A 72089-nucleotide genomic window follows, 5' to 3' on the forward strand; every position below is an offset into this window, starting at 1 on the left:
GCTTGAGTTCTTCGCTGGCACCAGGTTGGATTTAAGAGAGCTGTATAGGGGATCAGCTCCCATATATTATGATTGATATTACTGGGTGCGTGAGTGCTCCAAATTACCTTTTTGATGTTATGATGTGAAATTATTGCTGGTGTTGTATTTCATTTTACAGGGTGCATTAGTTTTAGATAGTTATAGAGATTATGGTTAAAATTGATATTTTACTCTCTGAGTCGAACGCTCACTCCTTTTCAATATTTTTCCAGGCCACAGGAGGAGACATTTTTCAGAATAACCTGTCCCTTTTCTCTCAGGTTATGAAAAGATTACTTAATTGTATTATTATTCTCTAAATTTGTAATTTAGGACTCCGCATGTACTAGTAGTAGCATTAATTCTGTCAGAGACTGCATGAATTTAAGTTTTTGTATTAATAAAATGAAAATTTTTCCGAGTTCTAAATGATGTAACAGGGTTGAGCTGGGCTCCCCTAATTTTAGTTTCTGATAATTACTGGGCTAAGTTGGCCTTAAATAAAATTATAGCAGTTTAATTTAAATTATCTTATATGCATATTGGGCCTAAATTGTGGGCCTGGTTATGGATTTGAGGAATAGTTAGGCTTACTACGGGCCTCGGGGGCTTTAAGTCGCCTGTGTCCTAGTCTTGGGTCCTACCATAGGTTGGGTCGTGACAAAGTTGGTATCAGAGCTTAGGCTCTAGATTCATGGGAAAGAATATACTTGGGAGTGTAAAATGAGTCTTGTTAGGATGTTACATGCGGAGTATAGGATTCTGTTTTGTCTTTTCTATAATTCTTTGTTTCTAGATTCTGCGTTATACCTCGGGAAATATAAAAGTGCATCAATTAGTGTCTTGATTTTCGTGGAGTACATAAAAAGGTGAAATAGAGTTAGCAGACATGTTGAGGTCTATCATGAGGATACGTACTCCAAGAAACACTATATTTCTATCAGTATGGGTCTAAGTGTTGTGCCTATCTAGTGCTAGGCACTGGTACATAAAGGTGAGTCTTGAAAAGTACAGTTACCCTAGATAAGGATGAGGATACCACTGTTGGCAGTCATCAGTGGATGACCTAGTTAGAATAAGTTTATGATAATAGAAAATTCAAGAGAGATAAGAGATTAAGAGACCTAGTCTGTCAGGACGTATCGTAGTAACTATACAATGTTCTCGATGTCTGCTCTGTAAGCTGCAGATTACAGTACCGACATGAGATTATTGTGTAGAGCTGCGTGCATCCCCGTGGTGCTCCATAATGAGGGTGTTTGTAGATGGCTTCTGTTTTGGTACAGTTATGCCAGAACAGAGTTCTATGTCTGCGGAGGAGTTGGGAACTCCTGGTTAGAAGTCTATAGTTAGAATATTGAAAGGTCACAGTTGGGTGATAACTAGAGTCAGTGACTCAGTTACCCTAGCATGAGCTAGAGTTACAATAAGAATTGCCATCAGACCAGAGGTTTCGGATTAGTTGCAAAGTAAAGGTGACACCTATAGAGTGAGATTATTTAGTATTCAGTATGGAATTTTGGATGGTTTTTGTAGTACGACAGATGTTTTGCTTAGAGTTTAGTGAGAATAGGATACCTTGTGTGTGTCAGTAAGGTGTAAAGTACAACCCTACTACCTAGAGAATGTCAAAATTATGAATTGATGAATTACAGAGCTATGATATAATAAAAGAGACATTGATTTGACATGGTTTTGGGCAAGGTGTTAAATATGGTACCTTTGTTGCAGCAAGTTAGGGTATAGTCCTATCTTTTCAGAGGGGATCGAAAGTTATTACTAATAATGGTGACCAACAAACTAGTGCCCCAGATGGGACTGTAGAGCGTGGTAGAGAGTAGTTGGCTCGGGTATCCTGTAGAGGATACAAGTTTCATTATAGGAATCATATATAATCAGATCACGATGGATGTAAATCCTTTGAATTGGATGACGGGTTTGGGTGCCCGGAATCTTAAGTTTTGGCTAGTTTAGTAAACATGGAAAATAATAATAATACTAATAATAATAATAACAAATAAATAAAATTAGTGCAGAATCAGTTCTCGAGGTAGTAAGGATATTATGTAAGCTAAAGGATAAGAATAGAGATCATACAATAAAAGTATGACTGTAATTTCCTGAGTTCCTTTCTAACTTCATATTATTCAAAACAATAGTATAATCTAATTATAATAGTGTTAAGAGAAATAAATTAGCGAAGATAAATTATAGAAGGCCAATGGATAGAGGAAGTGCAGAATGAAGGTTTGGACAATTGGTGCCAGATGTAATATAATCTAAATGCCAGTAGAAGTACTAGCTAGAGTGGTCAAAGGACCAAATCTGAATAGCACAGATATGTGATAACGTGGTAGAGACTCTGAAAGATATAGTTAACAGGTACAGCTGTCATGTTAGGAAGAAGAATGGAACCAGGGATAGAATAGTCAAGTTCGATTTGGGGTAAGACAAAGGAAATAAACGGAAGGATAACCTGAAGAGCGCGTAACAAAAGGAACAAAGTTAAGATATAGGGTAGACTAAGTGTTATTCTTGGCAAGGAGAATGACAAGGATGGAAAACCCAAAATGGGACCACATTAGTGAGAACAATGATGGAGGTATGGAATACAATAATAATGAGTAAATGCTAGAAGGTGTGCGATGGTTGTAACACCCCTAAGTTCGGTAGTGCGTTCTGCTATTCCGGTGACCAGTGCTGTCCGGACAGCTAGGATGCCTAGAACCACACTTCAATATGAATGAGGAGACATAAATAATGAAATACAAGAAAAGAAAATACAAGAAAAATAAAGGAAAAATCATAGCAAAGAAATGTAACCAAGTTAAGCGAGCCGAAAACCCTAGCAATGGGTGACCGCACCGGGAAGCCACGGCGTGGATCGTTGACTAGCTCTGGACTGCGGGGAACCCTGGAAAACATTTTTTGGGACTTAAATAGACCCTTGTTGAAGAATAAATATCATTAGAAATATCAAAGAAAAATTAAATAATTAGTACAAAGAAAAGTGAGAAATCGAAAAATAGACAAAACCCAGTATTACCGAAAAATCGGGAATGCAACCCGAACAGGGGCATTATGGTCATTTGACATCCCGAATTGTCTTTTGACCTAAATGTCCATTAAAAATAAATAATATTACACTTAGAAAATAAAATGAAAAATTAGTTTAGTGGTACCTAAAGTAAATAGCAAAAATGAAGGGTTTAATGTGGAATAAGTGGAAATTCAACATATTATATGATTTAAAATAAGTAAGTGGACCACTAAGAATCATAAAATGAATTAAAAATAAGCATAAGTGGGCAGATTGCTCCACTAAAAGATCATCTTCAACATTGAAACCTCCATTTGCCGTGAATGAAAAACTCCCCAAAATCCTCCATGGCCATTTTTCAATCAAGCTCCATGCACTCCTCCATTTCAACTCCAATCACCTAGGGTTCTTCATTAAAGTTTGTCTACACATCACAAGGAAGAGTTTGATACCAAATTTAAGAAGTTTAAGCAAGGTTTAACAAGCTCCAACCATAAGGTAAGTTAGCATTTTTGAAGATTTCTTTGATAAACTTTGTATACATGTTATGGGTGTTGGTTTTGTGAAGAAAATTTTTAAGTTTGAAGAGTATTGAGATATCCATTTTTGGGCAGCCATGTAATCATGTATTGATGAAGTAATTGTACATATATTTGATGAGAATTATGTTAGTTATGATGATTTAATAAACCTAGTGAATTACTTCATATTTATATGGTGATTTTTGGCTCTTGGATGGGAATTGATGAATTGTAGGACAATTTGGTGTTGAAGAAGATTTTCGGCAGCTTGGGGACACTTGAATAAATGTATGTATTCATGGAAGTGTTGGCAGAATATTGACATAGAAGGATTGATGGATATGTATATGAACTTGTTGTGTAAAGTATATGCAAAAATTTGTAATGGTTAGGTGTGTATGTGATTGTACTTATAACTTGTAAATTGAGTGTTAATTGGTGTATTGAGGATAATTATAATCTGCCCAAAATGATGTTAATGTAAAGGGGAATGTGTTTTTGGTAATGTACCAAAACAGATTTGGTAGCGAAGTAAACATATTGCAAGGTAAATGTGTGTAATTGATGTGTGTTAAGCAAAGTAACCAAGGGCAGTGTACATTTTAGCCAATAAGTTTAAATGTGTAACCTCAATTGGTATGAGACCAATTGGAGGTGGAACTAGGCACAAAATGTGCCAACTTTCATTGAGAAAGCATACCAAAATTCTGCTTGCAAGGTGACCTAAGAAAATGACCAATTCGGATTAGGTGCAATTAGGACCTGAAAAATGACCAATTGGGCAGCAGTGAGTATTTAGGCCATAACTCACTCAAAACAGGTCCAATTGACCTGAAATTTTAACTATGAATAGTTAAGACCCATACCTACAAGTCTTATGAAGACACCAAAGCCCAGAAATAACCAGAAGCAAGTCAAAAAGCTTGCACAAGTTCGGGTCCAAAAACTGGCCGAACCAGAGTTGACCAAATTGACCTAAAATTGACCTAATTTGATTCCATTTGACCAGCAATAGTATAATGACCATAACTTGGTCTACTTAACTCGGATTGACCTAAAATTTTGCAATCATGATCCATAAGACATAGATCTACAAGTTTGTAGTTTTGACCGAAACCCGAAAACCGAGGAAACTAGGTTGTCCGGCTAGGTCAAACTAGTATTCCGGAATCCAGCAAGTTGCATTAAAATGCACTAAACAAGGAAACGAGTTTGGTAAAACATACCAACCCTAAAATACTATCGAATATGACATATTGATAACGTTAAGACCTAATTTACCTAGAACACATTGAGGGTCGATATATGGGTTGATTAAGCAAACAAAGGTATTCAGTGAATTGTTTATCGAATATTATTGTTAGAGGCAAATTAAATTAGCACTGAGACACTTCAAATTGTGTTTCTCAGTTACTAAAGACTCAGGGAAAGGGAAGGAAACACTGAGTCCAGACCAGGAAGACAGTCATCAGAGGTTTGTGCACAACAACTATTTCTCTTGAATTTTTCAATTGAAATAAATATTGACTATTTGTATATTATTGTTTTAAATTGTGGAAATGTGTTTGATGAACACTTATTGATTGAAAAGCATTGTGAATGGTTTGAAACTGTGAAAAATTGTTTGAATGATATTGATGGATACTTATTGATTGAAAAGCACTGTAAATGGTTTTTGTGGAAATTGAAGTGAATTACGAATTGTGTTGCCATTTTGTGAATGAAATTATAACTTTGGAAAGTTATTGGATTCTTACGGATCATTTGAATAAAATGTTTGGAATTGTTTTGACTCACAATTGGCATAACACTGATACTATGTTCCTCCTCCATTAATGGGGTGAGTGTGATTATTCCTCCCTCTTTGACTTATCAGTCTGGGGTAAGTATGATTATGTTCCTCCCTCCTTGACTTACTAGTCTGAGGTGAGTGTGGATGAGTTCTCATTATATAGCTAGCTTCCTCCCTCATTGATTTCGATTATTGGGGTGAGTGTGTCTTGTCGTGGTGTACAACACGGCATGTACGAAAAAAATTGTGTCATGGCTCAAATTGTGATATTGATTGGCAACACTGTATTCTTCAGTTATTTGATCGAATTGTGTTATTGATTTACAAAACGATATTATTCAGTTATTTGATCGAATTGTGTTATTGATTTACAAAACGATATTATTCAGTTATTTGATCGAATTGTGTTATTGATTTACAAAATGATATTATTCAGTTATTTGATCGAATTGTGTTATTGATTTACAAAACGATATTATTCAGTTATTTGATCGAATTGTGTTATTGAATTGCAAAACGATATTATTCAGTTATTTGATCAAATTGTGATATTGATCGGCAACACTGTGTTATTCAGTAATTTGATCAAATTGTGTATGAATTGGCAATACGGTATTCTTAAACTATTTGACTAAATTGTGTTATTATGAATTTTGATAAGTTGTGAATTGGAGTTTAAATTCCTTATGACATCCATTGTCTTGAATTTAACTATGGTTTTACGTATCCACTATTTATATGGTTTATGAGTTGTGATTTAAAGTTGTATTTGGTTAATGTTGTGCACCACTGAGACATTGTCTTAGCGATAGCTTTTAATTGCTGTCGCAGGTAGACAGACAGATAGGGCAGCAGACTAGGCTGCTAGTACCGCCAGCGAGAGATTTTTGAGTATAGTGAGTATACCGCATTTTGTATTTTGTAATGTAATGTATATTCACTGTATGTATATTTTGTTTTTGGTTTTGAGCAGTTGCAAATTCAAATCGTACCTTGAAGTTGTAAATTAATTATGAGCTATTTGACTTGTAAAAACTGTATTATATTTCCTTATCTCAGACTTTGAAAAATTTCTATGGAATTGAGTTGATAAATTGTTGTGTTGAGAAATGTATTGGAGTTGAGATTTGGAAAATTATTGAAGTGTCTTTTTACAGGTTTTCTGAAGAACTGTTTTATCCAAAATACAGATGGCACTCTGCCAAAATTTTTACAGAAATTCTAAATAAATCAAATGAGTTAATTGTTTCACTTCAGTTCACAAAAGTTTTTAACCCCTGTAAATAGTGCTCACCACTGTAAAAGAAGTAAGAAAAGTTTTTAAAATCCCTTGTAGTGTACTTAATGGGTTATCAGTAGACGAAGTTAGTAATTCATTAGGTATACTACGGGATTATGTTATGCCTTACAGAGGGGTAGGGTGTGACAATGGTATTGCGGACTACCTAATTAGGTAGAGAAAGATAAGTTAGTAAGCAGTAAGTTGAATAAAAGTCAATCTAAGGGATCAAATAGGTATGATGAGAGGAAAAGAATGATGGATACTGACACAGAGGCTTTAGGTTAGACTTTTGAGATAGTGAAAAGGTAGTTGAGGTTCATTATAAATGTCAGGCAAACATTTTTAGTGTGACAAACAGAATCACTTTGCAGTGAAGCAATAACGATAGAACAACAGTAGCGGTAGATCGAGAAGTGACAAGTCTGGGTGGTTATAAATCACTAGAAAGTTCAAGGATCAAATTAATGACCATAGATAAGGGTGGAATTAGTGTTGGAAGAATCTATTAGTAAAAGAAATCTTTCAGGAATCAACAAAAGTTAAGGGCACAAAATAAACGATGATAGATATGAATCATAGGTCGAGTATAAGTAAAGTTAAGAAATTATAAAATATTATCTCAGGAAGGACAATGGTACGGTAAAGGGTTCATGCAGATGATGCATTATGGGTAGAGCACAATTGTGCTAGGAGATGATAAAATTTGAAGAGAAAGATTAAGAAACATAGGTTAAACGTTATTATATAGACAATCGGGCGTAGTTGAATATAAGAGGATATTTTTCTTTCTTTTCAAGTTTAGCTTGTGCTTTTGGTTCTAGAAGGTTATATAAGGAACAGAGACTGAGTCAAGGAAACCTAGTTATTTGAGAGTTTGGTAGGCACCACTTTATATACAATTTCCTGATATGAGAATGACTGTAAGTGCATACCTAGTGTTAAGTATGAAAAGACGATCAGAGTAATAACAGGAGTCAAATTGAGTTAGCTACTAAGGCTTGTGACTATTTTAAATTATGAGCTGGAGACAATACTAATTGTGAATGAGTTACAGCGAATGAGATTGTTGCTAATAGGAAAAGTTGAGTCTGAAGTTTGGAAAGCTATGGGCAGTATATGTGATTATATTAAGGAGAATGAACATGTGAAGTATTTTGTTTAGAAATAAGGCATGGCACACATTTTCCATAGCCGTGTTATTTCAGATGGAACTTATAGTTTCTGGGGCTCATATCCATCCAGGATAAGCAATTTCCTACTAAGGCTGGTAGGGAATGATAATGTTCTGATAGTTAAGTTGGAAAAAGGGGATACAAAAAGAATTTTCTATGGTTAATTATAAGTGTTACAAAAGGTGAAGAATGTGTTGGTAGGAGTAAACCGTAAGGTTAGAATTCCCAAAGTAATGGAACTAATAATCAAGATAAGACTAAGAAATAAAAATGAAAGTTAAAGTTGATGATGGGATGGACATTCTTGAAGGAAAAAGGTGTAAGGGTGAAATAGAATTAAGATTTAGGAATAAATGCAGTAGGTTGAAAGGATATCAACAATAACAGAAATAGGAAAAGGAAGTGGATAAGATCCAAATGATAGGAAGAAAGCTAGGTATAGCTAGTTATAATGATTAGGATAAGGAGGAATAGGTATGCTAGGAACACACTAAGAGATGTTTAAAACAAGTTATTATGAGATGATAGATTAAAGGAGTAGTAGAGCCTCGATCTGAGTGCCAATGTGTCAGAAGTAGGCCACATACTAAGAAGCTATAGGAAGAAGTCTAGATATTTCCATTCTAGAGAAGGAGTGAGAATTGATAAAGTCGCATTGGATTGAGTTGTCAGGGAATATAAACACTTTTGTTACCTAGAAGGAGAGACCCAGTTTACTTTCCAATGTTGATAAATGATACACTTGACCCTTGGAGGAGACTCTACCTGACTGGTTACATAAGATGGACAGAGGTTGGTTTAAGTACCTTAGTAATGACACAAAAGGAGATTAAAAATTTGAAATATCATGGGAGTGAGAAGATTTATAGGTATTGACCACTGAGATCATAAGAAGAGTGAAGATCTCAAACATAATGCCTAGATTAGGTGCTACAGGAAAGCTACTCATAAGGTACCATGGAACAAGGAACATAAGTTATGTCATTGGGGAAAACAGAGATTACTGAAACAAAGGGATGAGCACTGAAATCATCAAGAAACACGTTAGGGCGTAATAAAAGTGAGGTAAGCGCCAAAGTTAATTAAAGTTATCAGATATCAAGTCGAGAGTTATAGAGTTATAATGAATACCTGAGATGACAGAAGAATGGTCAATGAATAGAACATAGTAGAATCAGAGAGTAATAGAATATCATATATAATATACGAAAAGTTTGAAGAATAAATGTTTTATCAATTTCTGCATAGCTGGAGGAGTAATGATTGTGCTTGTTCTAATAATCTTCTTTTCCTTATCTCTTGTTTATTCGAAAATTTGAGGACGAATTTTTTTTAAGGGGGAAGAATGTAACAACCGAAAAAAAAAAAAATGATGATGAGATTTGACTTTGGTGTGTGACAGTGGAATTCCACTGTCACTGCTAAAGTTTTTATTAAAAAAAATATATATATATCGGGAGGAGGAACCCCCCCCCCCCCCCCATTTTCTCTTCTCTCCCTCTCCTTCCCTCTCTTCTTCTTCTTCTTTCTTTTTCCGGTGACCGGCCGGCGACCTCCCGAGCAGCTCCCCACCTGGCCGGCGACCCTCCGGCGACGGCGGACACGGCAAGAGAGGGAGAGAGAGAGAAAACGCCTGCACAAAGGCGGCTTTCGGCGATTCCGACTTCATCCGACGTCCGATCGAGGCGATTCAGGTGGCGTTGGAAAGTTTGTTCCGAGAGCTTTCTTTTAATACCCATTTTGCAGCAAATGGAGGTCGGATGAGTGAGATATGGAGGAGAGAAGTTTCGGGTTTTTCAAGCTTTTTCGTCAGATCTACGACGATTCGACCGTTGGATCGACAATCCGAGACCACCTATGGACTGAGGAAGAGGACAGGAACATGGTGGTATGATTAGTTCCAGCAAATGTCGCCGGCGATCGGCGGCCGGCCACCGTGCGCGGTGGTTCCAGTGGTGGCTCCGGTGGGCTATGGAGATAATTCAACTTCCAGAGGCTTCCTCATAAATTTTTGGAATTTTTGAGACACAGATAAACTTCGGGTAAGACAATTTCTATTATTTCTCTGTCTGTGGAGCATAAATACAGTGTTTCTTAAACAGGAAAAATTGGAGAAAAATTCTAAGAAAAATATATGATGAAAGTAAAATTATTTGGAGATATTCTATGGTGTTTGTTGAATTTTTGAGTGATTGTAGAATATTTTTTAAAAATATAGATGAATTTTAGTTAGATTTTTAGCATATGGGCATATAAGATTATTTGAAATTTAGATAATTAAATTTTATATAATTGGTTGAAGCTTGAGGATGGAGGTTTAAATATGTGAATATTTAATTGGGTTGAATTAAGAATATGTTAGATGTTGGAAACTTATGGAATCGAGTAAAATTCTTGAATAAAATATTCATGGGTGATTAGAAAATTTCAATTCATTTTGCAATAGCCTTATAATATTATTAAGGACCGCGGGGCAAAATTTTAGAATTTTTAGAGCTTGTTTGAGTGGATTTTTGAAAAATGTCAATTATATGGACTAAAATGTAATTTTTAAGATTTTGAGTATTGTCTGATTTGGAGGGCCCAGGAGGGGCCATGTGATATTGATGAGATGTGATTATGGAAATTGAGAATTTAGAAGTATTATTTGAGCATTTTTGCAGGTTGGGTAGGTCCCAGGTATAGGAGAAACTCTGCCGGATTTTTGGCATGAATTAGGCTGTCTATTGCCTCTTTAGAGTTTTATCTTAACTTAGTACTAATAAATTTATAATTTAATTATTAGGTGATCGAAGTCAGCTATTTTTCTGCATTCAGCAGCCACAATAGTCATCGGTGTACTGTGAGTAAAATATTAATTTTAATTGTAATTTCACTATTATTATATGTTCAAGCATGCCCATGCATCACTTATATGCATATATCTATGTAGATAAACTTTAGGCATGATTTATGTTGCATTCATAACTGTGAAAGTGCCATGTATGTTGTTGTGGTAATTTGGAGCAGTGTGCGTGCGTTGGCGTGCGTGTGATGTGGTGTGGACTATGGATAGGACGGATAGTCACGGCTTGAGATCTTCACTGGGACCCGATCCTTCGGGGGTAGTCACGGCTTGAGTTCTTCGCTGGGACCCCGATTTGGTTTATTAAGCGAAAGTCCGGCTTGAGTTCTTCATGCACCAAAGTTGGATTTAAGAGAGCTGTATAGGGGATCAGCTCCCATATATTATGATTGATATTACTGGGTGCGTGAGTACTCCAAATTACCTTTTTGATGTTATGATGTGAAATTATTGCTGGTGTTGCATTTCATTCTACAGGGTGCATTAGTTTTAGATAATTATAGAGATTATGGTTAAAATTGATATTTTACTCTCTGAGTCGAACGCTCACTCCTGTTCAATATTTTTCCAGGCCACAGGAGGAGACATTTTTCAGAATAACCTGTCCCTTTTCTCTCAGGTTATGAAAATATTACTTAATTATATTATTATTCTCTAAATTTGTAATTTAGGACTCCGCATGTACTAGTAGTAGCATTAATTCTGTCAGGGACTGCATGAATTTAAGTTTTTGTATTAATAAAATGAAAATTTTTCCGAGTTCTAAATGATGTAACAGGGTTGAGCTAGGCTCCCCTAATTTTAGTTTCTGATAATTACTGAGCTAAGTTGGCCTTAAATAAAATTATAGCAATTTAATTAAGTTATCTTATATGCATATTGGGCCAAAATTGTGGGCCTGGTTATGGATTTGAGGAATAGTTAAGCTTACTACGGGCCTCGGGGGCTTTAAGCTGGCCCAGGTCCTAGTGCCGGTCCGGCCCATAGGTTGGGTCGTGACATATAACAAATACATTTATATTATATTTATAAGGGAGTAAGTTTCTTAAAAGTATATCTCCAATAAAGTAGAGCATTTTGAATTAAATAAGTTCTTAATTATCATTTTCACTAAGAAATACTTTAGGATTATTTATTTTAAATGTATTAAATCAATATATGAAAATGGTAAAAAAAAATTTAATTTCCATATACAAAGTTTGATGATACCTTATCATACACATAAAAGTTATTAAAAAATACAAATTATCACATTTAAAAAAAAATGAAATATTAGCCTAGCCCAATTATATTGATGCTAGTTTTTCTCTTCTTTGAAAAATAATACTAATATTTAAAAAATGTGCCTTTGGGTCACATTACTAATACTAAACATAAATAAGGATCCTTCACTTCATCTCAAAGAAGTTTTCCTAAACTTTTTATTTTTTAATAATAATGCTAAATTGTCTTTAACTTTCAAATGTCAATTCTCCACCTAATAAGAAATTACTTTTAAGAAATTGATTTCTTAAGTACTTGTACATTGATTTCTTAGTTATGTTTCCTTTCTCTAAATTAAAATGTTTACCCTATAAGATCTTGGTAACCTTCTAATCAAGACACACAACAAAAATTTGATAAAAAAGCAAGAAATTGCTTTGGCTTTCCACTCAAATTTCCAATCTAACTATAGGTTGGTGGGGTGCTTTCAAATGCGTGTGAATATAAAAAACGAAATATTTCTTACTAAATATATAATTAATCTATTTATCACCTTTTTAAAAAAAAAATCTCTCATTAGGCATGAGTTTAAGGAATCAACATTCATAACAAGCAAATTAGTTTTAAAATAAAGGTAGACACGTTTCTAGCAATTAAAATTCATGCTATAATTGTCACTTTCAATATATCACTATAGCAATTAATATTGCCCATAATTAATAAAAAAAATTGCTAAGAAAATAATATCATAAGAAAAATAAGAGATTTCAGATTTTTGGGTTCAAGAAAAATTTTTTATAGGAGAAAGATATTCTATTTATTTTGCAGAAAATAATTTATATATTAAAATATTTTAAATAAAAATTATTTTTTAAAAAAATATTTTAAATAAAAATTATTTTTTTAAAAAATATTTTTCATAAAAATAATTTTTATTACTTAGTTCCAGTGTTAAATTAATGATATATATTTATATAATTAATATATAAGTGTTTTCATATTTTAATAAATTATCAAAATGTAGAAAATAACTATATATATATATATATATATATATATATATATATATATATATATATATATATATATATATATATATATATATCTTTTTTTGGTTTTTTCATTTGGCCAGTAAAATGAAAATCAAGTTTTCATTCATGTTTTTCAAGTGTTTAGTGGCTTTTGAAATTAAAAGACAACTCAATTTTGAACCATAAGCTAAGACAAATTCAAACTCACTATAAGCTTTGTTTTGGACAATTTTTGAGTGTTTGCTCATTTGGGATTTTTTTTTTAATTTGAATTTAATAAAATTTTAATTTAAAATTTTATAATTTCAAGATGATTTCAATGTCATTAAATTAAAATTGATTACTAGATACTAATGCTTACATAAAATATTAAATTGAGGAAGAACAATGAGAACCCATTTTATTTTCATTCCTTAATTATTTTTACAGCCAAACAACATCTCAATTTTTTTGAGATTTGAGAATTTTAACAATGTTATTTACTGTAATGCAATATAAATATATATATTTCTCTAAGTGTATTATGTGAAAAAAAAAAGAATTTTTTTTTTATTTAATGAAGGTCAATATATTGAATAATAATTAATGAACTATACAATAAAAGATAATTATATTCATTTCTTATCATAAAGGTAAATTATCTTAAAATAAATAAATAAAAAGACTCGAATTCTGGAAACCTCTCGTTACTTACACTTTAAAGGCGAAGGAAAAGAGAGTTTTGATAATAATAGAATTTTGATTAATTTAGACAAAATTAAAAGTTTTTGTTTTTCTTTATTCAGAAATTTATGTTGCTTTCAAATATATCAATTTCCTACAAAGAGACAAGAAAATGAGTTTAGAGTTTATTATTATAATGATTGGTTAGGTATATGTGTTCCCTTCATGAAACTAGGATAATCTCCCTATCTACATTCATTTTTTAAACTAATGATGACATTATAAGAATTTACTTACCATCTCACACCAAACTCTCAATCCAAAGTGTAATGTAAGTCAATAATGTCATTTTCATCTCACTTATTAGTAAATTTCCTATAAAAGAAGATAAATTCATTATAAAATTTTATCATTTATATGCTAACATAGTCAAATTGTTTTCATTTGCTTGGTTATTTCTAAGGGTGTGTAAACGGTCGGTTCGGTTTCAAATCAAATTAAACCTATAAAATCGAAAACTAAAAATTAGAAATTTTAAAAATCGAACTAAACCAATTAATAAGAGAAAATCGAACCGATAATTATCGGTTCGGTTCGGTTTTAAACCGATCAAACCGAAATTGATAAAATTTCATATTTTTAACATTAAATCTAAATAATAAAACATAAAAACAAAAAAAATTAGAAATCAAAACTAAAAAATCTTAAGGTTCGGTTCAATTTTCTTTGATTTCAATTCGGTTCGATTCGATTTGGTTTGATTTTCTTTGATTTCCTATATATATTAATAATTTCGTTTCGGTTTGATTTTTTTTTATGAAAATAACCGAACTGAACTGATTAATCGACATTATCAAAATTATAAACCAAACAGAACCGATTGAATTTTAAAATCAAACCGATTAAATCGAATTGAATCGGTTCGATTTGATTTTTCGGTTTAAACCACAAACTGCTCTCCCCTAGTTATTTCCACAAGTCAAGCCTTGCTATTATATCAACAATAGGAGAGAGAAGAGTGGGTAAGAGTGGAGGGAGAGAAAAGGGGAAAAATTAATAAATTTATTTTTTATATAACTAACTAATAATAAAATATTTTTTTTCTATTTGAATAAATTGAATATAATTAAAACTAATTTTTTTAAATTGAGCTTAGTATTGTGATAGTTTATTTTTATTTGATTTAAATCCATTCTCAAAATTAGTTAAATTGGAGATTTTATGTGTAATTCTCAACTATGTTATGTTTAATCAAGCCAACATAAAATTGCTTGTATATTGTATATATAAATAAATATATTCATATATTCTCTGGGTTTCGTTCTTGGCTTTGTTTGGTTGTTTCAGCCTTGCATAGCTCTAAGAAAGCTTCTCCTCTTCATGGTCTTTGACGGCTTCTCTGGCCGATCGTTCTCCTAATAAACGACGCCGAGAACGAGGCTAGGGTTCTGTTATGTGAGGTACTGAACTTCCTTAGCGGACAAGCTCTTTGGTTTGGGGTCCCTTTGTAATCAGGCTTGTGATCTTTTCTGTGCAAGCTTGCCCAATTTGGGCTGTAATGCAATTTCACCAGTAATTTAAAAAAAAATATATATATTCATTTGGTCCATGGATAAGGATCAACTCAATTTGATGTCTATTTTTTTTTTTTTTTAAGAATATGTCTAAAAGTTTTAAAAGCTTTTTCATGTCATTTTTTAGAAAATAAGAGTTTTTATGAAGTGTACAAAATACAAATTTAAAGTAAAAAATTTCATATAATTACAGTTTCATTTAAGAAAAATTAAAATAAATTACTTAAATAAAAAATATTATTAATTATATTGATTTAAATGATCTGATTGTATTAATAAAACATTTTAGTTAGTTATTAAGTGGATAATATATTTCATTTGATGACGATCTATCATTATTCAATTATAATATATTTTTATGAGTCTGATCTAATAACCATCAAATTTTGATTTCCTATTAAAGAGAAAATATATACATTACATTAATCATCTCTTATTTAAATAATAAAGTACTATGTCCAACAACTCTACTATATGAAAAAATAATAGATACTCACAAAGGAGAAAACAATAGATTCTCACAAGAAGGAAACAAGAGATCCACACAAAGAACTATTGATAAGAGATTCACCCAAAGAAGGATTAACTTTTAAAATGTTTACTATCATTGAATTTTCTTTTTTTTTTTTAAGTTGAAATGAGATTAAAAAGTAAAAAAAAAAATCTTTTAGATACTATTAACAAAAATTAATTTGGTATAAATTATAGAACTTAATAAATATAAATTAAAAAAAAAAGAACTCAATGTTAAAAATAAAAAAATAATTCTGGATTTTTTTAACCGTTTTGTTTTCTAATAAACTAAGACTAATTTTTATCACTTATCCCTGAACTTTACTCCGTATTTCACTTATTTCTCTTTACTTTAATTTTTTCTAAAAAATCCTTAAATTTTAATTTTGTTTTAAAAAAAAATCCCTCTAATCTATAATAATAGATTTATATATTAAAAAATATCTATAAGTTATAGGTAACATCTGTAAATGCAATTTCAATACTTTTTGGTGAATGGTAAATTCTCATCCTTTTTAAAAAGTAAATCATTGTGATGACATTAATATTTTTATGATAAGTTAAAATGATGGCTAAAATGACCATATTTTTTTAGTGTAAGAGGAAACGAGGTAAAAAGATAATTTCATTAATTTTTTAACCTAAAAACTTGCTACGGCAGGTTAGAGGGATTTTTATAAAATAAAATTAAAATTTAAGAATTTTATAATAATAAATTGAATTTAAGATATAGAAGTGAAACACAAAATAAAATTCAAGAACCTGCTATAAAAATTACTTGCAAATTATAACTCTTTGCGATTCATAGGGGTGTAAACAAACTAAATTGAGTTGAGTTTCGAAGAGTTAAGGTTTGATTTGTTAAAATTTTTTCAAACTCGAGTCGATCATTCATAAGCTCAAGTTTAGCTCGTTTAAAAAATAAACTCTAAATGAATTGAGCCAAATCGAGTTTTTTTATCAAACTAACTCTCAAGCAGTATGTGAATAGCTATACTCATTTATAGAGAGAATTTTAAATTTAAAGATATGAAGTTTATGCTTTGAAATTTTGATTAGCTCTCGTAAAAAAACTTAATTTTTATAAAAAATTAAATTTAAATTACAAATAACTATATTTAATAAATGTATTTTATATATTATATATTGATTTTATCATAATTTTAAATAATATATTATTTTTAGAATATTTATAAATAAATTAATAAATTTTTGTAATAGAATGAAATAACTAATATATATATTTTTACGAATGAATTTGAGTTTATTTAGTGAGCGTACTCTCGAGCTGACTCACAAGTCTGTAAATGAGACAACTCATAAATTAATTCATGAATTTAAATTGAGCTTAAATTTAATTCAATGAAACTTTTATTGAGCCAAACTTCAAATAGCTCACAAGCGGATTGGCTTATTTAGGCTACTAGCGATTTGCAACTTTGAGGCCAAATTTCAATATTAGTGTAATAGTGCATGAATATAAAAAAAGAGAGGGCCTAAGAGCAGCGAAGGAAAATGAAAACGACCTGTCGTTTTGGTCTTTTTTAACATCATCACCAGGATCTTTCTCCGATCAAGGAACGAACGATGCCATTTTGTCTCTCTCTCAACTGTAGCCGCTTCACTGCAAGGAACCAGACTCATCTTTGTCCTATTGCTCACGTGCGTTCCCGCTCATTCACCGTTAAGTCACGTGCCACCATCGCCGGCAAGTCAGACATGGCGGCCTCCACTGTTCGCGTCGCTGCAGCTCAGATGACCTCAGTCAATGACCTCGCCGCCAATTTCGCCACCTGCTCTCGTCTTGCCAAAGTAACTCACTCGCCATCGTCTCCCTTTTTTTTCAATTTTTTTGTTGAGATTCTTGCTTAATCTTGTTATTTAAAATTCACCTCTTTTAAATTGGGTTATTTAATTTTGAATTTAATTTCTTGAATATTAGTTTATGGCACAATCTTGGTGATAGTGGGGAGGCTGTTAGACACTGTGTTAAGCTAATTTATAGAGTTTGTGATCTGTATGTGCAAAGGAAGCAGCAGCAGCTGGGGCAAAATTGCTTTGTTTACCAGAAAGTTTCTCTTTTATTGGGGCTAAGGATGGGGATAGTGTTAAGGTTGCGGAACCTTTGGATGGTCCAATCATGCAACAATATTGCTCCTTAGCAAGGTAGGATCTTGGCTTTATTGTCTAGAGGATGTGGTTTCTCTTTTTGGTTTGTCACTATCACTGCGTAATTTCCCCATTTCTGCTTGATGTTTTCCTTTTGTTTGTTGATATAACATTATAGTTTTTGTTGATGAATAGCATATAGCTATGTATGATTCTTTACTTGTAATTGGCTGCCATTCATGGATTGCAGAGAGTCTGGCATTTGGTTGTCACTTGGAGGCTTCCAAGAAAAAGGATGTGATGATGAGCACCTGCGCAACACGCATGTTATTGTTGATGACAGTGGGAGCATTAGGGACACTTATCGGAAAATATTCTTGTAAGATGATTTTTTTTCTTTATTTTAGTGCGGTGCTTTTTCTTTCCTCACCATTTGTTGTTCTTTGAGCATTTATAATTGTACTTTAGGTAGTGTTTGATATAAATGAATTTCACAAAATTTTATAAAATTCATTTGTAAATTTAAAATTTTTGTGTTTGGTTTAAATGAAAATTCATTTGGAATTCTTAATAATCAATTATATGAAATTTATTATAATTAAATCAAATTTCATCAAAATTGATAAAATTTACAAATGAATTCCAAGCTTAAAATCATATATATTTTAAGTGACAAAATTATCCTTTTATTATATATTATATTATATTATTTTATTTTATTTTATTTATTCCAAACACAAAATTTATTTCGTTTAAAATGAATTTCATATTTAATATAAAATATATTAAATAAAGAAATTCATTTGTAAATATTCATTTGTAAATGAAATGAATTTGACAATAGAATTAAACCAAACAAGGTCTTACTGCAGTGAGTTTTACGTGAAAATTTGCTCTTTTTATTTTCAAATTTATGCTATGTAGTACTTCACATTTTTTATTTTCTTGAAGTGACATGTTTAGTGAAAAAAATATGTCTTGTTCAGTGACTTCATTTTCTTGTTGGATTGGTAGTTGTTGGAAGATAGCAATCATACCATAAAACAGTTGTCAATAATACTTACAGGTGGTCATGTACATGTGCACATACACATTCTTGCACCTTTACAAATGCAACAGTTGCTGCTACTAAGAATGCATAAACAACAGCCTCCCTGCGTAAACAAGATGGCTTTCTTTCATTTTTTGCATTGAGAAGAGAAAAACTTAATCTTATGAGAAGAAATATGAAGAAGCATTACATTGTCATTTTCATTATATTCTTCTCCTATACCTTTTGTTGACAATCATTTTAAATCTCCAAACATCTTTGAGTATCTCATCCAATGTGGTTGGTTTGGGGAAAACTCCTTTTCTCAAAACAGCAACAAGTTCATATTGAGTTTGATTTAGTACATTCGTGAATACAATAGCACACACATCATTATAACATGAAAATTCAGTACCCCAAATCATGCATGTCTGCAAAAGAAAAGTGTGAAAAAGGATCAAATATCATACATATAATTGCTGCAACCTGAATCTCTTTCCTCTTCAAGGGATCTTGAACTATTTTCCCATACCTGAAAAGATGAAAAATGATACTATATGATGACTCTCAATGATAAAGAAGAAAGTTCTGGAGGTAATTTTGGTTGGGATAACTGAAATAGAAGGATGAAAATAATTTGTGTTGGTCTAAATAATGGATGCGGATGTGAAATTGATGTATGGGAAAATGGGTTGTAATAAGATGCTTAAAACATACTATTTTATTTCAGCTCTACATAGCATAACAGATAGTAGACAAATAAAATAGATTAATAGAGAATTGAATAACAGATTAAATAGAAATGGACTAAAATGAGGGTTTTATCTCTTTGAAAACCCCAAGAGAAATTTTTAAAATGTAATAGAGTTGATAATGGTCAAACCCAGACCTGAGACTGTTGCCCGGTTCACGTACCCAACATGGCTTGGAACTGCAATGGGGAGGGCCAGTCTTGGTCCCTTCCATCCTGAACCATGAATCAGACCAGACCGGATCAGAATGGTGGTTCAGCCTGGTGGTCTGGTCTGACTCAACCTGCCTTTTTTTTTTTTTAACTTACTTGCATGTGCCACCTAAGACAAAGAGAGGAGGCATGTTGGTGCCTTGTGAGGAGCAACAGTCACATAACCATTTTTGTTTCTTTTTTTTTTTTGAAATATTTTCACCTTTGCCATTTTACCATTTGTAAAAAAAAAATTGCAAATTGTTTATAAATACCAACTAAAATTCCATTTCCTAATCACACCAAAAAAAATTATCTCAATTGCTTCAAAAAATACATGTAATTTTTTTTAATTGCTATCTTTGTAATAATAATAAAAAAATATATGTATTAGAATCCTAATACTAAATAATCTGTATCTGTCAATTTTTTTTATTTGCTTTCTTTGTATAAACAAGTACGTAATAAATTTTATTTAAATAATATAACTCAATTTTCTTAATTTTGAATAATTCTCCTTAATCTATATAAAATGTAATTTCAGCCGGTTTGGAACCGGCCCAACACCTGAACAACCTCCAGCCTGGACCAGTACTGAGCCAGAATCATAGATAACTGGAACTGTTGGGAACTAGGACCCAACAGTCTGGTTCAGGTCTGTCCCAGCCACAGCTCAAAATTGGACTGTGGCCAGGTCTAAGCTTATCCAAAGTAGATGTTGCTGTATCACATCATTGTTTCTGAATTCAATTGATTTGAACATATACATAACACCTCCATGATATATCATAATTAACACCATAGGTTAAATGATATATCATAATTAACACCATAGGTTAAATGAAAGCTTTCTTTCTAAATGAAGGTTTGATGTAGATGTTCCTGGCGGAAGGGTGTACAAGGAAAGTAGCTTTACAGAAGCTGGTGAGCTCTTTTTCTGTGTCTGATTTTCTTGTAATATGAGTATTGTCCTCTGTTTTGTTGTCATCGAGCCTGATGTCGTTGCATATGGTTCATTATACAACGTAATAGTGTGTGTGTGTGTGTGTGTGTGTATAAAGGTTTAAAATCCTTTTTGACATTTATTCCTCCTTAATTAAATCTTTCCTGCAAATATATAACCCGACTACTGGTCTATATGTTTATTATTGAATGTGGCATGCATGCTAGATGATCTTGAGTCTGGAAAGAGATTTTATGATTCTATATTTTCATGGGTCAAGGTATTTGCATTCATATTGTTGGTTGCCTTGCCGGTGATTCAATGCATTCACAAAATATCCGTGGCTTTAGGAACATTTTGGTCTCTTGTTTTATTAATTAGTGTGTGTTTTTGTACAATTTTATATACATAATCAATCTATATCAAATATGTTTCCAGGAAAAGATATAGTTACAGTTGATAGCCCTGTTGGATGCTTGGGTCTATCAGTTTGCTATGATTTAAGATTCCCAGAGCTTTACCAACAGCTCAGGTTCCAACATGAAGCACAGGTTTATTTTAATTTCTTAACATAGCAGTAAAACTTGGTTTTTAGCATCTAACTCTTGAATGTTGAATCTTTTACCATTTTCTGCAGGTTCTATTGGTACCTGCAGCTTTTACAAAAATTACTGGTCAGGCACACTGGGAGATTCTGCTTCGAGCTCGTGCAATTGAGACTCAGTGCTATGTATGAAATTCATTTGCACTTTAACTGAACTAACTAATGGGATTGGTGATAATCCATTATCACATCGATTGCATAAATACTCTTTACTTGATGGTGATGGGATAAATTTAGTTTGTGGACAATCTATCCTTTACGTAATCATGGTGCTATGCATTAAGAAGTGGGGGCAAGTACCCCAATTGAAATTTTGAAAAGTTTAGTCTTTTTGTGAGATTTTCAATAATTTGTATAAATAATTTAGGGAAAAGTACAAAAAAGTACTATGTAATTTGTGTTTTGACAAACTAGAGTCATGTGGTTAATCCATTAGCAAAGAAGGTCCAAACACCCTAATACGGCTAATTGCTGCTGATGTCGCTATAGACCAGGTGGACAGAAAAATAGTGCCGTGTCAGCAGCCATTAGTGGTGTTAGAATGTTTGGACCTTCTTTACTAATGGACTGAACCATGTGGTACTAGTTTGTCAAAGCCATACCACAGAACCCTACTTGAAATCACCCTAACTACATGGTACTTTTTGTACTTTGCTCAACAATTTATTGATTTTTATTTGATGCCTCTGCTAAAACATTACTTTGTCATCACATATATTCAAAATTTTTTCTATCAAAGTCAAACCCACTAGATCCATTGAACCTTGCTAAAAGTTTCATTTAAAAGACACAATAATTCTTCTCCCCCAAACCACCCCCCAACCAACAACCCCCCCCCCTCTGTTTACTTAAAAATAAAGTAGCATATGTAAAAATCAAGTAAAAGGTACCAAAAAGTGATGGCTGATCAGTAATGTGAAAGATGAAAAAAAAGGGGAAGGGAAAGGCATTTACTCTGTAAATTTTCACTATCTAAAAATATTAATCTATTTCAAAATTTGTCTTTTAGAAATGACTATTTCATTACTTTTATTTCAACTTTTTAGTTAATGAAGTGTTTCTTCTTTTTTTTTGTGCATTCTTTTTTTAGGTGAATTTACTTTTCTGTGTACATATAGGTGTACTATATTGAAAATTGTACGTATTGTCTTCATATGAATGATACCCCACATTGACAAAAAATTCTGGCTTCTACACTGCATGTAATTCATCTTTCTGCTTGCAATGTGTACATTATCAGGTGATAGCTGCTGCACAAGCTGGAAAGCATAATGACAAAAGAGAAAGCCATGGTGAGACATTAATAATTGATCCATGGGGAACAGTAGTTGGTCGATTGCCAGGTGAGAACTAGCATCTCTAGTACAATTGCAAATGCCACCTGCTTATACTTTTAAAGGAAGTGCCCTCTTTCCTAAGAGTCAAAATTGTAATTTTGAATTTAACTATTTAAATTGCTAAATTTTTTATTTGGTGTCGTTCAACTCATTCATTTATAATTTTTTTTTTCTTGCTTTCTTCTTCTTACCAACTTGATGCTTTTGTTTTATGAGATTTGTTCAATTGGTTTTGCTCCTTTGCAAGTTTTAATGAATATATATGATTCTACTTTTGTGTTGCAGATCGACTTTCGACAGGTATTACTGTGGCTGATATCGATTTGGCATTGATCGACTCAGTTAGAGCAAAGATGCCAATTGCCCAGGTAAATTATGTTCATTTCACTTAAAAAGGCCATTTAAAAGCTTAATAAGGCAGCCATTATTTCAGACTAGGAAAGTTACCTAACCTTGGACCAGGCAGTCCTGGACCCAGTGATTAATAAATAACATGTACTGTGGGCTCAAGACCTGCCTGTTTATCAGTTGAGGCACAAATGCTTTAAATCCTTTCTAGGTTCACCATCCTATTGCTGTTTGTTTTGTTTTTCTTACAAATTTAAAACATTAAATGCGGCATGGTGGGGCTCAAATTGCTATTAGGCTGGGTTTTGAGTTATGTGGAAGCCCAGGTTAAGGCTTAGCCAGGCTGGCTCAGCCAGCTCAAGTAATGTGGTAGTTGCCCTTGTTTGAGGGGATGCAATGCAAGTACAAAATTGGAGATTTTTTGTTTTTTTTTTAGATAGGGGGATTGAGGGAGTGGGCACTCGAACCTGACAATATACCTTTAGCCATTGAATCAAGCCAAGCTAGGCAAAAGTATTCACAAAGATTGTTCACTGTACCAAAGTCTAAAGCTTCATTTAGCATGGAGTAAGAGGGGAATAGAATAGCTTATTCTTAGCTTTGGTTCAAATTTTAATTTTGGAATAATTATTCTATGGAATATTTTCTTCACAATCTCAAGTTTTGAATGTGTAAAAATTTTTGTATAGAACAGATATTTTCCAAGTTTTTGGAATACAAATTTCATACATAAGAAAAGCTATCCAAGGGCATGGAATTGTAATTCTATTCTCTAAACCGAATAAGTAAATCTTAAGCTAAATATAAATTTCATTTCCCTCAAAGGCTTTCCTGTTATCTCTTCAGTCTAGATGGCCAAAAAAATGGTTTCTGGTGATGGGGAATACATGTGGCGTACATGAAGCATATATGTCATAGCTTGGCAATGTGTAATTGTTTTTAATAAAAAGTATTTTGTACTTCAGCAACGGAAGCCCATTGATTTCTGGAAATCTTCATCTGTATGATTTCCAAAGATGAGTCCTCCCGGATCTGCTATATCCAGATGTTATGTCAAAGCCACATCAAATTCTTACTGTGTTGTAATTCAATGACAGGCCACATAGTTATGCATTGTAAGTTGCAAAATAAGTTAAAAATTTCCTTTGTCAGGGAGCCGTTTATTTGTGCTTTAATTTATCCATATCTCTGTAAATAGATTCTTGTACTATTAGCAACCAAAGTATTCAACTAATTTCCAATAGCTGATGCAACAATACTGAGAATTTAACATTTAAGGCCTTTCCCTTTATTCTGGATCCATCAAGTCACTTCAGGGTTAACATCTTCTAGCAAATTGTTACTGTGAAAATTGCATGAGGTTTTCACTTCAGAGAAACTATATAAGCTCTTCTTTAGAGCTTTGAGGTTTATCTGTTCCTTCTCTTGATATCCCCCCATGTTGAGTGATCCCCATCTGAGTAAATCAATGATCTGCAACTGCAAGATTCTGCTTTTCTATGATTTCTAAGTTGTAAATGAGTTTCGGTTTCTTGTCTTGATGAATGAGGTCCTGCCTAAAATCAGTTTATGGAATGTGATGGTTGATGAATATCTTTGCCAACAAGACCATATAGAGGGAGGGAACTCTTTAACTTGTGAAAAACAGTTTTTTGTTTTTCATTTTCTATATTTAAGAAAATTTCAGTTTTCATTTTCTATGAAAAACATGAGAAATATTTATTCAAAATTTTCACAAAGGAACATGCCTTTAGGTTCTTGAGTCTCCAGCTGCCAAATAGGAGAGTTTGTTTGGTGGGTTTAGGACTACCATACTCACAGTCATATAAAGTGTAGAGCATCCTGAAGTGGTTCTTGTTCTCCCTCTCCTAAAATTTTAATATATTATTTTTCATTGATATAAATAAAATTTTCATTATAAAAATTTTATTTTAAATATTTTTTTTATGATAAAATTTATTATAATATTAATAATATACCTGTTAAACTTCAATTCGATATCGATTGAATTTTAAATTCTTAACAATCTGCTTTATATCAATGAATTCTTATTGATTCGATTTAATATTTTGTCATTAGAAACCTTCATCTTTATTTTTAATTGTCACTGATTAGTAATTATTATTTTTTATTAATATAATTTAAGTTAATAAAGTAATAAAAATAATTTTGATATTTTTTTTATTTTAACAAATATAATTATATTTATTGTGGGAGAAGAATATATATTATTATTTTTTTTAATGAGAGGATCCATTTGCATTAAACTCTACTGTTTGTTTTTCAAAAAAAGGGTTTTAACCATAAACCATGGATCACTACTGGTTCAATTCTCGGATAAATTGATTCGATTCAACTAGTTGAGCCAGTTTGATTTTATGACAATTTAAAAATAACAAAATAATTATTTCAAAAAAAAGATCTCAACAATATTTAAGGTAACACTCTTGAAAAAAATTATTTTAATCTTAATGACCAACATGTTCTAATTAGTTCCAAAAATGTTATTTAACTTAGCAAAGTAACGATAGTGATTAGCCTTCTTGCATATAGAAGTGAGCACTATGAATTGCTTTAATTCAGTAATTCGGTTTAGTTTTTACGATAATTTGATTTGATTCGATTCGATTTTGCATTTTAAGAATTTCAATAATTTCGGTTCGATTCGATTTTGAAGAGAAAAAATGATTGAATCGAACCGAATCAAATTACTTTATTGATTTTTAAATTGATTTATTTTTATAAAAAATTTATGAATTATATGTAATTTTATTTATATAAATTGTTTAATTTCATTGATTAATAGTAATTAGGTTCAAATCAAGCTCAAAATCAGATTAAATAACTTGAAAATTAAGTCTAAATTAAAAAATTTACCCAAACTCAAAAATTGATAGATTCAAACAGAACCGAACTAAAATAGAGTAGTTCAATTCAGTTTGATTTTTCATTCATTTCAATTTAATTTAATTTCTAAAATATGATAATTCAATTTTGATGATTCGATTCAGTTTGAACTAAATACTCAACCCCACTTGCATCCCTTGTTCAGTGTGCATCATAAATAAAGTTTTCTATCTAACTCTCACATCAAATTCTCTAAAATATTATGATTTCAATATTTTTGGACTAAAATTTATTACTCAACAGCCTTTTAAAATTTTTTATTTCCATCTAAAAGGATATTTGGCTTGGTTATTTACTTTTAACTTTTAATTTAAAATATATATTTTTTAATTTATAAGTTAATTTAAAAATAATTAATTAATTATTTGATAAAACTGTTTAAAATTAATTTTTAAATAATTTAAGTATTTAGTTAAAATGTGCTTAAAAATAACTTAATTTATCAAAATGATAAAAAATGATATATCATTGAATATTATAATTGTTAAAATAAAAATAATATTAATATTTTAAAAAATTATTGGAATAATATAATTTTTATTTGATCAAAACATAATTTTAAAATAAGTAGATAAATAATTTTTGATTTATTTTAAATAATTTTTTAATTTATAAATTAAATTAAATACTAATCTATTTATAATTTTTTTTATTTATAAATGACTTTGATTGATTTATAAGCTAAATTAAACATCTCTAAAACTCATTATAACAAATATAACATTTTATTTATGGTATGTCCTGTGGGCAAATATGAGGGAAAATATGGAATAATTTTAATTATTATCTGATGTGTTTCAAGTGTAGACAGTGACAAGTAATGGCAAAATAATTAATCCAAGATGGGATAAAAACATATAATAGTCTAAAAAACAAAATTCCCTGTGATTTGCAGTAAACATTGCAACTTATATATGAAAGGTTTGGCATTGTGAATGGGGTCAAATTTATTATTTTTTTAAATATTATAAATATTGAAAATAACAATTTAAAAAAATATTTTATTGTTTTAATATTCTCAAAATTAAAATTTATTAAATTTAATTTTAAATTATTTTTTAATATTCTTTAATTAATATATTAAAAAAATTATTTCTATACAAGAAGTCAACAATGTCACTCAGATTCTTAAAACCCTCAAGATCTGTGATTTGGACTCCAATATAAGCATCTAAATTCCAAGAGAGAGCAGCTCCATTTACAAAATAGCAAAGATACATTTATAACTTTAATTAGATAACAGGAAAATCAATTACATACAATTATGAAAGCTAGCATTAGACAAAAGAATCATGGTATTTAAGGCTTTTATACCATTTCACCATCAAAGACCCCACTATGAGAAAAGGGAAAACATAGAGTAGAGTTGGAGGGTATAGAAACCTCAAGAACACAACACTATAAACATTTTTCACACATCCTACCTATGACCTATAATAACTCAAAAACACATATTTCAAAGTATAGGACTATAAACAGTGTTTACACATCCTACCAAAATGCCCAGCTCTCTAGAAATCATTTTAGCAAGAATTCATGCGTATAATCAGGACTGGCAAGAAGGTCAAAAGGTTTGGTACCTATGGCGTCTTTAAGGATTGTAATTTGACCTTCCTTGAGAAGTATGTCTTCATCAAGGGCCTCTATCTTCTTCTTCAAGATGCTTACCTCTGAATTCAAGAGCATATTCTTCTCATTGTATTGCTTCACTTCCTCCCATATCAAATCTCTCTCCTCAGAAACTTTGGGTAGAATGCCCCTTATGATTGCTAGCTCCTTCATAGATTCTTGGAGGTCATTTTGAAGCCGACTTATACCATCATCCTTCTTTTGCATCTGTTACAAAGAAGAAATAACAAGTGCTAATGCTGAATTCTTTTTTAATTGAAAATTAAAAAAAAAAAGGGATAAAATTTGAAACTTATTAAAGCTGCAAATTTATTAAGAAATTGTAGGGTTTTATCATTTTTGACAAATGGAAAGCCTCACACAACATCAACCCACAACAATAATTGAGGAATAGGCAAATGCATAAAATATATTAATATAAGAGATGAAAATTAAAAATTCTAGCAGATATATCAATATTCAAACGCGTAAAATGAGTTAAAGCTTCTTGAGAGGTAGTTTTATCTCGTTTAAGCCACCTGCCTATTTATTTTTTAAGCCATTGGCCAGCCTGGTCCCTCAACTTAAATACCAAATCTCAGGTTTGTCTTAAAAAACGGGGTTTCAAACACAGGCATGCTGCACGCATGAACTGACATTGAACATCACATTTTTGCAGTAGAAGTGGATTACCTGAAGTTCTAAATCTTTCAACTTGTGGCTGACACAGGAGAGGTTGTCCATTGCATTATGGACTTCACATTTGAGGATGTCATTGCCTCTCACTGCTGCTGCCAGTTCAGCCTGCAACTGCTCAACCTCCAACTCTTTAGTGCACAGCTTCTCTCTTAATAGACTTGTAAGCAAAATTTCTGCTTTGAGCTCAAATTTTAATGTTTCCTAAACAAACGAAAGGAAAAAAACCAATAATAGCATTGGTGATTGAAAACAAGTCTACTAGACAACGCAAATCTCAGAAGAACATAAATCAACAAACTGAACAATTGTCCTTGATTTAAATAGCAGCTCACCTCTGAAGCTTGATGATTTAGTTTTGCTGAACCATCAACATTAGTGCATGGCACCTCAAATTTTGATGCAACTGAACTGGACTTCTCCTGCAGCAAAGAAGATATTGTCTGCAAACTCCTCATTAGATTCTCAGTTCCTTGCTTAAAGCCTTGAACTTTTGCATCGGCTTCAACAACAAACTGCCCGTCTAAACCATTTCCAATAAGTTCTATACCCTGCTTAGTTTCTGGAATTTGGCCTGCTTTCCCTTTGATGAATTCCAATAACCTGGAGCATAGCTGTGTGCTCTCCTTTAACATTGATAGCCCTTGATTTTTCAGGCAGCATACATGGGTCCTCATTTCTTTATCTAGTTTGAAAGTTAAAGCACCAATCTCTCCTCCACTGCCCTTTAAGCGATTCAATAAACCAATATTCTCATGTCGAAGAGAATCAATTTCAATCCTATGAGATTCCACCTCCCTTCGCAAAGCCAATTCTACCCCAGTCAACCTCATTTGCTCCATTTGCAATTTTGTCACATGCTTGTCATACTTATCCAATAACTGCTTCTTCTCAATTTCCTGACTAAATGCTTCCTGCAAACCCTCAACTGTCTTCTCTTGTTCATTGCAGGTTCTTAACAATCTAGCAGTAGACTTTTGCAACTCTTTGCACTCCTTGTCCTTCTCTTCAAAATTTCTTTTGATGCAATTAAGATCTTCTTCTGCCACTCTGTACTTATCTTGTAATTCAGAAATATCTTCTCTTAGATCATGATTCTCCTTGCTCACCTCTTGCAACCTTGAGGTCAGGTGTCTAAGTTGTTGCTCTGAATATGTAATCACACTTCTGCTTTTTTCTTCCCTCTCACTAAAAGAAGAGACTTCCCTCTGAAGGGAGACATTCTGCTCTGCAAGTTCTCTAACACGAGCTCGAAGCCTCTGCTCTTCTAACTGGTACTTCTCAAGCTTCAACGACCAGTTACTTGACCTTCTGTCTAACTCTTTTTCCAATGCTGACTGCAATTCACTCTTCTCCTTTTGTAGTCTTTGGGTCTGTGACTCCAGTTCTGCTTTTGCCAATCTAAGTTCTTCCCTGGAAGTGTCTCTCTCAGAAATTCGGGAGTTCAAAAGACCTGAAACCTCAATAGCCAAGCTTAGTCTATCCTCCATTAAGTTCCTAATATTCTGAATCAAGGATGATATATCAAACCCACTACCTTGAAGAAAGCATTCTCGGTCAAGTTCTTCAGAAAGAAGCAAGACCCTTTCCTCAGCTTCTTTAGATCTTCGTTGTAATTCCACATCTACAGCATCCTCAATTTGAACAATGTTCATATCCCCACAACTGTTCCCAAATAAACAAGTGTTTTTCTGAGAGCCTAAGAAATCATTTTCATAGTAACTATTAATGGTTTCATAAGGTTCCTCCTGTGAGTAACATTTTCGGGAAGGATCATCTATATATGAATCAACACATTTATTCATGGATTCAGCATATATATCTTCAATTGTGATTGGCATATCATGGTTAAACTCCTTCGAACTTGGTTTGTGAAAATAATGAGTTTGGGAGAGCCTCTCAATAACATTTTTTGCAAGTCTCCGTGGAGATTCCTGATTAAATCCCTTCTCTACCCAATCTCTGGAAGAAAAATGAAGGCGGGTGTCTTTAGCATCCTTAACTGATTGAGACCTGTGCTTATTTTTTATGCCATCTGTTGGTGATGCAGGAGCTATATATTGAACTCGTGGTGGAGGCTGTCCAGCATCATTTCCATTCACAGCAAAATTTCCTTGGAGAGTACAGTTTTTGGGCTTATTTCTCTCTTGCTGCTGCTCTCCATCAATGTAGCGGTCCAAAACTTTGCTTGAGATGCTACTAGAAGAAGAGTTTCCTGATGAATCATGATGAGATTTAGAAGAACTGGAAGATCCAGGCCTCTCTTGTCCATATGCATTTTGAATAGTTGTCACTTCAAATCGCTTTGCTCTGGCTTGCCTCTCAGGTGTAAGAGCCCGCCTTCTAGCATAAACCAAAAGCCCACCAAATTACTCACAGGAACAAATTAAAATAAAAGGGGTGCCAATTGCTACTTGGAAAACTTTAGATTTAGAAGCATAAAATGAAGCCCTCAACAAATACATTTTATCAGATATCAGTGAATCAAATGCCTCACCTAGATGGATGGTCATGCTGACGAGCAGCACTGCTAATGCTACTAGAAGGAGATCTACTTTGATCACCCATGTAAGAAAAATCTCTTTGCTCCAGTCCATCAACAAGAAAGGCAGCTGATGACATTGAGTGGCTTCTTCTAAGATGTGAACTGGTGCTGGAGCTAGCAGGATTATCATAAACTTGCTTTCGAGACTTTGAGAATAAGCTTTTGGAACTCTGGAAGTTGTTGTCAGCCTTATCACCACTTTGATTGTTCAACCCACCTTCCCATCCATCCCAGTAATCTTGTTTATCAGTTGATGGCAGACAACCATTATTGTTGTTTCCATTGTCGGAGGAAGAAGATCTGAAAAAGAATAGCTTCTTCATCTATGTATCTAAAACTGTTATCTGTAGCTCATGAAAAACAGTGGCTTCTATCCCGGTCTTTATAGTCAGTTCTGATAAAATCACTGAACCTGAAGTGCAATTTTTTAAAGAAAAATAAAAATAGGGGAAAAGCAAAATCTGAAATGCATTATCATCGTCAAGATTGCTGCAGAGTGGGAAAGGTAAAAGCAAATGTGAGGATAATAGACCTTGAATAAAAAACAACTGTATACAACTTGGCAAATTAGGCCATTATATTAAGATTTAAGATATCTGACAGAGGAAAAAGAAAAGCATACAACAAAGCAGAGATAATTATGAATAACCCCAAAGCAATGGGAATGAACCATATGATAGGAATCATGACTCGTTAATAATATTGGATTTAATGAGAAAAAGGAAAAAGAAAACGTCCAGCAGGGGGAAAACGAATACAATTGAAAATTTCAGAAATAATATGCCAAAAACAAGTAGAAATTGTCTTATTACCAAACAACAAAAACATTATTAAAAACTGTCACAATATTATGTTTGTAGGGGAAAAAACAACTAACAACATTATGAACCAAAAAAACTTGGTCTTAACAAATTGATCAAGAATCAAATACATAGCCTAAACGAGATTAAGATTTCATATCATAATGACAAAGTATGCATAATTAATAGAGCTGCACACCCCACCCCCCAATAATAATAATAATAATAATAAATAAGAAAAAATAATCCAAACCAGTGGCAGTCACAAGCCAGAATCAACTTAATAGGAATAAATTAATATGAACAAATTTGGTTTCTTTCCTGGGATTAGCTTTTAAAGATTGACTCGCACATGCTTGCAAGCACACACATAAATGCAACATATTATTTAACAACAACAGAGGAACGGCTTGAAAATTGAAAGCCACAATACCGTTGGATAGCTCAACATTAAATAAACGGAAAAGAATAATGTTAACCCATAAATAAATGAATAAATTTAATATTTTATATGGAACAGAAACTATAGATTAGAGTACAGCAACGCAAGCTTTAAGTACAAAATCATAGAACATAAGACAGAATCTTAATAAAATACAAGATCAATTCTCAAAAACCCTAAAACACCTTATCTCTAAAGAATCAACCACTAACCATTAAAAAAAAAAAAAGAAAAAACCGAATGTCTGACACCAACAGCAGTATCACTTACTATACACTTTTTAGCTCATGAACAATGTCGAGGCTCGAGACAAATAACCACAATCCCTGTAACTGATTTTCCATAAATTTTTTTTTTTTACTTGAAAACAAAAATACGTAAGTTTTGGGGAAAAAATTTCAATTGAAACTCATTTGTAAAATTATTTCTTTCTGTAGCAAACATTCATTTTCTGTGCATAAGAGAAGAATAAGCAAAAGCAGTAGCAGTCTGTTTGGTCCCTCAGAAACCCAACAGAAAACAACTCACACAGTTACCATTAGTTTGAATTTCCAAATACAATTTCGATCAAAACAAAACAAAAATAAAAAAAGAAAAAGAAAAGAAAAGAAAAGAACAAGAGAATCAGAAAAAACAGGTAGTATGCAAAATCAAACTTACTCGAATTTTCTGGGCAACCAAACAGAGCCAAGGAAGAACTTTACTTACAATTTCCTTACTCTTCTGCTACTTTTAACGGTCAAAAATTGCAAGAACCCAAAAGAAAAACACAAACAAATATTAAAAAAAAAAGAGAAAATTTAATCTAGAAATGAATGACTTACCATTAATGTCGAGATACTAAACCTTCTGAGAGAGATTCAAAATTCAAAAAAGGAACTATTAAATTACATTTAAAACCCAAAAACCGAAATTTAAGGAAGCTATTGCTAGTCAATGAGCTCTCAAGCCAGCTTAATTTTATCCATCTTGGGGGGGAGGGGAGAGAGTGCATGGTGGGAAGAGAGAGAAAGAGGGAGATGGATAAAGGGCGGTCCAAAAAAAAAACGTTTTTTTAAATATGTATGCTAATTATTGATTGTTTAAAATAAATTTAATATGTTTTAATAATAAAAAGTTAAAAATAACGTTTAAAATAATTAAATTATTATTTTAATAAGTAAATAGTATTTTTTAAATTATTTTAATTTTTAACATCAAATCAATAATTAATTATTAAAATAATATAATTTAAAAAAACTATTTATAAATACAATGTAATTCTTAAATTATTTATTAAATAATATTTATTTATGAAAATACTACTTAAATAAATAATTTAAAGAAAATATTATTTAAAATAATATTTTTTTAAGTAATTATTATAAAAAAAATATAAAAATTATTTAAGGAAGCACAATTTTTAAGTCACAAATGATATTTTCCTAAGTAATATCTCATCTTATAAAATAGCATAAAAATTTTAAAAAAATATTATTTAAAATAATATTTTTTAAAATATTTATTCAAATTTAATTAAAACTTTAAGAGTATGTGAAGCTCAAAAAATTTATTCTTTACTTATTTACTTTACGATTTACTTTATTTTTTTAATAAATTTATTATAAGCAATAATCGCTCTAACTATCAGTAAAAATATCAGTAATATAAATAAAAATAATAATTTTTATTTTATTATTAATATAAATTGAATTTTTTTATTATTTGAGAAAAAGTTTTTAATTAGAATTTATTGTGTTATATTTATTAATTTAATAATTATTTACATATTAAATAAACATGAAATTTGTTATTTCCTAAAATGAAAATTAAAAAAATACAAGGAATAATTCCAAATAAATTTATTTTATGTAAATTTAATTATCTTAAATTATATTTTAGCAATAAAAACACTAGTTATGTTAAAAAAAATACTAGGAAATATTTTTGTAAGAAATCCACCACGTAAATATATATATATATATATATATATATATATATATATATATATATATATATATATATATATTAAAAATTTAAATTTTAACATAACTAAATTTTATATAAAATATTTAAAATTATTCCTTTAATTTTTTAATTTTCATTTTAAGAAATAAAAAATATTTTCAAATTTGTTTACTACAATTTTAAATTAATAAATATAACACAACAAAGTTTTAATTAAAAATTTTTCTTAAATAATTAAAAAAAATCAATTTATATTAATAATAAAATAAAATTTATTATTTCCATTTATATTACTGATATTTTTATTAATAGTTAGAGAGGTTATTGTCTATAGTAAGTTTATAAAAAAAATAAATAAATAAATTGAGTTGTAGCATTTGGCTGGGATATTAAAACAATTTATTTGAAAAAAAAAATAATATTTTAAAATTTTTAGGAATAAGATATAAATTTTTCTCCCATTAGTAATGTCAGACCTAAAATGTTATTAAAAATCATTTACAAATTTATTTGGTTACTTTCAAATTTTCATAATTAAAATACTATATAAAATTTAATTTTTAATTGTTTATTTAATATATTTAAATAAAATTTTATAATGATAATAATTTCATCTGTAAAATCAAAATAAATACTGAATCACTATAAATGAAATGAAATTCATATAAAATTTTAAAATAAAATGTAAAATTGATAAAAGGAAATCTTACTTGAGTCTAGTTTGTGAATATTTTGATTCATTTATAATTTTAGTAAATTTTACATTTAAAATTATAAAATTTAAATTATAGTCTTATTTTCATATAAAATTAAACTTAATTTAAAAAAAATAAATTTAAGTTACAAATAATTATATCATATTATATATATTTATTGTTATTATTATATAGTAGTTTTAATCAATCTATTATTTTTAAAATATTCATAAATAAATATAAATATATTTATAATATAATAAAAAAATAATATAAATTTATTACAAATATACCTATTTATGAATCTATTAATAAACTAAGTTACTTATTTGAATTTAATTTATTTATTTACACATATTATATATTTAAAAAAAATAAGTTGAAAAATGAAAAAAAAAGGGTAATTTGGTCCGAAAATGAAATATAAAAATAGTTGGTATTGCGTCGTTATAAAGTGGAAGACGAGCCGGGGTTTTGATTGATGGAATTCTGATTTAACGCGGAGATGTGATGTGGAAATGGAACCCACTGATAGTGAAAAATCAAAATTAAAATGTTAAAATAATTAAAATAATTTTAATAATTTATTAATTATAGTGCCAAAGAGACCGCATGTCGTACTAATTTATTTCAAAATTTGACTTTTTATTTTATTTATGTATAGAAAAATTATTTTTTTTAATTTTAAAATATATTATTCTTTAATAATTTTATAATATTCTTCATTATAATTAAATTCTATTTAATAACAAAAATAATTTTTTTTTACTAATTGAATATTTAAAGTTTAGTATTATTTATGATTTCAGTAAGTTATTTTATTATATATTAAAAATTTTAGAATGATTTTAATTTAATTTTTTATTATTTTAATATAATTTTTAATTTTTTATTTTTAATTCAATTTGTTATAATTTCGATTCAATTCTAGATTTTTAAAATAATTTTATTTAATTATTTTAATAAAAAATCATATTTAAATTAATATTTAAATTTTAAATTTAGTTATTAATACGTGATATTATTTTTCAGTTATTTTTAAATTATATAATTTTTAATTCTAAGATGTATATATAATTTAGAATTAAGCATATTATATAATAGAATAGTATAAATATATTATATAATATATATTTTAACTATTTATTAATTATATAATATTTAATAATAAGATACAAATATAATTATGAATTAAGTATATATATGTATAAAAGTATACTTAACTTGTGTTTAGTATAAAGTTAAAAAATTAAGAGTTAAATGTCACCCTTGTAATTTTTAACTTTTAAAGAGGGTGATTATTAACCTAGGCATCCTAAGATTAACATTTAACTTATTAAGAAGGTATAAATATTAATTAAGTGAAAACTTAACATCATTTTTTTTTTAAGTATCCAAACGACATTTATAAGGGTAATAACCAAACACCCCCTTATAATTAATAAACACAAGATAATTTAATGTATTTATAATTAAAATTATTAAGAAATATAGAGAAATAAAATATAATACTAGGTTACATTTAGTTCATAATTATATATATATAATTATATTGAAAGTGTATAATATACCTAAAAAAAAGTATAGAAAAAACATATATACAAATTCAATTATTGATTCGATTTCGATACGGTTTCAGTTCGGTTTTTCGTGAAGAATTAAAACTGAACTAAAGTATCAAAATAACTTTGATTTTATACAGTTCTTTAGTTCAATATGAGACTCTCGAGAACTATGCATAACTCTGCTAACTATTATAGCAATTGTTAGCTCTTTTAATAATTGTCAGATGTCGATTAACGGTTATGTATTAACTATTAGTGATATCATCTTTTTAATTTGAGTTAAAATATTAAACACTGTCTTTTTAACTCTAGTAAAAATACCAAACATTAAACACTGCCAATATAAAATGAAAGAGATATTTTGACCATAATTAAAATATTAAATACAATTGTTGTCGAACAGGTAGTAAATTATTTACAAACAAATGAAATGAGTGTTATTATTATCAAAAAACAACCATACTTAAAAGTATAAATTGGTAAATTGGTAGGTTAGGGTTCTAAGAATAGTTTTTTTTTATCTTTCTATTACACTCCAAGCACACGAAAGCTCACTAGGCTTGAAACATGAATAAGCGCAGCCATATTAAGAAATTACATAACCTAAAAGTTTAAATTTATAAATGAAAATTTTAAAAATAGTATTATATCTCTCAATCAATCATAGAGTACAAAATTTAAATTTAAAATGTAATCCATTTAATACCAAATCTTACTAATATATATTATTTAAAATATTATTTTCTAAATTTAAATGGATTTGGCTTCAAGCTAAACATCATGATGCACATCATTAGGCTTCTATTTGATGCAGCTTTTTTAACATTACCCATATAATCATCATCTTTGTCCATGTTGAGATGTTAGTAATCATTATTAAACAGAAAATTGAAAAAAAAAAAAACTTTTCACATATATTAAATTATATAAATTGAGTGAAATAATTTAATTTTGGCAAAATTAAAAAAAAAAATTGAAACTTATCATTTTAAATTAGAAGAACTGCGGCTAAATATTTTAAATAAAATCATTCATTATTTAATAGCTAAAATTTTTTGTTTAGTGTTATTATTTGTACTCATGTTAAATATAATTATAATTATTTTAATATTAAATTAATTATATAAATTTTAATTATATTATTATAAAATATAATATTTAATTATTTATTTATATAAATAAATTTAAATAATAAATATTCAATATACAAACCCTTAATTTAGATCCAATTTCTTCACCTATATTATTATAAAATTTCAATTTATAATAAATTTCATTATATATTATTTAAATTTATTTTATTAAAACCAGATTCAATAATTAAAAAAAAAAATCTAAACTCATGGTGATCCCTAATGGGTGTGTTAACATAGGATTTGGATTGGATCTAATTATTAAATTGGAATTTGCTGATTTGGTGATGTAGTCAAATCATTGTCAATTATCAATCATGCTATTTAAAAATTGATTTGGCATGAAATTTTTTCATAATAATAAAATATTAAAATTTGTGAAAAAAATAAAGAAAATAATGTAATTTTCAATTTAATTTTGTGCTTATTAACAAGTTTAATTTAATTATTTATTTAAATTAAATTAAAAATATAATCAAATGGTGTCAAATATCAATCATACTATTTAAAAATTGATTTGATACGAAATTTTTTTTCAGAATAATAAAATATTAAAATTTATAAAAAAAAATGCAATTTTCAATTTAGTTCTGTGATTATAAAAAAGTTTAATTTAATTTTTTAGTTAAAAATTGAGTTTTATAGATTAAATTTTTTAATTTTTTGATTTAAATAAAAAAATTTTAATATCTTAATTTTAAAATATATTTCTTAATTTTTTAATTTAATTCTAAAATTAAAAAAATAATTTTTTATTTTTGAGTTAAATTAATAACTTAAATTAAAAATTTTAAATTAAATTAAATTAAATAAAAAATTAAAAACAGGCTCCCAATGAATAAAAGGAGTGTGTGTAATTAAGCCTTAAGCCCAAAGAAAATTAATTTAAAAATTTTAACTTCTTAAAACGACAACTGAATAAATATTAAAAAAAATTTGTAATTTCTGGAAAAAAGGAGGTCGATGAACTACCGAACCTAAAATTGAGGCATGATAATTGTAAAAGTAGATTGTAAATACAAGTTAATAGAACTCTATTTTATTTATCTGCGTATAAAGAAAATAATTATGAAATAACAATTTTTACCGTTAGCCTTTAAAAGTCATATTAATTATAATTAATTGTGTTGATTATGATTATCACTACTATCACCATTTAGCCACCGTTACCTCTACAATAACAAGCCGCTATTGCAACTACTATCTCACCTTGCCACCGCCGTTACTATTATCTAATTATCGCTGTCACTACCACCACTATTTAACTACCGTTGTCATCACTACCACCACCACTACCATTTAACTACTTCTGTCACCACTACTACTACTACTCGACTACCAGTTACTATAATCATTATCACTTATCACTAATACTATAAATAAATTAAATATTAAAATAAAATTATCGTTACATTACATTAATTTTGTTTTTATTTTGTAACTAAATATAGAAATACAAATATAATGACAATTATATTACATTACAATTTTGATTACATTACATAATTAATTACATTACATTATATTACGCTCTACAAACATAACCTAAATGTGTTTATATAAATTAACTTTCTAAATGATAATTTGGTTTAAACTACAAAAGAGAATAATGTTCATAATATAATAAATTAAAAAATAAATTGATAAATTATATTACAATTAATAAAAAAATTGTAATTTAAGAAGTTCCACCTAAGTAAACTAGTTTCCTTGTATAATGAAAGTAAAATAGCCTACTTTATGAGAAATTGGTTTAATAACACAAGTCAAGCAAAACTCTCCTCTATACTTCCCAAAAAGTTTCTTAGTCTAATTAACCCCAATCAAATTTTGTTTTAACAATAAGTTTATTTCATAAATGGATAAAGCCTTATTCGGTAACAGCTTTTAATATTTTGTTTAGTGTTTTAATTAATATCAAAATACTATCCCTCTTATTTATACCATTCGATAATAAAGTGTTTATTTAGTATTTAAAAATTGAGCAATTAGATCATAAAACGTTATGATGATCTAAATTGCATAAATCGATTCTTTAATAACTAAAAACCTATTTATAATTCAAAGCTACCGATCCATAAAAATATAGATATTTTAGCATATGTAACTTTAACATTGGCTACTGAATGTCATAAAGGTTTTATATTACTTAAATTAAAAATTATAAGATTTTATGTTACAAATTAAAATTTAGGTATCTTGCTATTATATACCTATAAGTTAAGATGTTTTCTATATAATTTACCCTAAAACTAGTTATCAATTTGATATGAGTTGAAAATAGAGATTCAAATTCATTAGTTTAAGAGAATTAGGATCAAACCGTAACATTTTGTCAATTCTGATTATAGTTCAGTTTGATTTTAATAAAATATAATAATTATTTTTTTTTTCAATTTTTCATTATTTTAAAACTTTAAAATTTATGATTAAAACTTTAAGAAATCTTTTATTACTTCATAAAATTTTGAGAATTTATTCCATATCCAAATAAAAAAAATAATATTCTTATTATGAAGGAAAAAAAGGTTTAGAAAAAAAATATAATAATATATTTTTTTATTAATTTAATATATATTTTATGAAATAATTAATTTAAGAAAAAATAAGTATCATTTTATATAAAATTTATGCTAATCCATTTGGTTTGGGCTGGAATTATGCTAGCCCGTCATTAAAATGATGGGCTCCACGGAAAAACGCAGTCGTTTGCTTATCCGAAAATGAAAGATAGAGAAATCAAAACGCCGTCGTTAACGCCAATGATTTCACCTGTTGCTTTTCTTCTCCGACTTCCGACTCCATTATGCTACACAACCTGAAAAAAGGGTCAAGTTTTTAATAGATTCACATCACTACACCCAAGAGAATCAATTCCTTTCCCTTCCTTTCCTTCGCGATGGAAATGGATTCCATCCCTAACGGCAACTCCGCCGTCTCCACTCCTGCCGTCACCACCCCAACTAACTCCACCCACACAACGCCGTCCTCCAAACTGACGCAACTGACGGAATCGTTAAAGCTGGAGCACCAGTTCTTACGGGTTCCCTTCGAGCACTACAAGAAAACGATCCGAGCTAACCATCGAACCGTCGAGAAGGAAGTCTCCTCCGTCATCTCCGGCGTCAATGACGCCGCCGATTCCGATATGTCTAAAGATGACGCCTTTCAGCATCTTACATCTCTCGTGTCTAGATTGCAGGGACTCAAAAGGAAGGTATCCAAAGAAAAATCAATAGAAAAAAACCTAAATCCGACGCCGTATGACTCTGTGATCTTATGTTTTTATTGAATAATTGTTAGTTTACAGCGAATTTGTGTGCAATTCAAATCCTCAGCTAACATAGTAGTAGAAATTGATTCTTGAGATTTCTTCTTTTTTACCCATAACTCATTGAATAGAATTTTGGGTATTAAATCAGAATCTTTAGTGTAATTCAAGAAATTTTGTTTTGATTTTTCATTTTCGTGTGTTTTTGAATGAGAATTGAATATTTTGATTATATGGTTACTGAATAACCCTACTGGATCTACGTGTGGTGATTAGTATGTGTTTTGGCCGTGTAGCTGGAAGAGGGAAGTCGAACAGAGAATTTGCAAGCACAAAGGTGCCGTGCTCGTCTTGACCATTTAGAATCAGTAGACGCAGAGAATCTTTCAGAATGGAGCAACACACGCTTGAAGCGGATTCTTGTGGACTACATGCTACGAATGTCATACTATGACACTGGAATGAAGCTAGCTGAAAGCAGCAATATTTTGGTAATTTTGATTGAAAATTTTAGTTTTGAGCCACTTCATATGAGTTCTACTTTAGTTTGAGATATTTTGATAGATAAGATTGTTTTATCACAGATTCACAGTATAGCTATAAGTGTAAAACATATCCCTATCATGTAAACTACTTGAGTTTCGCTGCTAGAATTGTTCTTTGTCAATGTCCATTCAAAGAATATTGAAGTTTTGTGGACTCAATAGTTTGATAATATATGAGATCATTCTCTCTTTCTCTCGTCAACTCTCCAGCAAGAGGAGAAAGAGGGGAAAAAAACTTATGAGTTTATGTCCGCGTGCTGATAGCAAGTTGAATGCAGGATCTTGTTGATATTGATGTATTCCAAGAAGCAAGAAAGGTTATTGATGCTCTTCAAAATAGGGAGGTAGCTCCTGCTCTTGCCTGGTGTGCTGAAAACAAATCTAGGTTGAAGAAGTCAAAGGTACCACCAACTAATCAACCCTAAAGAAATCATTGTGGGGATTCCAGCTATTTCTCTCTTATAGTGTCTAAACTTGAATGACTAATAGAAAAATGACTCAAATAGGAATCCCTTTTTATTTAAAAAAAAAAAATAAAGTAACTTAGCATGCTGAAGATTGGGGAAGAGGTTGCATTTACCATTTCCCTTATGGTGGGTATTGTAGAAAGCTTCTTTAAAATTTAGGTGGAAATTAGTCTTACATATGCAGATAGTTCTATGCGTGTGTGCATTGCATGTGTTTGCTCATACTCAAATGAAGTTCTGAAGGAAGGAAATGTAAAACAACTTGCAAGTGATGACTAAATTCTGGGCTTTGGACGAAGATTGCCTTATTAAACAAATGTTAGTTTGATTTGAGTACTGAAAAAAAAAAAAAAATTCTTGCCTACTTTCCTGATTATTGTCTTTTCCTTGTTTCTTTTTACACCAGCTGTTATGAATAAAAGTTTCAATTTCAATGAGGGAAAATATATATATATATATATATATATATATATATATATATATATATATATATATATATTTTTGTCTTAACATATGTGGAAAATTTGCCTGATATATGTTTTCTTGGTGTCGTTTAAGTAATTTGCAATGCATTTTACGCTCATGTTGGAATGCAGTTGTCCATGAAATACAATCAACATGTCATATACTTGTTGTAGGGTCAGTTTCATAACCATTTTGACATTATTCAACACCATTTCCCTGCACTTTCTTCATCTATAAGCAGTAAAGCTCTTGTGAAGTTTAAAGTTGGACTATAAACATTTCCCTATTCAAAATTTATGGGAGAAATGGAGAACCTCCATTGGTTATAATCTTTGTCGATTCTTATTGCCTTTATTTTGTTGACAGAGCAAATTTGAATTCCAGTTGAGACTTCAAGAGTTCATAGAGTTGGTACGAGTTGAAAATAACATACGTGCCATTGCATATGCCCGGAAATATCTTGCTCCATGGGGAGCTACCCATATGAAAGAATTGCAGCGAGTCATGGCAACATTGGCTTTTAAAAGTCATACTGAATGTGCAACATACAAGGTAACCTTATAAATGTGAATCACAATTATGTGATCATGGCATATGGATTTAGTTCAATGATGCAATTCTCTCTCTTTCTCTGCATGTTTTGTGAGTGCACATGTGTGTGCAATGTGCCTCATGTGGTTTGTTTGTTTGTGTGTGTGTGTGTGTGTGTGTGTGTGACTACTGTTTCTAGTATAGAGAAAGCATAATGCTTTCCTTTTCTCTTTATGTCCCTTGCAAAGATTGAACTATTCGTCACTTGGTTTGTAATGCTAATACTCCATGCTCAAGGGCGTATTGCTTATGCATTAAACTAAAATAGGGGAAATATTTATCAAAAACTTTTTTCTGGGAGCTTCTTGTTGGTGGCTTAACATCTGTTACAAAATTATTATTCATCAATTTTGATACTCTGACACTTCATTTTGCCCCGTCGTTCCTGTGTCAACGTGACACGACATGGAATATGTGTCCTACACATATTCATGCAGTTGAAACTCGAGTTACAGAGATCTCTTAGGATGAAAGGCATATGGAATTAAAGGATAGGTAAAAAACAAGTTAGAAAAAGCAAGCAACTTTGAATTAAAGGATGGGTACGAAACAATTTAAAAAAATATTGAATATTTTGAGAATTCAATGGTTGCAGATAACAATTAATTATTGCTGGTCCCTTTTGGATATGTTTTTTCAACCCTTTTCGGCCTACATAAAGTATCTGAGCACCTGTGTCTAAATTTAGATCCATATCCCTTCATTTTATATTTAGAAAGTTTGCAAGTTTGACATACTGATATGTACCCATTTGTGACGCCCGTTTTAAGAAACCAGCTTTTAGCTCTAAAGATGGTTTTGACTACTTATTTTCACGTCTTTTTAATTCTTGTTCAAAGGAGATCTGTCCTTTTCCATTCCCAGTCTTGATAAAGGGAGGATTAAATTGTAGATTAATACTTATATAGGCACCATAAACAACTCTAACCCTAATAACAAAGTCAAATACCTAAAAACCCCAAAACAAGCTAAACAACTATTTTATGAATTTCTTCATGAAGATGTAATCCCAAAATCTCTATCAGGCAATCCTGCATCAGTATCAGCTTAGGAAATTGAGGCGTCTGCATATGGAGAACATAGAGCCTCTGCACTTACTATATCTGGTGCTACTTGTTTCCCTTGATTACTTTTAGTTTAGAATACTCATTTTCATTGTCTTCTTACCTATGGCTTTCTTTTTACCTCTTTTGCTTGCGGTGATTGTGTTGTGCCTTCGTACTTTAGAAATAGCTGGCTGTTTGGGATTTGTATGTTTTTCTTCCTATTGAAAGAATCTGTTAACAGCATTGCGTAAAGGATATAGGTTCTCGTTGGACTCTTTTTTTTTTTTTTTTTTTTTATCCTCAACAGTCAACCATTATGCTTTTCTTCTTTGACAGCTTCATCTGTAGACTTGGTTTCATTTTGGGAGAGTTAATGTCCTATGTTTTGCTTTCCAGGTTTTATTTGAACCCAAACAGTGGGACTACCTGGTGGACCAATTTAAACAAGAGTTCTGTAGGTTATATGGCATGACCCTGGAGCCTTTGCTGAATATATATTTACAGGCAGGCTTATGTGCTTTGAAAACTCCGTATCCGATATTCTTCGACTTTTTCAGAGTTTGTGATTGCTTTCTCTCATGGGTATTGCTGTGCCCAAATTTTTGACTACTCCTTGAGATGTGTTTGCTGCCTGCATGTAACAGGAAATTAGGTGGTCCCTTAGCAGTTGACCTTTGCCTAGTGGTGAGAGTTGAGTTTGTTGTTTATAACCTATATGTGTTATGCTGGGTCTAGCATCTTCAATATTGTCTCTTTAGTAAAAGTAATCTGATTCTTCAAACTTATATATACACCATTTCAACATAAATTGGAGTAAATTGCTTGCATCCAAATGAAAAACAAAAAATGAGGATACATATGTGAGTCAAAGATGGATGTTTTGATTTTCTTAGGGTTTGTCATGTAATATAGATACATTACTACCAAATACTTGGTATTTCATTCTGCTTTGTAAATTATATGATGAACTAAATAACTCATTGTAATAGCTGCTTTCTGGTATCTATGCTTGTATCCTGAGTCTACACTGAGGTTATTGATGTGTGTTATCCAAGATATTGCCTTTTCTCTTTCTTTTGTACCTTGACTATCTTAGATACTGCTATGAGGATGATTGCACGAAGGAGGACCCGCTTTCACAGGAGAGCTTCCGGAAATTGGCATTGCCTTTACCATATTCAAAGCAGCACCATTCGAAACTTGTCTGCTACATAACTAAAGAGTTGATGGACACAGAGAATCCACCACAAGTCTTGCCCAATGGCTATGTCTACAGTACTAAGGTTCAAGTTATTCTACTAGTGAATGAGTGAAATGTGTAGATTGATTCAGTCTGACATCTGTTTTTTTGCCCTGCAGGCGCTTGAAGAAATGGCCAAGAAAAATAATGGTACAATAACGTGCCCTAGGACAGGATTCGTTTGCAATTATTCTGAGGTGGTAAAGGCATATATATCATAGTCTACATGTTTACAAAATTGAAGAACTCGAGGAAGAAGGAAAAACTTTTTCTATGTTGAACTCTGAAGTCATCTGTGAATCCTAGTGATAACATAGAGAAATTCCTTGTGCACCTTTGGCATCAGTGTCAGGACTTGCCATATGTACATATGCAAAAATTCAAACTTGTGTTGTGTTGTTCACTTGTTTCTTTTGAATTCTGAATAAAGAAAACTCAAGTTAATTCAGTTTCAATTGATTGTGATCTATGCTGTGCAAAATTGAAGATGGGGAAAAAGCATTTGACAGGGAACTGTACACTGGCTGATTTGAATGCGGACCTTGAGTCCGCATTCAAATCTCTAGTAAGTAGAATCATTAAAATCTCTTAAAAAACATAATCCTTTTTATAAAACACATTAACAGTTAATCATATATCATACATATAAACTCATGTAGAATTTAGATAATATATTATTTGTGATGATATCTTATGATGAAGATATTTTCATTTGCTAATTTTATTTGAGTTTAATCTTTTCTGTCTGTATTTTATCTTATATGATATGAGATATTTAAACATAGACTCTTGTAACATGAACGCTGTGAATTATTAAATTTTTTTATTGAATTTTTATATTATATTGAATTACTATTTATTAAACATAGTCTAAAATTAAGAATTAATAATCATTATAATCTTGCTACAAAGGATTAATATCTCACGACAATATTTATAATCCTTGTGATTTTATAAGAAGAAATTAGTATCTTTAAATAATATTTGGTAATAGTCAATGTTATGACAAGAAACACGAAAACAAGAATCGGGGCACAATTAAGTTCACGTAGAAGCTAAAACAAAGAAAACTTCTTCAAGAGAATTAAAAATGAAGGACAAGCGGTGACTCGCTCTATTGGCTAGAGAATAAGCCGCTTGGTTGTCGTTTCTCTTCAAAAGAGAATGATAGAGAAGTGATACTTGAGATAATACCTTGAATGCTCAAAGGGGAAAAACACCCACGAAGGGCCTTGAAAACGATCTTTGAGTTTTATCAAGTAACACAGCTTCCAACAAGCAAGGCTTTTGAAAATTAGTGTGTCAGCTTGTAGAGTGAGTTAGCTGCAGCGTTGTATTTTTTGTATGCTGGAGTTAGTTATAACAGGTAATTTATTCTTTAGTTTGTTAAAGACTTTGTTGACTTTTCTTTCTTTTACTTTTCACGTGTAGTCTACTCATATATACTGTTATAAAGATCATTTTCTGGGTGAATGAAAAGAAGTAGACTTTTCCGATTATCTATCAAACCGTAAATTCTTCATGGTATCAGAGTGGGAGATCTAAGCGACGATTATTTTTTTTTTCTTCTGCAAATTTTCTAAGAAACTTCGTTGCAGCTTAGAAAATTTTAGTGAAAAATGGAGGGGGATCGTACTAGAGCACATATACAAGAGGTTATCAAGAATCATAACAGTGGAGACCCAATGAATTTGATGGGATTTGATCATCCAGGTATGGTTCTTGTTTCAGCACCTTTAGTGGGAAAGAATTTCCGATCGTGGCAAAGGGCCATGAGGATTGCGCTAGGGGCAAAACAGAAGCTAGGTTTTATTGATGGAACAATTCCAATTCCAGACGAAGGTTCTGAGGGCTATGAACAATGGAGAAGGGTTGATTTCATGGTAACTTCGTGGATATTGAACTCTTTATCCAAGGAGTTGGTTGATGCATTTGTCTACACAACATCTTCTAAGGAGCTGTGAGGAGAAATATCTGAGAGATATGGTGAGAGAAATGGGCCTCTGATTTTTTAGTTACAGAGGAAGATCTCATTAATTACTCAAGAGAATGATTCAATTACTATGTTTTTCACAAAATTAAAGAAGTTATGGGATGAAATTAGTTCTTTAGATGTTTTGCAGCCTTGTACTTGTGGAGCAGCTAAGGAAATTGCTGACGTAAACAATAGGTGCAGATTGATGTAGTTTCTTATGGGTCTGAATGATGCATTTGAGCCAGTACGCAATTAGATCTTGTTGATAGATCCACTGCCTTCAATTAATAAGGCTTATTCAATGGCTCAACAATTTGAGACACAGAAGCAAATTGTGTCACAACACTCTGATACGAGTGATTCAACTGCTCTCTTTACCAAATCACAGTCATCTTCACAGAATCTAAGGAAGGATCAAAGGCAAAATGAAAAGGTCACTACACTTAATGTAATCTGGATGGCCACACCAGAGAAGGCTGCTTCAAACTCATAGGTTATACAGATTGGTGGCAATCTAGGAACAAAAACTTACAGCATGGTTCTTTTAGACAACAGAACCAGGGACCCAAAGTGGCTGCAATAGCAGTTAATCAATGCAATTTGGATACTCCAATTGAAATTCCAAACGATAGTGGGAGAATTGAAGAATTAAGTACCATGTTAAGCTCTTTGTAACAGGAGATTAAAAGGATGGCTAAAGGCAAGGCACCAATGTCTGCTGGTTTATCTGTTCAGTCACACACAGGCAGTTCACCAATCAACAGTGCAACTAATTTTGCTGGTAATTTTAGTCAAGTTATATGGATAATAGATACAGGTGCCACTAATCACATGACACATGCTTTACATCTTTTTGAATTGATCCAAGACATCCACACACCCATTACAGTACATCTACCTAATGGCCATATTAACCAAGTAACCAAAATAGGAACTATTAGTTTGCATCCTCAGATTAAGCTTCAAAATACTCTTTAGGGTCTGTTTGTATAAGGGTGAGGGAGGAGTAAATAAAGGTAAGGAGGGCTAAGTAATTGTTTTACTTTTATTTGAGAAGAGTTATTTGAGAAGAGGTGAGTTACTGGAGGGTAAGGGTAAATAAAGAGAAGACTTACCCTCATTTACCCCTCAAATCTTAATTTTTTTTATACCCCAAATTGGGGTCAAATCTTAATTTTTTTTATACCCCAAATTGGGGTGTAAGGAGGGAGAGAGAATAGTTATAAATATTTCTATTTTTACACCCCTTAAATTTACTCCTCCTTCACCTCTTCCCAAACATAAATAATATACATTACCTCTCCTTATCTTTCAATTAATTTACTTCTTCCCAAATATGAAATTTTTTTTATTATAACTCTCCTTACCCTTCCCCTTCCTTACCCTTTCTTACCCTTCCATTATTTAGCCTTCCCTCATCTAAGCAGACCCTTACTTACCATTTTTTACTCATAAGCCACTGTCAATAACTAAATTGACCAAAACCTCAAAACATAAACTCACCTTTTATTCTTTTTGTCGCCTGATTCAGGACCAGCAGATTGAACAAGTAATAGTAGTGGGAAAAGAGGCAGCAGGGCTTTATTTCATAGACAAATTGAGTTTTTTGCTTTCTACTATTGAATCTTGTTTGCACAAACTTTAACAATCTTTTTCTACATCACATTATGTAAATACCATTCTCTCTCAGTTTGCTATCAATAAAGAGAGTTCACTTTGGTCCAATTCAGTTGTTGATACACATTCTAACTGTGATGTTTCTCTTATTCATGCTAGATTGGGTCATGTTTCTTTTGGAAAAATGGTTCATTTACTTGGCATTTCTATCCCACATGATTCACAATTTGATTGTCATGTTTGTCCATTAGCTAAATTTCACAGGTTACCTTTCCCTGACAGTGAGACACAAACACATTTTGCATTTGACCTAGTTCATGTAGATGTTTGGGGACCTTACCATGAAGAGTCAATTACAGGAGCCAAATTTTTTCTCACCATAGTTGATGATTATACTAGAGCTTCCTAGACTTTTATGATGCAACAAAAGGCCCAAACTACTGGAGTTATAAGGAAGTTTTTTTCCTTTGTTAAGAACCAATTTGGAGTCAATGTTAAAGCCATAAGAACTGATAATGGGGCTGAGTTTTTAAGTCAATGATGTTTTCAATTGTTTTCTGACCAAGGTATTTTTCATCAACGATCTTGTCCTTACACACCTCAACAAAATGGTGTAGTGGAGAGGAAGCATAGGTATCTTCTTAATACAGCAAGGGCATTGAGAGTACAAGCTAATTTTTCAAAGAAATTTTGGTCTGAGTGTGTTTTAGCAACTACCTACTTAATTAACAAACTTCCTATCCAAAAATTACAATGGCTTACACCTTATGAACTTTTGTATAAGAAACCACCAGATTATTCTCATTTGAGGGTTGTAGGTTGTCTGTGTTATGCTGCTAACATATATCCCCACAGAGATAAATTTACTAATAGGTCCATCCCTTCTATTCTTCTGGGTTACTCAGGATAAAGTAAAGCTTATAGGTTATACAATATGCAAACTGCAGAAATCTTCAACAGTAGAGATGTTCTTTTTTTCGAGTCGGTCTTTCCTTTCAAACATGATTCTTACAATAAATTTACCAATACATTTGATCTCAATTCTATAGTTTTACCACAACCTGCTCTTGACTTTGATTATGTTGCTCCTTCACAATCATCTTCTTTATCTTCCAGTCCATCTCTATCTCCTTCAGAGTCATTTTCCCTAAGTCAAGAGCATTCATCTTCATGTAATCCTTCCCATGTGTGTTTTGATTCTGTTCCCCTTAGAAGAACCACTAGACAAATTAAACAACTTGTGTGGCTCAAAGATTTTGTCAATATAGCTTCTGCTGCTCCTCACACCACAGCTTGCACAAGTTCAATTGCTTCTTCTTTGCATCCATCAGATATTCTTCCATCCTTTACTTTTACTTCCCTTCACCAATCCTTTATTCACAATGTATCTACTATTCATGAGCCTACCACATATTCCCAAGCTTCTAAAGATACTAACTGGATTGAAGCTATGCAGCAAGAATTGATGGCATAGGAGAGAAATAATACTTGGGAATTGACATTGTTGCCAATAGGAAAAAAGGCAATTAGGTGTGAGTGGGTTTATAAAGTCAAATGCAAACCTAATGGTGAAGTTGATAGATTTAAAGCAAGGTTAGTTGCTAAAGGCTATAATCAAATAGAGGGCTTGGATTATAAAGACAGATTTTCTCCAGTAGCTAAACTTGTTACTGTCAAATTGTTTATTGCTTTAGCAACTGCCAAACAGTGGCCAATCTATCAATTAGACATTAATAATGCCTTTCTTCATGGCTATTTGGATGAGGAAGTCTACATGCAACCTCCACAAGGACATGATAAAGCTAAGCTTGGACAGGTATGCTTGCTTAAAAGATCTCTATATGGCCTTAAGCAAGCTTCTAGACAATGGAATCTAGAATTTACTAGTTTCTTGAAGTCATTGGGTTTTACATAGTCACAACATGATTATTGCTTATTCACTCGGTGTACTGCAGCTAATTTCATGGCTATTTTGATATATGTGGATGATGTTATAATTACTGGTACTTCTTCTGAAGCTATAGCAGCAGTTAAGGCTGCTTTGCATTCTAAATTCACAATCAAAGACCTGGGATTTATGAAGTATTTTCTTGGCCTGGAAGTTGCTAGGTCAGCACACGACACTATAATTAGTCAAAAAAAGTTTATTACTGATGTTTTACAAGATACAGGGATGTTTAATTGTAAAGCAGTTGCTTCTCCATTACCTGCTGGCTTACATTTGTCCTCAGATTCTGGTCATCCTCTTCCTAATCTAGATTCTTATAGAAGATTAATAGGGAGATTATTATACATTAATATCACCAAACCTGACATTAGTCATGTTGTGCAACACTTGAGTCAGTTCATGTCTTTGCCTAGGAAACCTCATTGGGATTCAACCATGCATGTGTTGAGATATTTGAGAGGTTCTTCATCCAGAGGTTTATACTTTTCAATGGCGAATGACTTCAGGATCATTGCATATTGTGATGCAGATTGGGCCTCTTGCTCCTTTACCAGAAAATCTCTCACTGGTTTTTGTGTTTTCGTTGGCTCCTCTCTTATTTCATGGAAAACAAAGAAGCAATCCACATCTTCAGCAGAGGCAGAGTATAGGGCAATGGCTTCTACAGTTTGTGAGTTGCTTTGGGTTTCCTATATCCTTCGTGACTCGCAGATACCTATTTAGTTGCCCATCACCTTGTACTGTGATAACAAAGCTGCACTCTATATAGCTGCCAATCCAGTCTTCCAAGAGAGGACTAAACACATTGATATTGATTGTCATATTGTGTGAGATCAATTGCAAAAAGGTTTCATAGCTCCAGCACATATTTCTTCTTCTCTACAACAAGTGGATATTTTTACCAAGTCTCTTCTTGCTGCTATTCTTGATAAGTTCTTATCCAAGTTGAATCTAGTGACTCTTGCACCTGATCCAACTTGGGAGGGGAGGATGTAGAGTGAGTTTCAGCGTTGTATTTTTTGTATGCTGGAGTTAGTTATAGCAGATAATTTATTCTTTAGTTTGTTAAAGACTTTGTTGACTTTTTTTTCTTTTACTTTTCACGTGTAGTCTACTCATATATACTGTTATAAAGATCATTTTCTGGGTGAATGAAAAGAAGTAGACTCTTCCGATTTTTGTCTCAAACAGTAAATTCTTCAGTGATATTCTTTTAAGACTTGCAAACCCAACCAAACAGATGGCTTTGATTGTTTCTAGCAATGGAAGTTATGGAGCCCATGTTTTTACCCTTACTAGAAGAGGCATCGAAGTTAATGTTGACTACAATAGGCAGCCACACGTTGTCGGCTAAGGAAGCATTCTGAACCTGTTGGGATGTTGAACCCAAATTAAGCAGGCTTCCATGAAGTTCTCATAATTGTCAATGGCACTTCGAATAACTTGGTTATAAGGGAACTCTTTTTAGCTGAAGTTGCAAAGACTTCGGCTTTTCGAGTGGCGCCAAAGTAGGAAGACAAGCAGGATTATGAAATTGGGACCATTGTCTTGACCTTAAAGGTAACTCCTTAAATCCTTCCAGATGTCCATAAAGAACGAATCCAGAATTTCATTGGACCTCAATCTCAAAGGGGAATGAATCCATCAATCTTTAGCCTTAGGACAGGAAAAGAAAATTTACTTAAACGGTTTCTCCGCAAAAAGCACACTCCTTAGGAGTGAAAAGATAGTCTTCCATTAAGCAATTCACTTACTGGCAATCTTTCCCTTAAGAAACTCCAGATGAAAATTGAAAGTCTTTTTTGGGAAAGAGAGGCTCCAAATGCTTTTCCAGAAAGCTGTCTGACCTTTTTGAGATGAGGGACTCGAACCCGCTTGCCTAATCTCAGTCAGGCAAGAGGATTTGCTTAGCAATCTGATAACCTGACTTAACAAGATACTCCCATGGATAGAGAAACGTCATACCCATCTATCCCAACAAAGAAATATAGATACCGAAATAGCTAAGATGTTATGAACTTCTTTCTCAGTGAAATTGTCCCTCTGCTTTTGAACGTTCGAAGATCTACCATTGCCATGGAAAAGTTGAGAAGCCATCATCTCTCACTTGAGGGAGGTTGAAGAAGGATTTTGGAATCCTCAAATGACAAAACTACCCCACAGAATATACTCGTTAATAGCCTCTCTCCCATTCACTTGGAAGTAATTTCCGCCATAAAAATATATCCAATAAAAAAATTATTAAAAAAATAACAAATAAATAAAAAGAGTAAACCAGGCAGTGTTCCTTATCCAGATAAACACTTCCAAAGAAAACACAGCCATCAATGGCAGCGCTATCGCCATCATCACCGCAACTCTCAACGACGCCGTTTCTTTCTCCACGTCTCTCATTTCAACCCAAATCTAAACCCCACCTCTGCTTCATCCCCCGCGCCACCACCGACGATGATACCCAACCTGAATCCAGCTCCCAACCCCAACCCGAATCCGAAGACGACCCATTCGAATCCCGTTTGTCAAAGATCCGACTCCGTTATCGGAGTGGAACCGGAAAGAAAGCGGAGGTCAGAAAGGCCAAAAAAGGGGTATCCAAACCCGGTTCTGGATCTGGAATGTACCTGCCACCGGTGCCATTAAAGGAGGCGACGTCGGATGGATTGAAAGTGGAGTTCGGGTTTAGCCAGTATAGCGAGCGGGTAAATGGAAGGATTGCGATTTTGGGGTTAACGGCGTTGATATTGGTGGAGCTGGCGACGGGTAAAGGAGTAATAAATTATCACACGCCGGCGATTGTGTTGATTCAGGTTTATTTTGTAGCGGCGGTTGGGGCTCTGTATATTAAGTATGAGAAGGAGAAGGTTAGTGTTTGGCCTGAATCTTCTCCGGCCAAAGAGTGAAGTAAGGTTAGCTTGTGAGAATTTTTTTTTTTTTTTGTTGAATTTCAATTGGTTGATCCATCGCTCAACAGAACCATGGATTTGAATGTTATTGGTTTAATATCTATCATCTATGACACATAGTAAAAGTAGGGTATGGAATCTCTAAATATTTATATCAAATTTGTGTAAAATTAATTATAGTGTATTTATGAATTCATTTTTTTTTTTTTTTATAGCCACACAAGAGTAGAATGCAATTTGGGTTTGAGATTTTTTTTTTAACTTGTAAAAAATAGAATTTTAGGTATGGCAATCATAGCACTTTAGATTTAAAGTTTGACATTATGTCTTTGATTTAATTTAAGAATTTATTTGACATCACTATTAAAATTGTTATCGAGAAAATTAGTTAAATATATTAAAATAATTTGTTGAAAATTGATTTTTTTTAGAAGTATATAAAATAATATTTTTATTCATAAAATAACCGAAGCGGATTTGATGTAATCCATGAAGCGGATTTGATGTAATCCATGAATAAATTAAGTGCTCGATCATTGATCATTGAGTCAACAGTCTCCCTTTATATGTTCAATTCAGCATTTGAGAATGATTAATATTTTATCAAATTTAAATCAGAAATAAGAGATTTCTTGATCAATGTACTGTGAGTACTCCATCTGGTCGAATTCTAATTGAATGAATTTAAATATTATATAATCAAGTTAGTAATTTAGATATTCATTACCTAAATTTATTTATATAGGTATTTAATTAAATATAAAATATATATTTTTTATAATAATATTTATAAATTTTTATATATTTTATTTTATATAAAATGAAATTTAAATATTTTATGAAATTATTAAAATTTTAAAATATAAATATATAAAATATTAATTAAAAAATATAAAAATAAACGATTTTAAATTTTTTTAGATAATAATAATATGATTTGAGACCGGTTCGGATAGTTAAGTATAAATATTAATCGAATTTGAAATAGACTCAAATTTTAATAATATTAATCCATTTAGATTTAAATAAGGTAATTTTTATGAGTATATTATTAGTTGTCATCTCTGTACAGAATGCCAACATCATGATCCTATTTTTAATTGACAAAACTTACCGATTTAAATTATATATATATTATTTATTTAAAGTTATGCTATTCATTTATTTGCAAATTAATATTTTCCATACTAATTTATGTAATTACTTAAAATTTTATTTAATTTGTGAATATATATTTTTTATAAAATATTTAATGAACTAGAGTTGAGGGGAAAAAAATTAATATAAATATATTGATTTCTTTTACAGCGTGCAATGCGCATGATCGCTTATAATTTCATATAATTAAAGAATTGCCAATGATTATCTATAGTTTTGATATATAGATAGCTTTTTTTTTTATAATATTTGAAATTATGACTCAAATCTGACATTGTATTTCCGTATAATTCCATAACTTTATATTAATAGTTCGACTATATTCTATGATTATTTTATTTTATTATAAAATATATTCACTTTATTATGAAAAATAAAATAATTTAAAATGTGACTTATAAAATATATAATTTTTTACAAAATAATTGATTATAAAAAATTTATTAATTTAATAAAAAATAATTATTACAAAATTATATCTATAGCAATTAATTATTTTAATTTAATACAATTTATAATAATTAACTGCTAATATGCCTCTATAATTATTTAATAACATTTGTTATATATAAATTATCTATTAAATTTTTTAAAAAAATTAAATATGCATTTTTTTTTTTACCTAAAAAAACTTTATTATAAAAAAATATCAATTTACGAAAATCAAAATTTTGTTAAATCGTTTTACTTTGTAAGAAAATAAACAAATGAAAATCATTAAATTGTAATTAATAACAGACAACAAAGCTATTTGTTCTTATTTTCTTCCTCAAACTAATATTCAACAAGTTCTGTTCCATATTCCCCAACAGAAAGAATGAATCATTGTTCAAGACCCAAAAAGGAAGAATCTAAATCACATGCTGTGGTGGTAGCAGCTAGCTCAATCCCTCTGCAAATACTAAGCATTGCATTTCTAGGGAACTTTTGCTCTACTTCTGTATTTGTTTCCTTTCATGCCTGTGATCTACCCTCGCTACTGTTACAGGTAACCCTCTACAAGTTTTGACCTCTCGGTTCCAAGATCAGGAAATAAACCTAAATCTTCTGGTTTTACATCACATTGTTGAGGGCTGCACGATTTTCTTGCTAATGCAATCAAATACAATTAGATACACAATCATATCGACTACAAGGATGTCCTTGTCAGGAAATCATTAACAGCCAGACTAGCATCTCCATGGGACACAGCATCCTCTGGTTCTGGAATATAAAGACTAGAAGAGGAAGCCTGCACGTCACACATTCAACACCAAATAAATTTTACCAAATCCTCAAAGTAATCAACTTCAGAAACATGGTTCTTGTAAGGACCAAAATCAACAGAACCTCTTTTTGCAAAGTAAATTACATTAAAAAAAGGGTCAAAGCTGAAGATACCTTTGTATCAAGCTGCATCTCTCCGATACTATCTACAGTGAGACATGCACCATGTGCTTTCAACCATTCTACACATTCCTCTAATCCATCCGAGTCCTTCTGGTCATTTCCTTCACCTGTGCTGGAGAAGCCCAAAACCTCTGCAATGTACGAAACAGGTACGGTAGGGCGATATGACCGGGACATGCAGCTTACAGCCTTATATCGCATTTTTTCAACATAAAGATCTGCAGAGATAACAAAAATTACAACCTTACCAAAAAATAAAATGAAGGGTAGTCAAAATGTATACCCACCCATAAGGCATGAGTTCAAGTTAGGAGCTGTCTTGTAAAGTCTGAAGAACATAACATAGTTTCCTGAGGTGACAGCTGCACGTACTGCAAGAGCATGTTTAACAGCTTTATTCTTCTTTGCTTCCTCTGTTAATCTGGCAACTCAAACAGCAAATTCAAATTATTTTAAGCACCAATCAATGGAGGGGGAACAGATCTGCTTCTATAAATCTAGAATCAACACATGATAATCAACTGTTGCATGCATTAATGAATATAAACAACAACATAAAATGAGAGAGAGAGAGAGAGAGAGAGAGATGTATGCACTATGTACACAAAGGACAATTCTAAGAGAGATGCAGTTTGGATGAAATTTAAACTATCATTCCAAATCATAGAATAATATATCCACATAAACACTTGTACAGCTCTGTTTAATTAACTACCATTGCTCAAATTTTATTTGAGTTTGCATTCAGATGTATTCTGATGACTGAATTTACATCTGTAATAACAGAATCAGAACAATATCTGGCACATTAAATATTAGAATTTCCCTTTCTTTCATCACCTCTTTCCTGACATTTCAATGGTTTAAAAACTAGTTGACACCTTACCGAATCTTTTCATGATACAGAAAATTTTAGGAGTTCAACACAGCTGGCAATTATTAAAACACCATCATTCAAAAAGAAGAGGGCTTTTCTTTTGTTGGGCAAGGGGAATGCAGAGAAAATGACCCGTCACATCTAAGTTTTTCCTTTTCAGCTGAATTCAAAATTGTTGTTTCTTTTCACTACTACATTTTGTTTTGTTTCAGAGAAAATTGTTGTGGACTGACTCTAACTCAGATAGGCCTAATCCAGGTTACTGGTAACTAGAACAAGTAATAGGCTATGTACATGCACATTTACCAGCATGTACAGTGTGTGTATATATATATATATATATATATATATATATATATATATAAAATCTCAAAGCTGAGAGAGTTAAGATTTAACCATTCTGTGCCATGTCATCAAAATTTTCAATTGAACTTCAAATCAGATTGTAATTTGATCCACCCACATAGGAACAAAACAGAGTAATTAAATTATTATTGTTTCAGTTTTAAAAAGCTTAGACTCTTGAGCAGCTTAGCAATAAGATAGTTGGAGAAAGTTTCTAAAAGTAAATCAAAGGTCATTACTATTGAGTGGGGTTTATAACGTCTATTGGTGGTGTTAAAAAAATTAAGTTATTATTATTTCAATTTCAAATGACTTGTACTGTTAAAGTTCTTTGCAATAACATGACCAGTGAAGTTTGTAATGATTATTTTATGTCAAGTAATTTTTGGATACGTGATTCTCAATCGTGATTGACATACTTTTTTTTTTTTTTTTATCATTTTCCTCTAATTTTCAGAATGTGGGAAAGATGAAGAATTGTTTTGACTTAAAATTGGAGATGACTATCAAAAATCATGGTTGAATAATGAACATACTGTAATCTCTGTTAAAGCATTCTAAGTTTGTTTGGTCAAAAAACAATTATGATCCTTAGAAGTATAATCCAAGTGTTAAATATTTTCCCATTTTCCTCTTATTTTTAGAACGTGGGATGTTTGGTTGAAAATTGGAGATAATTATCAAAAATAATAGTTGGATGATGAATATTTTGATCTCTCTTCAAGCACACTAAGTTTGTTTGGTCAATCAAGATTTCTTTACTTCCTAATTACGTCCGCTAGAATTTTTCTAGTTTGTATAAAAATCAGAGTGTAAGTGAACAAAGTCACTTGTGAGCTACCCGAGGCTCGGCTCGATAAAAACTCGACTTGGTTCAGCTAATTTTCTAAACGAGTAGAGCTCGAGCTCGAATTTAGGCTCGTTTAATAAAGGAGCCTGAGCTCGAACTTAGCAGCATTTGGCTCGAGCTCGAGTTCGAGCTCGGCTCGTTTACAAGCTCACGAGTTGGCTCGTTAAATGAGCTCGCAAGTTGACTCGTTGAATAAGCTCGCAATCTAGCTCGTGAAACAAGCTCGCGATCTGACTCATTAAGCATGCTTGTGAACTAGCTTGTGAACTAGCTTGTGAATAAGTTCATAAATAAGTTCATTTTAAGGATCATTTATAAGCTCGTGAACTAACTCATTTACAAAAACATTTATATTAGTAATTGTAATTTATAATGTTGCAAATATATTTATTTCATTTATGATTATTTTAAAAATAATATATTAAAATATAATATTTAAAATTATACTATACATTAAATATAGTTATTTATAATTTATTTTTTTAGATAAAGTTAATTTGTATAAAAATAAAATCAGAATATTAAATATATGGTCCCAATATAATAAAATAATATATTATTAAATATTTTATTATTATATAAACGTATGAGATAATCAAAATAAAAAGTGCATTTATAAAATATAATTATTTGTATTTTAAATATAATTTTTATAAAAAATGAAGTTAATTTTATATGAGAAATAAATTTAATATATATATATATATATATATATATATATATATATATATATATATATATATATATTAAATACATAAAAATTATTTTCAAACTATTTTATCTGTATTAAAATACTAAATAAATCAAAACTTAATTACACAGTTTTGTTGGTAGTCGTACGATTTAAAATATAAATTCATCTCTCTCTCTCTCTCTCTCTCCCTCTTTCTCTCTATATTTTGAACTTTTAAAAGATTAATCTCCAAGTTTAATACTAATCTATCTAACTATTATTATTACTTTATCTCTCTTTATAGTCTCTTACATATTTTTTTCTATTAACACTAACTAATATATCCATATATTATTACTCTCTATACTATATTTTTCCTAGTATCTATTTTTATAATATCGCTCTATTTAAACTGTAAACATTTAAAAGGTTAAAATTTAAATTTAGCACTAGTCTATCTTCCATATATATAACTTAAATATGTATTTTCATAATTACTATTATACTTAATATTAATTGTCTACTTATTACATACAAATTAATTTATTCATATCTTAAATAGAGTATTAGTAAAAGGCATAAAGCACCAAATATAACTTGATAAATTAAATAATCTAATATATTTAATCTTTTTAAACTTATTTAAATAAATTAAATATAAAAATAGTAAAAAACTCAAATTATAATATATTTAATAAAAAATTAATAAAAGTTATTAACAGCATGAATTAATTAATAATATAAAAAGCAATATATTTTACCAAAAATAACATTAGAAAAATAAAATAACAATTTAATTATAATTACATAAAATTTATAATATAATTTTAAAACTACGCAGTTTTGATTTAAAACTACGTAGTTTTGAATTAAAAGAATAAAAATAATTAATTTTATTTGAATTATGATGGTGTTTTAATTTGTGTTATTTTAAAATAATTTGCAATGTGTTTTAAAATGTTCTTCATGTTATTTTCTATTATTATGACTATGGACTTATGTAACAATGCATTATAAAAATAATTGTGAATTAAAATAGGTATAATAACAGTCGAGCTTGAGCTTATTGAACTCAACCCGAGTTTGACCATATTGAGTTTGCGTTTGAGTTTGTTTTAATAGTTTATCGAACTTGACACGAGCAGAACTCAAGTTTGTCTCGTTAATATAATAAACGAACTTAAAACAACATGAGCTCGAATCGAGCTCAAACTTAACATATTTTAATCAAGTCGAGTTCGAGCCTTAATGTTAAAGCTTGAACCAAGCTCGAGCTCGAGCTCGAGCCTGAACTAATATTAACAAACCAAACCTGAACAAGCCAAAACTTAGCTCGGTTCGGCTCGGCTTCGTTCGTTTACACCCCTATATAAAAATAATCTTTGAAAATGCAAGTGCTCATTTTATTGATAATAATTTTACAAAAAAACAAATTTTCCTTATAATTATTGCTCACATATTTATAATAATTCTCACAAAAAACAAATTTTCTTACATTATCAAATTAATTTTTATACAAATTTTTTGAAACCCACCCAACCCGTGTGCTTACGTCTATTTGAAGAATAAAATCATGTCTTACAAAAGTTCTCATTTCAAGGTATACCAAATCCATTCAGTTGAAGTACATTTCTGCACCAACCTAACCAAAAAAGGCCCAATGTGTTCCACAATTTTAAGAACAAATGCTGTAGAATATGAGGAAATGTTTCAAAAGGTCCTAAAAGGTGCAAAATGGCTTAAGGAAATGTAGGATAGGTTGAGAAATCTGTTTACTGATACTTCACATTTTGTGCAACTTTAAGCTCAACATGAAACGTCAAAATAACAAGACATTTTGGAGCTAAAACTAGATCCAAAAACCAGTCACTTCTTCGTATAATGTTGCACAACTTTAATAATAGGAAAAACATCAGGTCATTAATTTAATTATCAAATACATCTACGATGCATGAGAGGAAAAAAATTAACATGCACACAGCCAGGTTAGAACTTCAAGATCGAGAAATAGTGTGGCAAGGGAATTCAAACAAGAACATATATCAAACATCATTATAAACAAAACCACAATTCTACAAATTTCACTAACCTTGACATTGATGATACAAGATCTCGGTTGTTATTAGAGTGCAAGATAACACAAAGTAAGTTGTAAGCAGCAAACTCCATATGGCATCCTTCAATTCCTTCAGCATAGAGAGTTTTTAACTGTGATTGGCACTGAAACAAAGAAAATCAATCAAATATAAGCATCAACGTGAATTATATTTTGTTATATACTCGACGCATTATAAGATGATAATAGAGAAAAAAACTGCTTGATTGTTTTAGATATCTTTCTGAGCTTTTCAATGTGTCTCATGGCAGTCAATTTCATACTATTTATGATTCCAAACAGTAATTAAGATGATGCAAGTTCCTACCTTGTAAATCATTAACATGCATAAGCAGTAAAAAGAAATTACAACTATATAAACATATCATATTGGTCTAATAGTTGCAAACAAAAACTAATGCTCAAAATATAGATGGATCAAAGGCTCAGAATGTAAGCAAGAATTTCACCAAGCTGAAATGAAGATGACAGAGGATACACAATAGATGGAAATCTTCAGGCATCAGTTATTTACACTCTTCTCAGGTAACATTTTTCAACACAGTTTCAGAAAATTTGGCTATTAAATATATTTCAACAGATAGTTTATTGGTCTTGAATGATGGGTCCAGACATAGTTCTTCTTCTTCACATATACACTCCACTACCAGCTGTAACGTCGCATTGAAAATGACAACTAACTGAGCTAGCACTTAAATTAGAAAATGATTCTCACAAAGAAAACCATGGGCTCATGGATGCATGAGCAATGCAACAAACAGAAATTGATAAAGAGAATAAAATGGTTTTCAGCCATAGCATAAACCCGCTAACCTGGTTATACTCTGGCAAGTCCCCTACTTCCATCGCTAACCGAGCATGAGTTTCATAGACCTAAAAATGAGTAAAATATTAGCGCAAACTAAGAAAAGATAACAATTCTGATATACACACATTCAACTAAACTCAAATAAAGCTTTGATTCAAAAGATCGTAAAGTTTTTGAAATTAAAGCATCAACATACCTTAACTGTTAGCTGATTTTGTATTCGTTGTACAGTTAGATCTTGGCGAATGGACTTCAACTGATCACATTTATAAAGGTAGTTCTTCTGTGAATTTTGAATCATAAGCAGAGCTTTCTCTAGCACTTCTTCTGGCCTCACCTGTAAAACAATACAGAGTTTAACCAAATTAACTGCATTTCATATACAGTCCATTTGTTAATTAGACTTGCAATCTATATAAATATATAATGAAGACAGTGGATATTTACAGTGGAAGGATCAGGTGCAGAAGTGAGTCGCAAATATCGTTTCTCAATTTCTTGGCAGGTCCCTTTAACAGTTAGTGCATCCCAGTCAATATCTTCAACAGCCCTGCTTCCACCATCATCGAAATTTTTGCTAATCATCAAGGCACTAGCCCGTTTACTGTACAGGTTTCCAGCTCCAGCATTTTTTGGTTTGAAGTAATTACTTTCTGATCGATGTCCTTGCGCTTTTTCAAAACGCTTAGAGCGATTTTCACGTTTCTTTTTTTCCTCAGGTGAATTTGCAAGCGCTATTGCACCAGAATAATAAGTTGTTAAACTTTGTTCCTTATCGCTATCACTTGATGCATCACCATTTTCAGCACTATTAAAGGCATCAGCCATACGCTGCTTCTTGAGTGGCCTCTGGGCACTCTTACTCACAGTTTTCTGCTCTGATAAAGAGTACTTTAGGTCACTGAAAGCGTCAACCTTGCTCTCAGAATTCCCAATTAAAGGCTGTATTGCAAAACAAAATTATTAAAAGATCAAAACCAGATTTAAAGAACACTTAATTGCTTACAATACAAAAGCCAGAGGTGGAAGAGATTATTTAGCTACCTTCGCACAAGAAGAACTAAATATGAGAAGAGGAAGAAGGATAAGAGGAAATAAAAATGTATACCTTTCTCTCCCAGCCACCAAATTTTACATTATCATTACTGACAGAAGCAGGTTTTTCAACCAACTTCTCCTCAGGTAAAGGCTCCCACCTACTTTTGGATCGTTTGCTAGGACTCCTTCTGTACTTCGGTAATGAAGCAACAGGAGTTGAAGATTGTGAGCTCCTGTAGGCAAGAAAAAAGTCACAAATTTGTATTTCTGGAATAAGAAAAATCTGTGTATCAAATCATCCATCCCAATAATTGCAAAGTGGTCAACAGACCCTAGATTACAGAATTAAACCCACAAGAATGAAGAGGGAGACAGAATAGCAAGAAATAGACAGAGAAAGAATAGATACTCCTTGTTGGCACAATCAGGGTTCGGTAATGGAAAAAGAGGCTCAGTATCCCAGTCTCGAGTGTGTAGTGTACCATCAGCAGTTGCCTTAGTAATAATCTAGGGGGGAAAAAAAGAGAAACACTTGATATAAGTGGCACCAAAAATCAAAATAAGGAACTACAAAAGCAAGAATAAAAAGAAATTATACATGATGAATGTGTCAGAATATCAAATTAGTGAAGATCAATAAAATAAGTTTAATGGCAAAGAAAGAAACTGTATCCAGAAAATACTCTCAGCAGATGTAGCACCAATGGCAGAGCTAAAGGTTCCCATGTTAGTTTTGAGTCTATGAATACCTATACTTGTGATTACTACTAAGTTTTCAGTTGATAAAAATCTCCTGAAATTCGTTGCTCTTGGATTGTGTGCAACAATCCAATCTTAGGTAGGGCTGAGCATTTGGTTCAAACAGAACCGAACTGCCAAAACCGAAATAACCAAATTAATGAATATCATAAACCGAATTGAGATACATGAAAAACCGAACAGAATCGAACAACCCTAATTCAGTTTGGTTCGATTTATCCAGTTTTGGGCTTTAATGGAATTTTTATTTAGACTTGATATTCACCATATTTGGTCTGATTTTTACTTGATTTGAACCTAATACCCATTAATCAATATAATTAGCCAATATATATATATATATATAATCCCTATAAATTAATTGTTTCACAATAGTTGCTAAGCCAGACATAACCAATAACTTCTTAGTAATTGCAGTTGAAAAAACCTAATTACGCACCAACATGGGCTTGAAATCTTTCATAATAAAGTAAATTGCAATAAACCAAAAAAGGACAAAATCTCAATTTTCTCAACTATTAAGATTCAATAATCAATTTCATCAAAAGGGACAACAAAATCAGCGATCAACAAGAGAGAAATTGTGTTGATGAAAATGGAAAACACAAATACCCAATCATAAAAAATTTTAAAAAACAAAGATTGATATACAAAGGGTGGGATTGGGATACAACTTTGCTGTGAGGGGCCTGTGATGTCATTGTGTTGATGAACGCCTGAGATATTGTGATGCTGGGGATATTAAAACACAGAAATGGAAGCGCAAGATCTGAGCGTCTCTCAAAAAGGAGGAAAAAGAGATTATGAAATAGGGTTTTAGAAAGTTGAGAATTTATATTAAGATTTGGATGGATGAGATCTCTTAAAATGGATGGTCAAGATTTTAGTTAAGGGAAAAAAAAATATAACAAAAGATGCTGATGGAGATGATCGATCTCAAGACATAAAAGCCTCAATATTCATAAGTAACCATTGAGCTACAGCTTGTTGGATGCAACATTAATCTTCAGTTTTAATTTATTCAATTTGGTTCGGTTCTACTGAAATTTGTCTCCAAAACTAAAACGAATCGAACCAAAATAATCAAAATTTTTAAAAACCAAAATCGAACCAAACAGAATTACAATAAAAACCAAACCAAATTTGGAATTAGGGCAGTTTAGTTTAGTTTAGTTTATTCAGTTTAAAATGAATAGTACTCACCCCTAATCCTATGTGTGATGCCCAAGGAAATTTAGTTGTAAAGCCTAAACCATTGTATACTGTTCACAGAGCCTTAACTAAACTGCAAACACCCCTATGATCTGTTATCTTCCAGCTATTTAACTGCCTAGCTACTCTTGGTTATTGATTTAGACTTATTTACCAAGTTTTCTACTCATTCTGCTATTTAATAAATCAGCCTTGCAAGATGTCCTACATCATGGATGCAACAAGTGAAAATGGAGATTGGAGTACAAGAACATCAATCTTGAAAATGGTGACAAGTCCAGAAAAACTCCAAAATGTTAAATCTCAATTATATGATTAAAAAATTCCAAAAATTATTGTTCATTCACATATTCAAATTTGCATATACACTGTCTTGTATTTTCAATTGAAATTTTCCATACCTTTTAATATGTGTGTGCATGTGCACATTCGTTACTAATGAATAGAAGTATTAATTTTATGGTTCATGGCTTCATGCTATATATTAGGAAAAACAAGTAAAAAGATAGATGATAATTTAATCCTTAGTATTTTACTTTTTGATTGTACAATCCTTGAATAGTCTAATTGATGAAAAGCAAATAAAATTGAAAAAGTGCACCAAGAGAGAGAGAGAGAGAGAGAGAGAGAGGAGGAGGAGGAGGGGAGAATGAAATGCAGTTTTAAGGGGGAAAAGAGAAATGCCCACTGGCTGACTGATCAAAAGATTCAAAATAATAGCAACACTGGCAAGATTCAATTCCACATCAATCAGAAATAAAAGGTTAAGGCTTCTCCCAATATGAAAAATGGCCAAAACAAGACGTCAGATAATTCAAACTTCAAATCCCAGACCATCCATCAAGAAAGTAGGGCACTTATCTGTTCCTAGATCATCCATCAAGAAAGTAGGGCACTTATCTGTTGACATAAAAACAAGATGTCTCCTGTGCTGTATGGACAGGCTGACACATAAAGGACCTCCAATGAGGGGCACGGATGCCAATTAAATGCTCAGTCTAAGAAAATTCTTGTCATGCCATGCAAATTCAATTCACAAACTATAAGTTTTGAATTCGCAAACTTGCAGCAATTTCACTCCTGAAGTAAGTAATTAATGGATTTGAAGGGCAGTGGGAGGATGGGGTACATGAATTATGTATCAAAGGTTGTAGTATTGAAAAAGATAAATTCCCAGATAGTTGCCCAAACTGACATGTAACATTAGAGAATGTACACCATATTCCTTTGATGATGAATTTGAATCAAAGTAAGGATGAGTTCCTAGTTTTATTCATAAAGGTTATGGTAAACAGCAAGATCATTTTCAACCGTACAATCATACCAAGGAGTAAAAGGATACACATGGAAAATGGGAAATCAAAAAATATAATTCAAACTGGAATGTTAAGATCTGCTAATCAGAACAGCTTATAGCATATAGACTATACAACTCACCTCCTTCATAACAGCCTGACAAGATGCCATTTGTGGATCATTTTTACAGTGATCTTGACAACGTTTCAAAGCCCTTTCAACATAAAAGCGTAGTGAATTGGGGAACATGCCAGGCTGCAAGCAACAAGAGAGTTATTAATTGCTGCATGAAATCAATGATCAAGGAAAAAAAATTACAATGTAGACCACTGAGGTTAAAATCGCGAGTTGACTTGTATGATATTACAAGTTATAATCATCTATATGGGTAACTTATATAAAATCGTGTTTTCAAATAGTGAAACAAATACTATTTTATGAGTTTACTATTTTACAATTTTAAATATTTGAAATTTCAAATTAAAAAAAACTTTTTAATTCATCAGATCATTGCTCAAGTTTTTTTAATATAATAATAACTATTATTTATGCTACTACAATTATCATGACTATGCATTGTAATTTTGTTACATTGTTATTATCATAAATATATGCTAATTTCTATATATTATTCGTGAAAATATATAATGTTCTCATAGTTTTGTCTTTTTTAAAGTTAGAATATATATATATAACTCCGCCTAAATAGTTTGCGCTTAGCCGGTCCCAAGCCCGAATAAAGGAGGAAGGTTGCGGTAGGTGACAGCGTAAAAATTTCGTCACATCTCATGATATGGATTCAAATGATATAAACGTTGGGGCGTCCTCTACTTACGACGCGCTACCTCGGAGCCCGAGTGTAGTGAGAAATATGCAAAGGTGTAGGGCGTTCACCAAAAGCAACGCGCCATGCCGGCGCCCAGGTGTGGTGTTAAATGAGCAAGGGTTCCCACATCATGAACGGGTGTTGGTAAAGAAGTTAGTCCATAGGACAGATAGTAGAATAGAACATCAGATAGGCATAGAGAACAATAGAAGATATCATAGAAAGAGATCAATTAGGAAGGAACATGATAGGAAGAGAATCAGGGTTGGTACTTAGAATATTGGATCACTTACAGGAAAATTAATGGAGCTTGTGAATACCTTGGAAAGGAGAAGAGTGAATATTGTTTGCATTCAAGAGACTAAATAGGTAGGAGAGAAAAGTAAGGAAGTTGATAATTCAGGGTACAAACTGTGGTTTACCGGAAAGGAGAGAAATAAGAATGGTGTGAGCATAATCATAGACAAGACGTTGAAAGATGTTGTAATAGCTGTGAAAAGAGTAGGAGATAGAATTATACTAGTAAAGCTAGTACTAGAAGGAGAAACAATAAATGTAGTTAGTGCTTATACCCCACAAATAGGACTAGATAGTGAGAGTAAACAAAAATTTTAGGAAGATATGAATGATTTAATGTAAAGCATACAGAATGAAAAGAATGTTTTCATCGGTGGAGATTTGAATGGACATGTAGGAAGTGATAGGCAAGGCTATGAGAATGTTCATAGAGGTTTTGGATTTCGCAACCGAAATGAGGAGAGAAAAAGCATTCTGTATTTTACTATGGCATGCGACCTAATACTAGCAAATACCTACTTTATAAAAAGAGAGTCACATTTAGTGTCTTTAAAAAATGGGCAACATAGAAGCCAAATTGACTTTCTCTTAACTAGAAAGACAAAAAAAGCTCTATGCAAGGATTGTAAGGTCATTACAGGAGAGGCTTTAACAAGTCAACATCGGTTAGTGGTCTTAGATGTCAAGTTTAAAAACAATTCAAGTAAGGTTAGAAGAAATAGTGTAGCTCGAACAAAGTGGTGGGAGTTCAAAGGAGTAAAGCAAGTGAAGTTCAAAAATGAGCTTCTCAAGTCCAAAGTATAGAAGCTGGATATGGAGGCCAATGATATGTGGATACAGATGGCATCAAAGATTAGAGAAGTAGCTAAAAAAGTATTTTGAGAGTTTAGAGGACATGGACCACCCTCAAAAGAGAAATGATGGTGGAATGAGGAAATACAAAAGGCAGTGAAGAGAAAAAGAGAATGGTATAAGAAATTACCTAAGTGTGATAATAATGAGGCATACAGTACAAGATAGCAAAGAAAGAAACAAAAAAGGCAGTTAGTCAAGCAAGAGCACAAACCTTTGAAAAATTATATGAGAAACTTGAAACTAAAGAAGAGATAAAAATATTTATAGATTAGAAAGGAGGAGAGAAAGAAATGTCAAGATCTCAATCAAGGTAGGTGCATTAAGGATAAAGAAGGAAAAGTGTTGGTGAAAGATGAGGACATTAAAGAAAGATGGAGAAACTATTTTGATGATCTCTTTAATAATAGTCAAAATGGTAATAGCGTGAATATAGACTACAGAGCAATAGAAAAGAATGTGAATTATACTGGAAGGATTAGATCTTTAGAAGTAAAGAAAGCACTTAAGAGAATGAAAGTGAGTAAAGCCTGTAGACCCGATGGAATACCAATTGAAGTGTGGAAGTGTTTGGGAGATATGAGAGTGGCATGGTTAACTAAATTGTTTAATAAGATTCTAAATTCAAAGAAATGCCTGATGAATGGAGGATGAGTATTTTAGTACCTATTTTTAAAAATAAGGGAGACATACAGAGTTGCTCAAACTATAAGGGAATTAAACCCATGAGCCATACTATGAAGTTGTGGGAGAGAGTTGTGGAACATCGACTACGTCATGATACTTCTATCTCTCCCAATCAATTTGGCTTCATGTCTGGTCGTTCAACTATGGAAGCGATCTTTCTTATTAGAAGCTTGATGGAGAAATATAGAGATGTGAGAAAAGATTTACACATGATTTTTATCGATTTGGAGAAGGCTTATTATAGTGTTTCAAGAGATGTCTTATAAAGAGTGTTAGAACAAAAGGGGGTATCTATTAGATACATACAAGTGTTGAAAGACATGTATCAAGGAGCAACTACTATTATGCGCACAGTGGGAGGGGACACAAGAGATTTTCCTATCTCAGTTAGATTACACAAAGGTTCAGCTGTAAGCCCTTACCTTTTTATATTAGTTTTAGATTAATTAACGAAACACATACAAGAGAATATCCCTTGGTGCATGATGTTTGCGGATGATATAATTCTGATAGATGAGACGCAAGAAGAAGTTAATAGAAAGCTAGAGCTTTGGAGAAGTACTTTAGAGTCAAAGGGTTTTAAGTTAAGTAGAATGAAGATAGAATACATGCATTGCAAGTTCAGTTAAGGCCGAACTGTTGATAGGGAATGAGTTAATTTGGATGGAGTTAGTTTGGATGGAGTGATACTGTCCCAAAGTAATCACTTTAAATATCTCGACTCAATTCTTCAAGTAGATGGGGGATGTGAGGAGGATGTTAGTCATAGGATTAAAACCGGATGGTTGAAGTGGAGATGTGCCACGGGAGTTTTATGTGATCGCAAGATTCCTAATAAGTTGAAAGAAAAATTTCACAGTATAGCCATACGATCGGCCATGTTATATGGTAGTGAGTGTTGGGCACTGAAGGAGTCATATGTGTCTAAGATAAGAGTTGCGGAGATGAGAATATTAAGGTGGATGAGTGACCATACTAGACTAGATAAAGTCCGTAATGAGAGTATTAGAGAAAATGTAGGAGTGCTACCAATTGAGGACAAGTTGAGAGAAGAAAGATTGAGGTAGTTTGGTCATGTGAAGCGTAGACATACAGAGGCTCCAGTTAGACAAGTAGAGTACATCAGGTAGAGGATAGAAAGAAAAGAATGGTTAGACCTAAACTAATTTGGAGGGTAGTAGTACAACATAACCTAAAAGCATTACACATTTCCGAGGATTTAACCCAAAATCGTTTAGAGTGAAAAAAGAGAATCCATATAGCCGACCCCAAATTTTTGAGATAAAAGCTTAATTGAATTGAGTTGAGTTGTATATATATATATATATTATCAATTTTTCAAATAATTTTAATTATTCTCATATTGATAACTTGGTGAAGAAAACGTTAAATTTAAAATTAAAGCAATTTGAATATTAAACCTAACAAATATTAAAAAGTTTATATATAAATTTTTATTAGGATATAGATATTTCTTAAGACTATTTTATATGGTTCTTAAAATCTTACAATTTCACGATTCATGTGGATACTCCCCTCACTGATATTAGTTTAAAAAAGCAAGTTTAACAACCTTGATGTAGAGTATATAAGTAGAATGGATTAACTAGATGTTTCAGGTCCCATGGAAGGACGTTATCCAAGAGTGACAGGCAACTATAGGATATGCTCCTCAATCCTAGGACAATCTCTTCACAAAAGAACTCAGTGAATGCCACCAATCAAAATGGGGATTCCCTAAAATAATCATACCTTCAGTATGGAATCAGCCGCATCAGTAGACAACACTTTATCACTTTGCTTTGGCATTGAGACAGCAATATAAGCAGGTTTTGCTGCTGCTGCTGCACCAGTTGCAGAACTATCCTTATCGGTTTTTGATAAACCCAAAGCCAAATTTGACGCAATTCTCGGATTTGTTGGAATCTGCAATTTGCTTATCCTTCGTGTATCCAGTGATGGGACTGTTTGTGCAGGAGGTTGGTAATTCTGGGGCACCTGATGAGCAGGAGCATATTGTGAATTAGGACCTTGACGAACAGTCTTTTGTTGTTCCTCAAAATTATCATAAGAAGTTTTTGAATCCAAAGATTTTTGAAAGTGAGGTTGCATAGGACTAGCATGATGATTTTGAAAAAAACTTGACGTCCCCTGTTTCCAGTAGCCATCGTGAGCACCACTAACAGCTGCAGCACCCTGACAAAGAAACCAGAGTAAAATGAATTTAGTAGACTAACAAAATTTTCAAATATATAATAAACCCACAACAATAAAAAGCATAGCTCACCATAAAAAAAAAAAAATAAGAATCTGAAAAGTTAATTGTAACAACAATTGCATATTCAGATAGTCAATTGAGACCTCTGCAATAGGAAGGGATGGATAACAGGAAACAAGCTAAATGATCTCCAACAAAACTTGTAATGTAATGCAGAAGTTATGATATCTCACAAATTCATAATGTAGAACAATAAAAGGTATTGGGATAGCCACTACTGATATCAAGATAGTCATAACCATTCACAACAATCTAGGGCATACAATTTTTGAAGCACAACGTTGTTACTATAAATTAAATTCCTTTGATTTTAAACTACAAAACAAAAGAACATGCCAAAACTCCACTTTCTTTAAAGTAAATGCAGAGACACTTTTTACCAAGCAATTTGCATATGCAAGATCATAAGGATGAGGGCATTTGATTCTTCTAAGTTCTGGATGAAGAGAAGTACCAAACCTGCAAAGATAACTCAGATGAAGTGGATTCTGGCCTCCAAGATGGGGTAAAAGATGAGGGAGGCTGACTGCTGGAATTCGGGTAACCAGTAGTAACACCTGGAACTGAATTCACCTGGTTAGATGTACTAGCAACAGACAAGTGTTCCGTCCCAGGAGCACAGGTAACTTCTGTTTGATTGTAATAATCTGCCCATTGCTTGTATTGTTGTTGGTAATTTACTGAATTTGCAACTGCAGTACCAGAGGTATAAGCACTTGTTGTGTCTGCAGTGTAATTTGAGTACTGATGAGTTGTATAGTTAGCATAATTGCCATCACTCCACATAGTAGTCTGATTACTGTATCCACTACTTGGGTAAGCTCCAGCTGTCTGATAATCACCAGGATTGTAATAAGTGGCTGGATAACTTGGAGTCCCAGCATAAGACCCTGTATTCTGAAATGAGGAAAGAGGCTGATAAGGAGCACCTGTGTTTTGATATGCTCCTAGAGGCTGAGAGTATGCATGGTTAGGTTGCTGCTGAGAGTATGAATGGTTAGGTTGCTGTTGATAGCCATTATAGTAACCTGGATATCCTGTGCTTGCATAACCATATGGATCAGTAGGATTTGAGTATGATGCGTAGCTACTATAATCCTGTGAGGCACTTGTAGTTCCCAAAGTTGATGAACTAGCAAGAGATGTCGCATTCAAGCCATTTTGAACATTTCTTGGGGTTGGCTCTTTTAGATGATCATGGTGATAGGTTGATTCTGTAGATTGAATATCTACCCTATGCATGGTCCATGA

The 72089-nt window shown here is 31.5% G+C and overlaps 5 protein-coding genes across 9 annotated transcripts in view; 3 read left to right on the forward strand and 2 right to left on the reverse strand.

Annotated features, from left to right (window-relative positions):
- The first annotated feature begins 17147 nt into the window (after positions 1 to 17147).
- Positions 17148 to 24262, forward strand: LOC110652007 (deaminated glutathione amidase, chloroplastic/cytosolic). The gene is made up of 9 exons (XM_021807498.2): positions 17148 to 17469; positions 17687 to 17823; positions 18017 to 18145; positions 20605 to 20663; positions 21121 to 21233; positions 21320 to 21412; positions 22527 to 22629; positions 22909 to 22991; positions 23937 to 24262. The coding sequence occupies exons 1-9, from the start codon at positions 17245 to 17247 to the stop codon at positions 23976 to 23978; spliced, it is 984 nt and encodes a 327-aa protein (XP_021663190.2). The 5' UTR covers positions 17148 to 17244; the 3' UTR covers positions 23979 to 24262.
- A 2813-nt stretch (positions 24263 to 27075) lies between these two features.
- LOC110652006 (uncharacterized) lies at positions 27076 to 32997 on the reverse strand. 3 transcript variants are annotated; one of them, XM_058133491.1, is made up of 6 exons: positions 32794 to 32996; positions 32630 to 32698; positions 30680 to 31139; positions 28518 to 30525; positions 28180 to 28386; positions 27076 to 27714 (listed from the first exon to the last, which is right to left on the reverse strand). In XM_058133491.1, the coding sequence occupies exons 3-6, from the start codon at positions 31048 to 31050 to the stop codon at positions 27397 to 27399; spliced, it is 2904 nt and encodes a 967-aa protein (XP_057989474.1). In that variant the 5' UTR covers positions 31051 to 31139; positions 32630 to 32698; positions 32794 to 32996; the 3' UTR covers positions 27076 to 27396. The 3 variants fall into 3 exon arrangements, with proteins under 3 accessions (XP_057989474.1, XP_057989475.1, XP_057989473.1); XM_058133492.1 differs by lacking the exon at positions 32630 to 32698 and having other exon boundaries at positions 28518 to 30522; positions 32794 to 32997; XM_058133490.1 differs by lacking the exon at positions 32630 to 32698.
- Positions 32998 to 40088: 7091 nt separating this feature from the next.
- LOC110667448 (protein MAEA homolog) lies at positions 40089 to 45389 on the forward strand. The gene is made up of 7 exons (XM_021828291.2): positions 40089 to 40526; positions 40877 to 41071; positions 41404 to 41526; positions 42424 to 42609; positions 44091 to 44224; positions 44791 to 44977; positions 45054 to 45389. Exons 1-7 carry the CDS (start codon positions 40209 to 40211, stop codon positions 45153 to 45155), a joined length of 1245 nt encoding a protein of 414 aa, XP_021683983.2. The 5' UTR covers positions 40089 to 40208; the 3' UTR covers positions 45156 to 45389.
- A 6797-nt stretch (positions 45390 to 52186) lies between these two features.
- LOC110667447 (uncharacterized) lies at positions 52187 to 53400 on the forward strand. The gene has a single exon (XM_021828290.2). It carries the CDS (start codon positions 52802 to 52804, stop codon positions 53372 to 53374), a length of 573 nt encoding a protein of 190 aa, XP_021683982.2. The 5' UTR covers positions 52187 to 52801; the 3' UTR covers positions 53375 to 53400.
- A 1835-nt stretch (positions 53401 to 55235) lies between these two features.
- Positions 55236 to 72089, reverse strand: part of LOC110667446 (SAC3 family protein A) — a 20730-nt gene continuing 3876 nt past the window's right edge. The window contains exons 3-15 of one of the 3 annotated variants that reach the window (XM_021828288.2): positions 71298 to 72089; positions 70682 to 70756; positions 70313 to 70558; positions 66040 to 66153; positions 63041 to 63138; positions 62702 to 62864; positions 62041 to 62535; positions 61790 to 61930; positions 61599 to 61658; positions 60759 to 60889; positions 56212 to 56345; positions 55916 to 56142; positions 55236 to 55766 (exon numbers count right to left, since the gene is read on the reverse strand). The exon at positions 71298 to 72089 is cut by the window's right edge and continues 75 nt beyond it. In XM_021828288.2, the coding sequence (XP_021683980.1) occupies positions 55665 to 55766; positions 55916 to 56142; positions 56212 to 56345; positions 60759 to 60889; positions 61599 to 61658; positions 61790 to 61930; positions 62041 to 62535; positions 62702 to 62864; positions 63041 to 63138; positions 66040 to 66153; positions 70313 to 70558; positions 70682 to 70756; positions 71298 to 72089 (2778 nt within the window). In that variant the 3' untranslated portion in view covers positions 55236 to 55664. Of the gene's footprint in view, positions 55767 to 55915; positions 56143 to 56211; positions 56346 to 60758; positions 60890 to 61598; positions 61659 to 61789; positions 61931 to 62040; positions 62536 to 62701; positions 62865 to 63040; positions 63139 to 66039; positions 66154 to 70312; positions 70757 to 71297 lie in introns of all 3 variants that reach the window. The other 2 variants (XM_021828289.2, XM_021828287.2) reach the window with 2 other exon arrangements.

The sequence above is a fragment of the Hevea brasiliensis genome, chromosome 14, assembly GCF_030052815.1.
Source record: "Hevea brasiliensis isolate MT/VB/25A 57/8 chromosome 14, ASM3005281v1, whole genome shotgun sequence".
NCBI lineage: Eukaryota > Viridiplantae > Streptophyta > Magnoliopsida > Malpighiales > Euphorbiaceae > Hevea > Hevea brasiliensis.

Bases quoted from the DNA above. Each gene is read 5' to 3' on its own strand.
- LOC110667447 (XM_021828290.2), top strand. From the start codon at position 52,802: ATGGCAGCGCTATCGCCATCATCACCGCAACTCTCAACGACGCCGTTT.
- LOC110652006 (XM_058133490.1), bottom strand. From the start codon at position 31,050: ATGAAGAAGCTATTCTTTTTCAGATCTTCTTCCTCCGACAATGGAAAC. The intron at 28,387-28,517 runs GTGAGCTGCTAT...TCGTTTGTTTAG, and splicing joins TAAATCATCAAGCTTCAGAG to GAAACATTAAAATTTGAGCT. The intron at 27,715-28,179 runs GTAATCCACTTC...TCTTTGTAACAG, and splicing joins TGAAAGATTTAGAACTTCAG to ATGCAAAAGAAGGATGATGG.
- LOC110652007 (XM_021807498.2), top strand. From the start codon at position 17,245: ATGCCATTTTGTCTCTCTCTCAACTGTAGCCGCTTCACTGCAAGGAAC. The intron at 20,664-21,120 runs GTGAGCTCTTTT...ATATGTTTCCAG, and splicing joins AAGTAGCTTTACAGAAGCTG to GAAAAGATATAGTTACAGTT. The intron at 21,413-22,526 runs GTATGAAATTCA...GTACATTATCAG, and splicing joins CAATTGAGACTCAGTGCTAT to GTGATAGCTGCTGCACAAGC.
- LOC110667448 (XM_021828291.2), top strand. From the start codon at position 40,209: ATGGAAATGGATTCCATCCCTAACGGCAACTCCGCCGTCTCCACTCCT. The intron at 41,072-41,403 runs GTAATTTTGATT...AGTTGAATGCAG, and splicing joins CTGAAAGCAGCAATATTTTG to GATCTTGTTGATATTGATGT. The intron at 44,978-45,053 runs GTTCAAGTTATT...TTTGCCCTGCAG, and splicing joins GCTATGTCTACAGTACTAAG to GCGCTTGAAGAAATGGCCAA.